This window comes from Hemibagrus wyckioides, linkage group LG06, assembly GCF_019097595.1.
Source record: "Hemibagrus wyckioides isolate EC202008001 linkage group LG06, SWU_Hwy_1.0, whole genome shotgun sequence".
NCBI lineage: Eukaryota > Metazoa > Chordata > Actinopteri > Siluriformes > Bagridae > Hemibagrus > Hemibagrus wyckioides.
The window spans coordinates 39,766,377-39,838,076 of NC_080715.1; the positions used below are offsets into that span (position 1 = coordinate 39,766,377).

The 71,700-nt window shown below is 39.5% G+C and overlaps 4 protein-coding genes across 14 annotated transcripts in view; 2 read left to right on the forward strand and 2 right to left on the reverse strand.

The window, feature by feature from the left end:
• Positions 1 to 10,499: 10,499 nt before the first annotated feature.
• rps6kc1 (ribosomal protein S6 kinase polypeptide 1) lies at positions 10,500 to 47,183 on the reverse strand. Of its 7 annotated transcripts, none has more exons than XR_009204720.1 (17): positions 46,383 to 47,183; positions 42,851 to 42,886; positions 40,790 to 40,910; positions 39,671 to 39,786; positions 39,173 to 39,266; positions 35,063 to 35,122; positions 33,993 to 34,319; positions 30,669 to 30,793; positions 30,365 to 30,457; positions 29,905 to 29,952; positions 29,344 to 29,476; positions 24,440 to 25,825; positions 23,161 to 23,250; positions 15,135 to 15,217; positions 14,020 to 14,115; positions 12,284 to 13,568; positions 10,500 to 12,085 (listed from the first exon to the last, which is right to left on the reverse strand). XR_009204720.1 is itself a non-coding variant. In XM_058391572.1 (16 exons), the coding sequence occupies exons 1-16, from the start codon at positions 46,482 to 46,484 to the stop codon at positions 13,467 to 13,469; spliced, it is 3,012 nt and encodes a 1,003-aa protein (XP_058247555.1). In that variant the 5' UTR covers positions 46,485 to 47,183; the 3' UTR covers positions 10,500 to 13,466. The 7 variants fall into 7 exon arrangements, 1 of the variants encoding a protein (XP_058247555.1); XR_009204717.1 differs by having other exon boundaries at positions 10,500 to 12,204; XR_009204719.1 differs by having other exon boundaries at positions 10,500 to 12,046; positions 12,166 to 13,568.
• Positions 47,184 to 47,317: 134 nt separating this feature from the next.
• Positions 47,318 to 50,348, forward strand: lg06h1orf198 (linkage group 06 C1orf198 homolog). Its single transcript, XM_058391573.1, has 4 exons — positions 47,318 to 47,669; positions 48,051 to 48,101; positions 48,294 to 49,076; positions 49,262 to 50,348. Exons 1-4 carry the CDS (start codon positions 47,358 to 47,360, stop codon positions 49,316 to 49,318), a joined length of 1,203 nt encoding a protein of 400 aa, XP_058247556.1. The 5' UTR covers positions 47,318 to 47,357; the 3' UTR covers positions 49,319 to 50,348.
• Positions 50,349 to 53,653: 3,305 nt separating this feature from the next.
• Positions 53,654 to 59,971, forward strand: clec11a (C-type lectin domain containing 11A). The gene is made up of 4 exons (XM_058392026.1): positions 53,654 to 54,054; positions 57,994 to 58,096; positions 58,763 to 58,954; positions 59,048 to 59,971. The coding sequence occupies exons 1-4, from the start codon at positions 53,956 to 53,958 to the stop codon at positions 59,446 to 59,448; spliced, it is 795 nt and encodes a 264-aa protein (XP_058248009.1). The 5' UTR covers positions 53,654 to 53,955; the 3' UTR covers positions 59,449 to 59,971.
• Positions 59,972 to 64,585: 4,614 nt separating this feature from the next.
• ttc13 (tetratricopeptide repeat domain 13) overlaps positions 64,586 to 71,700 on the reverse strand; it is a 12,245-nt gene continuing 5,130 nt past the window's right edge. Inside the window, exons 10-23 of one of the 5 annotated variants that reach the window (XM_058392023.1) lie at positions 71,540 to 71,681; positions 70,928 to 71,102; positions 70,693 to 70,849; positions 70,470 to 70,600; positions 70,198 to 70,330; positions 70,027 to 70,119; positions 69,809 to 69,892; positions 69,636 to 69,720; positions 67,622 to 67,728; positions 66,733 to 66,868; positions 65,893 to 65,972; positions 65,706 to 65,784; positions 65,337 to 65,416; positions 64,586 to 64,960 (exon numbers count right to left, since the gene is read on the reverse strand). In XM_058392023.1, coding sequence (XP_058248006.1) covers positions 64,846 to 64,960; positions 65,337 to 65,416; positions 65,706 to 65,784; positions 65,893 to 65,972; positions 66,733 to 66,868; positions 67,622 to 67,728; positions 69,636 to 69,720; positions 69,809 to 69,892; positions 70,027 to 70,119; positions 70,198 to 70,330; positions 70,470 to 70,600; positions 70,693 to 70,849; positions 70,928 to 71,102; positions 71,540 to 71,681 — 1,597 coding nt within the window. In that variant the 3' untranslated portion in view covers positions 64,586 to 64,845. Of the gene's footprint in view, positions 64,961 to 65,336; positions 65,417 to 65,705; positions 65,785 to 65,892; positions 65,973 to 66,732; positions 66,869 to 67,621; positions 67,732 to 68,866; positions 69,086 to 69,620; positions 69,721 to 69,808; positions 69,893 to 70,026; positions 70,120 to 70,197; positions 70,331 to 70,469; positions 70,601 to 70,692; positions 70,850 to 70,927; positions 71,103 to 71,539; positions 71,682 to 71,700 lie in introns of those variants that run through there. The other 4 variants (XM_058392021.1, XM_058392022.1, XM_058392025.1 and 1 more) reach the window with 4 other exon arrangements.

Below are 71,700 nucleotides of genomic sequence, written 5' to 3' on the forward strand. Positions count from 1 at the left end.
GTGGATCGCATTAGGGTGGCATCGCTACTGCTGTCCGGGGTTCGAGACGAGACAAAAGACGCAGACGTACTCGGGTTCACGCTAGATCAGGAGAATGGAGGAGAAAGAGAGAGAGAGTGGCATGAAGAAGAAGCTCCACTTTAGTGATGGGTTTCTTTAAAAAAAAGCACAAAGCCAGGAATAAAAGAGATGGAGAGCGGGTCAAGCGCACACACACACACACACACACACACACACAGTTATGGAATAGGATTGAGTACTGGATTATTTTCCATTAACACCAAGAAGATTCAAACACATCATATTCAATTTCATTTAATTAAATAATTTAATCATATTTAATCTTATTTAATGAATTAAAGCACATAGTCTTCTTCCAATAATCTAAAATAAAAAACTATGTTCACAGAGAAACTTCACTATAATTACGATTATATGCTACAAAAAAATTTTGAATCTGTATTTTTTATTTTTAATTAATTAATATTTTATTTATTAATATCGATATTTTGTGGAAAGTTCGTCGTACACTCCTTCCTGCTGAGATGCTACTAAGATCAGATCAAATAAGATAAGATGGAGGTTTATTAATCCCGAAGGAAATTCTTTTTTTTTTTTTTTTTTTTTTTTTGCCAGAGACTGCTTCAGATAGCAAGAAAAAATACGAAAAATAACGAAAAATAAATAAAATAATCTAAATATTTACACAATGTATTAAATGGACTAAAGAAACATCGTCATATTAGTGATGAAAAATTTCTGAAAAATGTCTTTGAGTGAGTGTGAAAATGTCAAAATGAAATAAAAATAAATTGATTAATTAAATTTAATAAATTAAAAAAAAATAAAAAATAAAAAAAATAAAATAATAAATTCAATAAAATAAATAAAAATAAATCAATGTGTTTTGCCACATCTAAGACATCTAGGAGACATGTAATTACATCATAAAACATAAGAGCCAATCGTGTTAGATATGCAAATGCAGAAGGCATCCATTCAAAATCACTGAAGTATGAAAACGTTAACATTGTGGATCTCTCTGATGTTAAATCTGACGCTGGAGTGTTTTTTTTTTTATTATTATTAAATGCAGAACAGCATTCGGATGAATATAAAACTATAAGGACCTGATAGTCGACCCCCCTTGACAAGACCTTCTGTCATAGCTAGAAGGATCTGCCAGAGCTAGTGTGTGTGTGTGTGTGTGTGTGTGTGTGTGTGTGATATTTATCTCAACAGAGAAGCTCGTTTTCAAGCTAACCGGTGCGTCTTAACCGTATAACAGAGGTGTTTATGTGTGTGTGTGTGAGAGAGAGAGAGTGAGAGAGAGAGTGTATTAGAGAAGGACACTTCCAAAAGGATGGACACACAATCAAAAAAAAAAAAAATGAGTGGCTGCACATCTGGCTATTAGAACGGTGAGTGTCTGCCATTTGGCACTGAACACACAGCGTTCAGTCACACCAAAGAGGGAAAAAAATGGAGGGAGAAAGGACATTTAGTACAAGATGTGAATAAAATGCACTGAAACAGCGACGCATCGAACCCCAGACTCTTGCTACAGTCATCCACACGTTCAGGAACCCCTCAGTTTAATAGATTAGCCAGGGTTTATTGACATTTATGTTTTCTTGATAGTGTAGCTGCACTTGCTCTTGCGCAATAAGAACTGCAGGGTAAACGAAGGTATATAGAACTCTATATATTTAATTTAACGTTAGCTGGTGTGCCGGGAAGCTGCTTTTAATTACACGTCATCGTAACAAGGCTAACGTTAGCACGTGCGTTAGGAAAGTAATGCTGGAGAGGTCTGGCTAGCTTAAAGAACGTAGCTAAACGAATAAGCTAGTGGTGAGTCATCTGAAGACTTTTTGATTTTCCGTGCCGCGCTTTGCTGGCGTTGTTTCGAAATCCCGTTTGAAGTGTACACACACACACACACTCACACTCATTAGGTAATCTGTCACACAGTGTGCTGAAAATGTCTTATACACTTAGCCAAAGACACTCATGCAAACACAGTACTCCTCCTCTGTGCCAGGGCTGAAGATGCTGTGAGGGCTGAGACTAATGCTGCGATCCACAGGATGCTCTCTTACACACACACACACACACACACTCACTCTCTCTCACACACACACACACACACACACACAAAACGTCTCTGCTTGCTGCCAAAGCTGAGATTACCACCATGTTCTTGAGGAGTCCAAAACACTTCAGGCATCTCTCTCTCTCTCTCTCTCTCTCTCTTGCTCACTCTCTATTCGTCTCTTTCTCTGTGTGTGTTTCTCTGTCTCTCTCTCTCTGTGTCTCTCTCACTCTGTCTCTCTTTCTATTCGTCTCTTTCTCTGTGTGTGTGTGTCTCTCTGTCTCTCTCACTCTCTCACTCTGTCTCTGTTGCTTTCTGTCGCTCTTGCTCTCTCTCTCTCTCTCTCTCTCGGTCTGTCTTTCTGTCTGTCTCTCTCACTCTCTGTCTCTGTTGCTTTCTGTCATTCGCTCTCTCTCTCTCTCTCTCTCTCTCTCACACACACACACAAGCTTGTTTTCTTCTCCTCAGGCTGTGAATGATCTAACACAACTGTAAGGGGTAAGAAAAGGATACACATAAACACACACACACCCACACCCACACACACACACACACACACGGTCGCACAAGGTGTGTGTAGTGTAGCGTAAAGAAAAGCCTCAGACAGACCAAGCACATTGATATGACTAGAGAACTAATGTAATTATTCCAAGGCCTGAGGCATGCCCAAACACACACACACACACACACAATGTGGACAGATGTGGCCTGAGACACCTGCAGTGGTAATGCGTGTAATGTGTGTGTGTGAGAGCGTAAGCGACACCGATGATGCAGGTGAAGCGCAGCCAACGGCGCACGTTTAGCTAGCTGACAGTCTTCGCAGCACTACACGAGACTTTACACGCTCGTCTCAATTTCTTTAATGAATCTAAAACATAATCTCCGATGCCTCATGTTCATATTACAGAAGGTGCAAGTTGCTAGGCAACTGGAAGACAACGGGTGCTAGTTAACAGCTGAGGTAATGCCTTGGCTAGTTAAGCGGAAATCTTTTATACAAACACAAAATGAATCATATTTTCCTCAGAAGTGTCGAAAAGTTAATCAGAAAAGTCAGAAATTGTAATGCAGACTGAAGCAATGCCTTAGCTAGCTAGCACAAAGCTAAAGACTTTTATACAGATAATGTATAGACGTTAACAAATGCCACAATATAGCCAGGAATGTTAGCATTTTCCTTAGCATGAAGCTAAAACATTTTCCACAGATGTGTTGGCAAATGACTTCTTCTGACTAAAATTACAATACATAGGCTAGCTAATACCGATGCTAATGATTTAGCTAGCTAGCACAACAGTACACACACAATATAGAAACAGTGAAAAAAATACACAATACTGTCAGAAATATTAGCATTTTTCTCCACATTCTTCAGAAAATACACGGAATTTTGAACTAGTAATGACGTTCTACTTAGTCATTTATACACAGACGATGCCTGTAAAAATGAGATAGAATTGTCCAGAAGATCGACATTTTCCTCAAAAGTATTGGTAGATTGCTAAGAAAAGCACACACTGGCTAACTAGCTAGCAAATTTAAAATGCTAGCAGATGTCTGAGGTAATGATTAAACCTAGCTAGATGGTAAAGCTGAAGTTTTTACAGTTAATTTAAAGAATAAAAATGAAACTAATCTGTCAGAAAAATCAACATTTTTCTCAGAAATGTTGGTAAATTACCACAACAAGCGATAGCTAGCTAATGGTTGAGGTAAGGTCTTAACTAGCTAGCATGTAAAGTTGAAACTTTAAAGATTTTACAGATAAAAATGAGACTAATCTGTCAAAAAAGTCAACATTTCCCTTGGTCATGTTTGTTGGTAAATCACTAAGAAAAGCATTATAGGCTAATAAATTAGGTAGTGACGTAGCTAGCACAAAAGTGTCAATTATTATTAAAAATGTTGGTAAACTGATAATATACAGACGCACTGAGAATAAAAATGAGACAAACCTGTCAGAAAAAATCAATATTTTCCTCAGAAATGTTGGTAAATTAACACAAGCGATAGCTAGCTAATGGTTGAGGTAATGACTTGCATGTAATGTTGAAATTTTGAAGTTTTTACAGATAACAATTAGACTAATCTGTCAGAAAAATCAACATTTCCCTCAAAGGTATTAGTAAATTACTAAGAAAAGCATTAGCTGGCTAATAAATTAGGCAGTGGCATAGCTAGTTAGCACAAAGGTGTCAATTACTGAAACATTACCAGTAAAATAAATGACAAGAAAATCACTTTATAATCAATATTTTCCTCAGAAATGCTGGTAAAATTAGAATAAAATTGAGACGAACCTGTCAGAAAAATCAACATTTTCTTCAGCAGTGTCGCTAAATTACTGAGAAAAGCATTAGCTGGCTAATGAATTAAGTAATGATGTAGCTAGCTAGCGCAAAGGTGTCAATTAAAGAAACATTACCAGTACAATTAATGAAAAGAAGAAGACTTTATAATTAATATTTTCCTCAGAAATGTTGGTAAATTACCACAACGTGCTAGCTATCTAACGATTGAGGTAATGACTAAGCTAGCTAGCATGAAGGAAATAGAAAGTGAGAAAACAAATGATTCAAAACTATCAAAAAGATCAACATTTCCCTCAGGAGTGTCTCTAAATTACAAAGAAAAGCATTAGCTGGCTAATAAGTTAAGTAATGACGTAGCTAACTAGCACAAATGTGCCAATTAATGAAACATTGCCAGTAAAACAAATGACAAGATTATAATCAATATTTTCTTCAGAAATGTTTGTAAATTACCACAAGAAGTGCTAGCTAGCTAATGGCTGAGGTATTGACTTAGCTAGCTAGCATGTGAAGTTGACATTTTGAAGTTTTTACAGATAAAAATGATTCAAAACTATCAAACAGATCAACATTTACCTCAGAAATGTAGCTGCATTACTAAGAAAAGCATTAGCTGCATACTGAGGTAGCGACATGCTAGCTAGCAAGAAGCTAATAAGTTATTTACACATATAATTGAGAAGAAAAAGTGACAGAACTATCAACACTTTCCTCAGGAACGTTGTGAAAAGACAGCGCTAGCTAAAGACTTAGCTAGGTAGCATGAAGATGAAGTCTAAGACTCCCATGTTTGATTTAGTAAAAAAAACAAAAAGTAGCTGCACTGCTAAGCCGGTAACCGAAGTGGCTCACTTTTAGCTAGCAGAGGTAGCGCACACGCTGAACGTCAATCAAGTAGGCTGTTGTCACGGCGACTCTCATTAGGAAAATAAACTCCACCCACTTTGAACATTCTGCAGCACTGGCGAAAGTGAATGCTTTAAATACATGAGCTAAAGTTTAGCTTAAATTCCTCTAGAATTATTGCTAAAGAAATTGAAATTTTTGTTAAAATACAATTTTAGATCGGTTGTATGCCAAAATTAGTTGTTCAGTTAGAAGAAAATTCTCTCTCTCACACACACACACTCAAATCTTTGCTAATTTGCCACGTTTAGCATAGAGAAATTATTATTGTTTTTAATTATATGAAACAAAACCAGCATATTCCACTGATCTAAAATTGGACTCTAAGCATAACTTAGACAGCAGTGTGTGTGTGTGTGTGTGTGTGTGTGTGTTCCAAGTAATAATGACCAACCTCCGTCACACACACAGTGATTGACAGCTTACCTTTAACTCCTGTAGGAAAAACTGTAGGCTAATGACAGCGCTGGTCAGAGAACATAATCCGTGGGTCACACACACACACACACACACACACACATATATATACAGTATGTACACACTTACCCATTACTATTTTTGCATTCGTGTAAGCTTCACACGGTGCAGCCAGCACACACACCTTTCACCCGACACACTCGCGATCTGTACACTCGGCTCATTCGCATGTCTGAGATTTGATTTCAGCTCAGATAAATCTTTAACAAACCCTCCTTGGTGCTATCTTATCTGTCTCTCTCTCTCACACACACACACACACACATATATATATAAGATTGACTGATTATTTTAATGTATCTAAAGCCACTTGTTTCAAATACACACCAGTACATCCAGCAGCTTCTCAGTTAGATGGAGTGAAGTGGATAATGTGTGTGTGACTAACTGGTCTAAGGGCCTTTTAGTGTTTGATGCATCTGCTGAAACCCGTTGTCTGTTTTTGTTACTTCAAGTGAACTTGAGCGCTGCGTGAGAAAGCCAGCCGTCGGGTTAGCACAGAAGGTGTGCTGCGGTTTGAAAAGAAGATGGAATGTTAATGCTGAAACTAGAAAAGTTTTGGGACGTCTGCTTTTACATGTACATGAATGTAATATGGAGTTGTCCCGCCCCTTTTTGCAGCTATAACAGCTTCAACTCTTCTGGGAAGGCTTTAGGAGTGTGTTTATGGGACTTTTTGACTGTTCCTCTAGAGTGAGGTCAGTCACTGATATTGTACGAGAAGGTCTGACTCACAGAAAGGTGTTCTATGGGGTTGAGGTCAGGACTCTGTGAAGTTCCTCCACACCAAACTCACCCATCCATGTCTTTATGGACCTTGCTTTGGTCACTGGTGTGCAGTCATGTTGGAACAGGAAGGGGTCATCCCCAAACTGTTCCCACAAAGAGCATGAAATTGTCCAGAATGTCTTGGTATGAAGCTGAAGTATTAAGAGTTCCTTTCACTGGAACGAAGAGGCCGAGCCCAACCCCTGAACTCAATGATTTGGAGGGGTGTCCCAATACTTTTGGCAATATAGTGTACATCATGGTGTAGTTGTTCCTAAATTTGATAATGAATATTCCGGTTGTATGTGAACTTGTTGGGGTTTCCCATGATTGTGTGGCAAGATTGCTTTGACTCTACTGAGTGGGAGGGGCTGAAGTCTGTCTACCTTCGTCAGTCACAATGCCACTAGCCAATCACAGGCTTCGGTAAGCTTGTGTATGCAGAAGATGGTAGATAGCGCTTTCCTCAGCGTGTCTTGCTGAGGTTAGCTTCATGTGTTTGTGTGGTGTGTTAGCTAATGGGTTAACTGGGCAGAAAGTGGGAGAAACTGGAGGACTTGCCTGTTAGAAAAGGTTCGAAGTCTTTTAGATATCTGGTGAACACTTAAAGAATCATGTTTTTGGTTACAGACAGGAGAAAGTGTTTGGTATAAACGACAATTTATCATTATATATTGAAATTGAACCTGTTCTTTAAAAAAAAAAAAAAGAAGTGTTCTTTAATTGTTTATTTGATAATTAAGTGGACTGTAAATAGGATTCTATACAGAAGAACCCTTAAAGGAATGTAGATATTACAGCATGCGTCTTCGAGTGCACTTATGTAAACATAACTGGATAAAAAAAAAATTTCTTTAAATCTCAATGAAATAAAAAAAAAAAATGCACCATTCATATAATCTGATGTAGAAACAGTCGCCATCACCCTGTGTCCCTGGTGGACGAATGAGAGCTGTAGTCACTAACGCTGTGTGTGTGTGTGTGTGTGTGTGTGTCAGTTTCCTTCGATTGTAAGGAGTGATGACGTTCCTTAAGAGCTGCTGTTACAGCGCATCAGGCTCATACACAGGCTGATAAAAGGCAGCTGATCTGCCCTGGGCATCACACACACACACACACAAGTCTGACTAAAAGACCATACAACCAATGGGAACAGAATTAAGACATACTCAGCGCACACACACACACCCACCCATCTTACAAAACACTATACAACCATAAAGTACAGATTTATACATATTTAACACACACACACCAGTCTCATTAAAACACTATACAATCATTAAGCACAAATTCACACAGATTTAACACACACGTCCTACAAAACAGTATAAAGTCAGTAAACACAGATACACACACACAAGTCTTACAAAACACTATACAACCTTTAAGAACAGACTTAAAATACACACACACCAGTCTAGGGTCTTACAGAACAGTATACAACCAGTAAGCACAGACTAACACACACATACACGTCTTACAAAACACTATAAAACCATTAAGCACAGATTTACACACACACAATAAAACACTACAAAACCTTTAAGCACAGATTTACACACACACAATAAAACACTACAAAACCTTTAAGCACAGATTTACACACACACACACACACAAGATAACACATATAGCTATTATTATAATGGTGACTATAAAAATGAATACACTATCATCAAGTGTGTAATGAATTATTTACTGGGAATCCAGTGCTCATGGGAACGAGAACGTGAGCAGAGGGGGACGTATAATTTACACAAACCCCCTGTGTCTTTAACCTGATTTCTACAATTCAAACATCTTCAATGTTAACATCAGTAATAAACACCTGAGTACTGGTACTGATCCTGAGTACTGATACTGATACACAGTCCTCACTGTACAAGATGCTGGATAATGAAATAAACTGCAACATAGCAATTTCTTAATAATAAAATAAAATAAAATGTAATAGTTCTAAAATTTTAAAGCAACAAGTTTTAAATTTAATTTTTTTTCCCATATATCCATTACAAAAAAGAAAGAAAGAATAAGTTTTTAAATTTTAACAATGTGAGCTACTTGTCAAATCTTTGGTAAAGATGAAATATTTAAAGATTAAATATTTAAGTGGCCTGACACTGAGTGACAGAGTTTTATTTATATTCCGAGCCTCACTTCCATCTGATCTTATAGTTTTATATGAATATATCTGATAAAACCTTCTACTAAATAAATTTAAAAAAGAAAAATGCGCTTAAATATGTGACGAGCTTCATAGACTTAAATTAATCCATTTTCTTTAATTATTTATTTGTTTGTTTATTTCTAGAAATAAGAACTCTAGAGTCTAGAAATATTTCAACAAAAGTATATTTAAATTAGACGGAATGATCCGATTTCAAAACAAAAAAAAAAAACAAAAATTCTTGCTTGAAATTATTATTTTTTTTATTATTCATGAACACATTTTAAACACTTAATTTTACAAAGAAAAAATGCATTTTTAAAAAGGAGATGTCTGCAGATTAAAACAATGGCTTTGCACATGTTGTATTAACTGATAATGTAAAAAAATAAAAAATAAAAAAATAAGCATTTTAAACATTTTAAAGATAAATTGGAATAATTTTCCCAATATTAAAAAAAAAAAAATTAATTAAAAAAAAATTAAATAATAGAAAAAAAAAAATTCACATTGGGAAAATTAGTCCAATTTATCCAGCCAGAGTTGTGGTCAGTCCCTTTAAAAAGTGAAAATGTTTTACGGTTAATGGACATTTTTTATTTTTATTTTTTTTTTAATTCACACCATCATGCCGCGGGTTTCATCTCTGGGTTTCGACGGCACCTCACACATCTTTACGCTAATTATAAATTATTCATAAATAATTTACGATCTAAAGAATGTCCAAAGGAGGGTTCGGGAATATATACGGAATATATTCATTCATCAAGCTAACGCCTCGGGTGCGTAGCATCTGTAAAGATGACAGAGAATTGATTTATTAATGCTGGAATTATTGTGTTTCTGTTTTAAACAGAATTCCGAATATTTTCCTTTTATATTCTCACTGATCCTCACCAGGGTCCTAAAGTCCACCAGAGTCGGTCCATTAAAAAATAATAATTTTGCCCTCTGATACGTAAACAATTACATTTGAAATATAGAAATGACATTTATTTTGAGTGTATTTTCTGCATACACATTTTTTTTCTGCATTAGTACATTATTAGCAAAACATTCATTTTTATAAATTTTTTTTCCATAAATTTGAGTCGTTTAATTTGTTTTAAAAATTAAAATTAATTTTTACTAATACAGTATCAACAGGACATGGCAACAATGTAGATCAGACATAAGGATTCATTTTTTATGGCTTTGTTTTTTGTTCATTTTTTTATGTTCTGAAATTTTTCAAGTATTATTTTTAAAGAATTCTGTAACTAAAAAAAATAATAAATAAATAAAATCAGTAAAGTTAATAATGTCAATAGGTCATTTTTATTATTACAAATTATTACTACAAATTATGAAATAAATTAAAGATGGATTGAACACATGACTCAGACTTTAAAACACAAAATGTTTTATAATTTCCGTCCCGTGTGTGTGTTCAGATTTTTTCTCAGCTCTCATTTTTCCTGTATTTTTTTTCCCTTTTTTTCAGGTTGGTTGATCTTTGGAAGCGACTGCTTAGACCTTTTTTTTTTCCTGTAAGGATTTTATTCAAATTCTGGACCCCTTGATCCCTCTTTTCTACTCCAAGTGCAAAGTGGAAGCTAATAAGGGTCGCGTGAGCATGTTAACCGGTCTTCAATATTCATCATCTAGTTCCTGTAATTACGGCCAAATTAGATCGCCATTTGACCGAGTTCAAGTGCAAAATAAATACGCACATTTAATAATAATTATAATGATAATATTCATAATAAATAGAATAACTCAAATTGGCTAGGATTTAATGAAGTGATCTTTTAATGGAATATTGCACAAGATGTGTCCTGGAGCAAGTGTGAAAAATAAATACAGGATTTTTAAAAAGAAAAAAAAAAAAATCTCTCTTCTTTTTTTTCCTTTTTTTATATAATACTCCAACACACACACACAATAAACCTGTGCGATAAAACGAAGCATTTTCCCGAGCAGGAAAGCAACAAACGTACATTTTTTCACACTTCGACTAAAGATCCTACCTTCGTGAAATTTTCATTTTTTTTTTACCCCAGAAATTTTTTTATTACTAAAGCTATGCAGCTGATGTAGCTAGCAAGTAAAGGAAGCCTACAGCAACATTTAGCTAAAATCTGTCATCCTGTTGATTTATTCTGCTTTTATGTTTGTAATATCACAAAAAAACAATAATCCCATGTCAGTTTACACACAAATTTCACATTTTGTTTTGACATAATGACTCGCTACTCTAGGTCGCCAACCTAACATGTTACCTCGCCTGCCTCCGATCTAGCTAGAAGAAACAAGAACGGCAGCAGCAGGTATGGATCATGCAAATTTTCTCTTAGAAAATTGTAACTGTATATAAAAAACAGATGGGAATCCGGTAGAGAGGAGTGGACTCGGGTAGAGAGCCTTGCTGACTCTGCTACTTGGGTAGCGGATGTGGCCTCGGGTAGAGGCTTGGACTCGGGTAGGGGGTGTGGCCTCAAGTAGAGAGGAGTGGACTTGGGTAGGGGGTGTGGCCTCAGGTAGAGAGCAGTAGACTTGGGTAGGGGGTGTGGCCTCAGGTAGAGAGGAGTGGACTCGGGTAGGGGATGTGGCCTCAGGTAGAGAAGAGTGGACTCGGGTAGAGAAGAGTGAACTCGGGTAGGGGGTGTGGCCTCAGGTAGAGAGGAGTGGACTTGGGTAGGGGGTGTGGCCTCAGGTAGAGAGGAGTGGACTCGGGTAGGGGCTGTGGCCTCAGGTAGAGAGCAGTGGACTCGGGTAGGGGGTGTGGCCTCAGGTAGAGAGGAGTGGACTCGGGTAGGGGGTGTGGCCTCAGGTAGAGAGGAGTGGACTCGGGTAGAGAAGAGTGACCTCAGGTAGAGAGGAGTGGACTCGGGTAGGGGATGTGGTCTCAGGTAGGGGGTGTGGTCTCAGGTAGAGAGGAGTGGACTTGGCTTGAGGGTGTGGCCTCAGGTAGAGAGGAGTGGACTCGGGTAGAGAAGAGTGAACTTGCGTAGGGGGTGTGGCCTCAGGTAGAGAGGAGTGGACTCGGGTAGGGGGTGTGGCCTCAGGTAGAGAGGAGTGGACTCGGGTAGGGGGTGTGGCCTCAGGTAGAGAGGAGTGGACTCGGGTAGGGAGTGTGGCCTCAGGTAGAGAGGAGTGGACTCAGGTAGGGAGTGTGGCCTCAGGTAGAGAGGAGTGGACTCGGGTAGGGGGTGTGGCCTCAGGTAGAGAGGAGTGGACTCGGGTAGGGGGTGTGGCCTCAGGTAGAGAGGAGTGGACTCGGGTAGGGAGTGTGGCCTCAGGTAGAGAGGAGTGGACTCGGGTAGGGAGTGTGGCCTCAGGTAGAGAGGAGTGGACTCGGGTAGGGAGTGTGGCCTCAGGTAGAGAAGAGTGGACTCGGGTAGAGAAGAGTGACCTCAGGTAGAGAAGAGTGGACTCGGGTAGAGAAGAGTGACCTCAGGTAGAGAGGAGTGGACTCGGGTAGGGAGTGTGGCCTCAGGTAGAGAGGAGTGGACTCGGGTAGGGGATGTGGCCTCAGGTAGAGAAGAGTGGACTCGGGTAGAGAAGAGTGACCTCAGGTAGAGAGGAGTGGACTCGGGTAGGGGTTGTGGCCTCAGGTAGAGAGGAGTGGACTCGGGTAGGGGTTGTGGCCTCAGGTAGAGAGGAGTGGACTCGGGTAGGGGATGTGGCCTCAGGTAGAGAAGAGTGGACTCGGGTAGAGAGGAGTGGACTCGGGTAGGGGTGTGGCCTCAGGTAGAGAGGAGTGGACTCGGGTAGGGGATGTGGCCTCAGGTAGAGAAGAGTGGACTCGGGTAGAGAGGAGTGGACTCGGGTAGGGGTGTGGCCTCAGGTAGAGAGGCGTGAACTCGGGTAAGGGGTGTGGCCTCAGGTAGAGAGGAGTGGACTTGTGTAGAGAGGAGTGCACTCAGGTACAGGGCGTGGCCTAAAGTTTTATTATGCAATATATATATGTATTCACATTTTTGGGCATTTTCACTGCAAAAGATCAAATCTTAGAAGGGTTTTCTACTGAAAGATGACAAGAAAACAAAGGAAAATAATTCAGTTAAAGAAAACAAAACTATTTCTAGAAAATCGTAGTATTTTTAAGCTTCTCTCAGCAGAATATTTTGCTAATTTTTAAACATTAATTTCTAGAAAGAAGCAAAAAAAATAATAATTTTAAATAATAAAATATGGCCAAAAGTTTAATAATCCTATATTAGATATTTCTTGTAATCTTATAATGATATATATTTATATATATTCCTACATTTTGATTAGATTTGTTTTACAGCATGTTTATTCTTCATCGTTCTACCTCTCAGGTGATGATTAAGCCGTTTTTTCTACCCGATGCTAATCCGGTAGCCGTAAGCTTCCATTAGTTGTTAGCGACATTAGCCTGGTAGTGTAACTTTCTCTCTCCTCAGACTTCTCCTTTAATGGCACAACACAGACATGTTGAAATGTGAGAGTTATTGTGTCATGCTGCACCACTGTGATGTAGAAGTAAAGGTGTGATGGAGGTTAGTGGTGCAGAGACCCGTAGTGCATGATGGGAAAGATGTTGTTGTTGTTAATCCTGGATATTGATGTGTTTAGATACAGAGTGTTTTCAGAGAGTCTTTAGAGATGATGAGATTTATCTTCTTTCTCTCATAATAACATACACACACACACACAGAGAGAGAGTGTTCTGTAATTCTCAGGTCAGTCAGTCAGTCCTGCAGGTGACCTTTCCCCTCTGAGCTGTTCAATTAGGCCAGTTCACATGAGAAAAGAAGGGATGTGATTTGATATCCTCCACTCCTCCTGCACCGGCACCCAGGCGCTCTACAGGGTTATACTGCAGCAACTGGACACACACACACACAATGTATATACACAAATGTAACAATAGTATTTACACACACATTATTATACAACAACAATCAAGTGTTAATTCAGAAAGAAAGAAAATAAAAGAAAGAAAGACAGATAGATAGATAGACAGGCAGACAGAAAGACAGACAGACAGAAAGACAGATAGATAAACAGTCAGATAGATAGATAGATAGATAGATAGATAGATAGATAGATAGATAGATAGACAGACAGACAGATAGATAGATAGACAGACAGACACAAACAGACAGACAGATAGATAAACAGACAGACAGACAGGTAGACAGACAGATAGACAGACCATCAACAAAGTAAAGAAAGAAAGACTAATCATATTTCTAATACAAAACTATATTACTGATTCTGCTGTAAACACACACAATCTCTAACACACACACACACACACACACATACACACACACCTGTTCCAGCAGAGACCTGGCCTCCTCTGACACGAAGTCTGGAATGTTCAGCGACGTGTGTCTGCTAATACCAGCGGGGTGGCACTGCTGAAGAGACTACACACACACACACACACACACACACACACACACACACACCAAAATAAATGGAGAATTCATCATAGTTTTCTGTTTGCAGGCTGCAGAAGTCATGTCTTTGACTTCATATGAATGTATTTTCATAGCTGTCGTTAGCCAGCTAGCTAACAAGCTAAGCTAAGCTAAGCAGCTAGGATTTCTGACAGGATTCTGAGGGAAAAATGATGAGTTATTAAAGTCTGGTTATTGATACACGCAAATGTAGCAGACTAAAACAAGATATGCACGAAAAAGTTCATTCATAAAGTTAAAAGAAAAAGAAAAGCGCAAATATCCTTCAGTGGCTAACACTCACTGCTAACGTCTCTGTTCAGTCTTATGCTCATGACCATATATGGAGTCAAGGCCACGCCCACAAGCCAGCTATAATCCATAATATACATACATTAATAATCCAAACACTTTTATCTACTCTCTGCATGTCTTAGCAAGTCCCTGTCCATGTTGAGAAGGGAGTGTGTGTGTGTGTGTGTCTCGAGGGACTTGAGAGTAAATCCAATGTCAATAAATAACAAATTATGGTTGCATTAGGGTTTAAAACACTGCTGGGGGGTTAAAGTAACAATGCTGTGTGTGTGTGTGTGTGTGTGTGTGTGTATTTGATCATGCTTAAAGAAAAACAGCCTGTCTTCAACTGCCAACTGCATAGTACTCACTTTATCACACAATTGTGTGTGTGTGTGTAACATTGTGTGTATTTTTGTGTCTTTGTGTATTTTTGTGCATTTGTGTGTGTATTTTTGTGTGTTTGTGTGTGTATTTGTGTGTATTTGTGTGTGTATGCGTGTATAAAATTGTGTGTATTCCTGTGTGTGTGTAAAATTGTGTTTGTATTTGTGTGTCATTGTGTATTTGTGTGTGTGGGTGTGAGTAATAAATGAAAAAAAAATCAGATAGATAGATAGATAGATAGATAGATAGATAGACTCTGACACTAATGTGAATTTAAAAGAGGACCTGATTGAGACCACTCTCACCTTTCCCGTTAGAAGCTCAAAGAGAAGCGCTCCCAAACTCCACCAATCACACGCCGCCGTCTCCTCCGATATCCCGCCCACTTCTGCATGATTGACAGGTCCAGAGTGAGAGAGGATGAGAATCATTATTATCAGTGATTACTGTGATTATTAATGATTACTGATCCACTTCTTATTCTATTGTGTTCTAATATTCAAATCCTTCAAGTGTACAGCAACTCAATTACACCTTTATTACTCACGTTAATCAGAGAGAGAGAGAGAGAGAAAGAGAGTTGGGACTTGAACTTGAGAGCTTTATTTTAATGGAAGCTCATTTTCTTTTCTAGCGTGTTTCCTTCTTCTCAAGGAAGCAACATGTAAATTAAGTGTGTTGGTCTCTTACACCCCCCCCTACACACCCACACCCACACACACACACAAAGAGGAACAGAAGGGCTGTTTTTCCAAAGCAGGTGATTTACATAATAAAACGGCCAACAACTCCTACCCCACACACACTTATATACACACACACACACACGGCCAGATCTCTGCATATCAGTTTGGAGCACTCAGGCATGCAGTGAGTGTGTAACCATAACTGGACAAACAGTACCACACACACACACACAGATACACCAGGCCTCGGCTTCCCTCCAAGAGTAGTTAGGCATGAACAGGTAATCCTTACCCTCACACACACACACACACACACACACACACACACACACACACACATGGTTGAATGACTCCAGTCTAAAGGCCAAACACGTAACAATGGAATCATTAAAACATATTTAATACAGCTTTGCTTGGTTTACACAGGGTTTACTGTGTGTGTGTGTGTGTGTGTGTGTGTGGACTCATTACTCATAAACACAACTTTTACACACAGGAATCTCGACTGCGCTTCAATAAAATCACAACCGGCTCGTGCTCCAGGACGACGTGACGGACGTCATGAAGTCTCAAACACATGAAGTGGAGCGGCTCTCGCACGTGAGCCACGCTACAGGGTCCTGCGGAGTGCATTTTTAGACTAATCCCAGACTTTACAGCAGTTCAGCTGTAGCAAATCAACATCATGCAGTCATCCAGTATATATCATTAGGTTTATCAGGGTTGCCATGTTTCATGTTTCAAAATCCCCCTCTCCACCCTAAATATTTCATAGTCTTCGTTTTTTTTCCTCAGCAAGATGCAGACATACATTTCTAATACACACATATGATCCACTCAATAATCCCCCTTTCCTTATCCTAAACTTCGCAGTATATCCTACACTAGAGAGGTTTCTGTTCATCTCCTCCTGCACTTACACTTCAATATTTTTTGCAGAAATCATCATTCAAATGAGGACGAGGTTCCCTTCTGAGGCTGGTTCCTCTCAAGGTTTCTTCCTCAAATCATCTCAGGGAGTTTTACCTCGCTACCGTCGCCTCGGGCGTGTTCATTAGTAATAAATGTTAGAGATAAATAGTTAACTTTAAACTTTAATAAACTTTATTCTCTGTTTCCGTATACTTCTGTAAAGCTGCGTTGAGACAACGTCCATTGATAAAAGCGCTATACATATACATTAAACTGAACTGTGTTAGAGTTAATTCTGATTATTTCATATAAAACAACAATTCTTCCCAATCTGGCAACCCTTCATAGCCATAAACTATACTGTGCACTGCTCCTCATCTAAGAATGGAGCAGCATGAGTCCTGCCCCAAGAAAAGAAAGACAGACAGACAGAGAGAAAAAGAGAGAGAGAGAGAGAGAGAGAGAGAGAGAGAGAGAAAGAAAGAAAGAAAGAAAGAAAGAAAGAAAGAAAGAAAGAAAGAAAGATAGACTGATCAACAAGAAAAGGAAAAAAATAGATAGATAGATAGATAGATAGATAGATAGATAGATAGATAGATAGATAGATAGATAGATAGATAGATAGATAGATAGATACCTCAGTTTTGAGCTGGACAAACAGAAGTGCGCGCACACACACACACACACACTATTCCTGGTTCATTACTATGACCTATTATTATTTTCCTCCTCCTCTCTCTTGCTGCAGTTAAAAATCAGATAGAGTTTGCAGGTGAGAAGAGAAAGTTTAGTGTGTGAGATCTTCCCTCTGTAAACGATGCTGCATTCACGTCAAGACCAAATAACTGTAATTAGCAGCTTTACGTCTCTGTGTACCTGATCATTAGCAGCTCGCGGGAGAAAAACAGCCCCGGGGAATGAATGACAGCGGTGTTCCCAGTTCACGGCGGCGAGGAGCGCGGTGTCAGGACTGCACAAATACTAGAGTATGGTTTCTACACGTTCTCTCGGAAAAGACGGGAAGGTGTCGTGGGCGTTTCCATAGCAACCGCGCTTCTCACAGCGATACTGTCAGCGTGACGCGACATGGACGAGCCGAAACGACACGGACGTACGGGATTTACATAATGCCTTTTTTTTTGTTGATGTTTTTATTGTCTGTATAAAATGCGGATAAATATAATTTATAATGCGGATCCTATATAATAAAGCAGAATTTTAACAATTTTAATAAATTTTTTAAAATTAATTTTTTTTTTTTAATTAAGTAAATAATTTAAAAAAAAATTAAGGTGAAAAATAAAATAAAATAAAAATGAAATAAAAAATAATAAATTTAATAAATCAGATTGTTTATTATCGATAATTAGTTTCAGCTTTAGGAGAAGTATAAATAAATAAAGAAAATAAAAATAAAATTAAACACAATTTAAATTAGACAAAAAATTAAATTAGATTACACTGGATTAAATGAAAAATTAAATTACATTAAATTTAATTAAACTGAATTAAAAATTAAATTAAATTACAAATTAAATTACATTACACTAAATTAAATAAAAAATTAAATGAAATAAAGTAAAATGAAATTAAATTACATGAAATTAAATTAAAAAATGAATAAAATGAAATTAAATTACATTAAATTACTTATTTAATTTGCATAAAATAATATTACAAGAAAATAATTCTATGTTCTTATCACCCCAAAGTTTTCTTTCTTTCCTATAGCAGCATCTCCTGTGGTGTTTAAGATCTCTCACATTCACTTTTTATCCATTTCTAGATACATCACTTATGATTAGGCATTAACTGGATTCCCAAAAAGATAGCTAAGAGAGCTAAACTGACGGTACGCTCCAGGTCGGCGGGGAAAATCCTGTCTCTCCTGTCAATCACAGTGACATTAGCTAATCGTAAGCAACTGATGTATGCTCGTGTATGTGGAAGAGGGTGGATAATGCTAAAGTACTATACATACAGCATACTGATAACTATAATTTAAGCCACTTCCCAGTCAGTGAACGGCAACATCAAACACAAATAACGCGATACAGCTAGCATTATTATATATTTTTAAATGTTTTTTAAAAAAAATCATACAAAGTGCGTGGGCTCATTTATAAAAGAAGTGCCTGGCAGCCCCGCCCCTTTTCTGGTGTGAACACACGACTCACACAACAGATGGAACAGTGCACAAGTATTCCATTTGGAACATATGAAATCAAATGAATCATTTGAATTTGATTCAGTGCCGCTGTTATAGAAAACGAATCAATATATCCAAGATGTTCAATTCCTTCTAGAATAAAACAACATGGATAAACATTGTTTAAACGGTTTAAACAGTGATGGAAATGTACATCTCTGATGGAATAAAAAAAAATAGAAACCATCAGTTCTCTCGAATTCTCAAACTTTTAGCTCCCGCTGTGTGATGTGTATGTACTTGTCCTTGAATTCTGTGTTTCCGGGTTTCAGTTCTAAGCCTTCAGGGCTTCAGTGGGGACACCAGATGGCCCATGAGCCCCTCGAGCAATGAGTCTAGTAGAGCCATAGCCTGGAGCTACACAAGCTCCGCCTCCAGCTGTGGGCGGGGCTTCGCTGCTCTCTCGCAGTCGGAGTTAAAGGCATGACGGGGGCTCGCTTTCCCCCACAGGCTCCGGCTGCAACCGAGCAGCACGGCTTCATACTCGAGATGTTGTGACAGCGCGATGTACACGATCATCGTCAAATCGAGCCGAGCTGTACCTGTGTGTGTGTGTGTGTGTGTGTGTGTGTGTGAGATGAGGGGTGGCTCAGGGTGATATCACACACACACATTCAGAAGTCTTTCAGCAAGGTCGAGTGTCATCACAAAGGATTAATGTCTACGAGACTCCAGGGAAGGAAAGTATTATAGCACAGGACAAACAAGACAAGACGAGAGAGAGAGAGAGAGAGAGAGAGAGGGAGAGAGAGGGAGAGAGAAAGAGGGAGAGAGGGCAAAAGGAGAGAGAGAGAGAGAAAGGAAAAACAGTAGGAGCAGGACAGGCAGGAAAGAAAAAGAGGAAAAGACATTCAGAGGAAAACGAGAGAGAGAGAGAGAGAGAGAGAGAGAGAGAGAGAGAGAAGAAGAAGAAGAAGGAACGGGAAATGAGAGGAAAGAGAGAGATGAGATGGAATGAAAAAGAGAGAATAAGAAAATGTTGAAAAAGACATAAGGAAAAATGGACAGAAATACTGGAGAGAGAGAGAGAGAGAGAGAGAGAGAGAGAGAGAGATGAATCAATATCCAAATCAAGGAAAGGGAAAAGAAAGAAAGAAAGAAAGAAAGAAAGAAAGAAAGAAAGAAAGAAAGAAAGAAAGAAAGAAAGAAAGAAAGAAAGGAGTGACAGATGAGGATAGACAGATGTGAAATGTGTACTAGATATACTGGATGAAGGGCGAGGGATATAGGGAAAGAGCGAGTGAGTGAGACTGACAACAGAAAAAAAAAAAGGAGTGTGTGAAAATATTCAGTACTTTAAAGAGACTTATTTCTACTTCAAGGACTACCTCATATTACTACCTTAAAGATACTTATTGCTACTTTAAAAGACACCTATTACTACTTTAAGAACACATACTATATCTAAGGATACCTTATAACTTTAAGGACACTTATTGCTACTTTAAATCTGAGGACACATACTATAACTTTAAGGATACCTTATAACTTTAAGGACACTTATTGCTATTTTAAATATGCTCATTACTACTTTAATACACATACTATAACTTATGGACACATATTACTTCAAATGACACTTATTGCTACGTTAAGAACACATACCATAACTTTAAGGACACTTATTACTACTTTAAATTTAAGCACACAAACTATAACTTCAAAAAACACTTGTTACTACTTTATATGTATACATACTATAATGTCAAAGACAATTATTTCTACTTTAAGTACACATACTTTAAGGAACCATATTGCTACCTTAAAGATACTTATGGCTACTTTAACGACACCCATCACTACTTTAAGAACACATACTATATCTTTAAGGGGACATATTACTACTTTAAGGCCATACTACATCATATCAGCATAACGTACGACTAGAACTTTGCTTCTTTAGAATTGTGTCTCCTGCCATGAGTAAGGAAATGAGCTTTACTAGACTCAACAGAATAAAGACAGTAAAAATAAACGTTTCTAGTGAATCTAGTCCCCGTCTCTAAACACCATGTGCCACACAGAGCTGTTGCTTTGTTTAGTAAACTTTGAGTGAGAAGGAGTAAGTTCCTATATTTGGTTTGTACATCCTCGCCTGTTGCCGCGTGCGTGTGTGTGTGTGTACACATTTGCGTGAGGTGTTTTGCCGTAACAGCCACAGCCCTGAGTGTCACCGAAAGCCACTTCGTTCTGTTTCGGGCGCCTGAGAGGGAAGTGCTGGTCTCCTCAGACAGAGGCGAGTGGAGGAACAGGTGAGCGGTGTCACTTCCCTAAAGAACCGCTCCATTGTAGCCGTGAGGAAGCAGCTAACGGCGGGAAAAAACCACAGCAGAAGTGCCTCAAGACACACACACGCAAATAAACACACTCCCTCAGGCAAAACATACACACACATTTGTTTTTACTTTACTTGATTCGGCCACATCGTCGTCTTATTAGGAAAAAAATCAGAGTGAAAAATATCGCTGAGTCATTAGCTAGCTCCTGTTAGCTTGCTGTTCAAGAGTAAACCAGGCTACGCTCAAGCAGCTAGCTTTCCGATAACTTTTTTTTTTTTTAATAAAATGAACTCGTAACTGAGTATCGTACCTCATGGGTGTCTGACTCTGATGCTACAGATGAACATTTGGGTGAAATTATGCTACCTCAACACTTGTTTTCAAAGATTTCTGAGCACTTTTGTGTGAAACAAGATTCAAAGAAAATGATGTACAAGGAAATACGCTCTTATCTTGCTCGATGCCATCGTGTCTAATATGCAAAGTGTTACGGGAGAACAACGTGGAACTGTTTAGTTTTTTCCTTTTAGTCATCTGGGCCTAATGCTAGGGTGCAAGCAGCTAGATAACTAGCTTCCTTATTGTGAGCTATTTGGTGCCGTGTTTTATAGAAGTAACGGTGTAAACATCTTCCTGTTGTCCTTTAGACTTTTAAAACTTACATTCTACAAAGATGGCTATTTTAATCATGTACAATTCGATGTAAAGATGTAAACAACTAGCTAGCTTGGTGGATAAGGTAGCTTAGAAGACATTCTCAGCAGCTAATATAACAACAGCTAGAAATGATTAATAAATAAACAAGGATAGATAATAATCAATAAAATAACCCGGTTAGCCTCTTACTCATATTTATCTATTCAGCACGAAATATTAAAATCAAACCTCTAAAACCAGTCGCTAAATCATTTTTATAGTATGTGAGCATTTTAGTTTTCGTCTGAAAAACACGGAAACGTCTCATTAGCGCTGATGTGTGTGAGGGGAAAATGTGCCGTTTGTGTGTGTGTGTGTGTGTGTGTGTATATGTGATAAATCTGTCATCAGACCAGAAAAACACTAAATCTGTCCTGCTCTAATGGCAGAATATCACCACAAAACTCAGACAAGATTATTTATTTGAAATTAATATTGTTGAAAGATTCATCGCAACTCTTCACAAAAAGAGCAAAAGGGGAGAGAGAGAGAGAGAGAGAGAGAGAGATGAATAAATCCAGCCTGAAGGAGGGAGAGTTTCAAGTCCGAGAGAAAAGAGAGCAGCAATTCAGTCATGTGGCGCCCTCTAGAGGACATCACGTTAAACACGCTACAGACTGAACTAGAATAAATAAATAAAAATAAAATAATTTAATGATACCTAGTGATCGTACTTAAAAACACTGTATTATATTAAATATATGTCTATATATATATATATAATAATATATAATATAATAATATATAATATAATATAATATAATATAATATAATATAATATAATATAATATAATATAATATAATATAGCACTATAGACTGGCACCTATTTAGAAAAATTAAATATTCCATAAACACGGAATTCTGAGTTTATTAATAATTTAATTACTAATTAATTATTATTTCTAAGTATTAATGATTACTTAAATAAAAGCACACAAAATCTTAAAATATAAAAGAAAAAAAAATCGAGCACCTATTTAGAAAACATGGAATTCGGGGTTTATAAATAATTGAATTACTAATTGATGATTATTTATGAGTATTAAATATTAATGAAACAAAAGCACACAAAATCTGCAATAAAATATAAATGGGAAAGTCCTATTTAAATATTTACTATTTACATTTATGCAAATTTAATTTGCCTATTTATCAACAGAAAAATGTGTATTTTTTATATTTTATTTAAATAAATATATTTATATTATATTATATTTAAAATACATTATAAATTATTTAATATTATTTTATTTTAATAATCCTGAATATTCTACTATTTCAAGAGACAGGGGTATCCATATATCCATCCATCCATCCATCCATCCATCCCTCTGTCTGTCTGTCTGTCTATCTATCTATCTATCTATCTATTTTGAATAACAATTAACCTCTAACCCAACTGCCAACTTTCTATAATGTTTCAAAAAAGCTTTTCTAAAGATGTTCATCTAGTTTTTTTTGTTTGTTTTTGTTTGTTTTTTGGCTGTGATTCATGATCCACCTGTGATCTTAATATTATGTTGGGCTGGATCTGGAGACGGGACTGACCTGGGGCACAGTACATCTTGGTGACAGCTGCAGGATTGCAGGATTCCTCCACTTCGCTCCAGCTACAGAAGTACGTCAACTCTACATGACCTGAAAGAAAGAAAGTGTGACAATAGAACGAGAGAACGAGAGACGGAGTGGAAGAAAGCAAAAAAAAAAAAGAAAAAAAGCGTGAGTGAGAGCAAAACAGAGAGCAAACAGAGAGAGAAAATGGTGCGGCTAATTAAACTGAAAGCAACTCCACCTCTCCACTAAAACAGTCTGACGAAATTACAATGTTCGCCCAAAATGAAACGAATGTGCCCTTTTCTTCCTCTCTCTCTCTCTCTCTCTCTCTCTCACACACACACACACACACACACACACACACTCATCTGTGAACGAGGGAGCGGTAATTGCTGTGCTTTGAGTGCTGGCACTGTGTCATTGGCAGTAATGCTGTTATTAACCATTAGAGCCTATTAGAGCTGTGATCGCTGAGCAGGGGGCCTAAGCCTCGGAGAGAAGGGCCAGACAAATCGCCCGACTCAAACAACCCGAAAACAAACAGACGCACAGAGGAACAACGGAACAGCAGGAAACAGCAGGAATACAAAATCCATCGCACAACGGGAGACAAAACTATTCCCATATTACCTGTTAAGAAGGTTAAGGGTGTGTTAAACATGCTACACAGGCACATATACGCTGCAGATCTTGTTTAAGGTGTATTCTCAATAGCAATAGTGTGAGTGTGTGTGTGTGTGATAACATCAGACACCATTACGTTTGCACAGACTTCTCAGCATCACTCGAAATCAGGATAATGTCTCTATAAATGTTCTATAGCAAAACTGTCATTCCAAGCGTAATGCTATTTCCAACGCCCACCAAACAACCTTTAGGGCACTAATAACTCCTGTTTAAGAGTTCAGCAATGCGAGAGTTCGTGTTATTGACTTTTTAGCGTTACGTGGCGAGTACTTATATTTACAAGTGCCTCGCTTTTTTATTTATATTGCCGTTTCGGGGTGTTTATGCCAGTCGGAGAAATAGACGATTAGCATTTCTGGGCTGTATGTTAATGGATGAAAAGAATGATTTGTTTATTTATTTGTTTATTTATTTCATTTTTCCTTCTTTATTTTAGTTTTTTAGTGAACTCGTGGATTTCTCAGAAGGAACCTTTATAGCAGACATGCCAGGTACTTTAATAATAATAATAATAAATGTGCGGAATGATGTGGAGTTCTTTAAGTTATTGAAGGATTCAGCAAAGAGTGTGTGTGTGTGTGTGTACCTCGGTAATCCAGCAGTATGTTGTTTGGGTTAAGGTCTCTGCAAATGATTCCCTCTTGATGCAACGCATCAAGGGCGAGCAGCATGTCCACTGCCCAACTCCTGACCAGCGCCTCGGGAAGGTGTGTGTGCAGAGCCACTTCAGCCAATTCGTCCAGCTCTCGGAATATCTCCGACACACTCCTGCCTTCCCGCTTCTCCATTACCTCTGACCCTGCAGAGGGTGGTGAGGCTGGTGGGTCACTGAGGTCAATTTCAGTCCTGAGAGTCAAAGAATCAAAGGGAAGGGAAAGCGATTTGGATTTTGGGTTACTGTTTAGGGAAGAGGAGTGGCCTTTCTGTTCAGACGCATCTGGGTGTGAGTGGCTACGTAAAACTGAGATACCGGGAGCAAGTTCCTCAACAGATAGTTCGAGGCCTGCTTCTTCACCCAGTTGGAGTACATCTGGTTTGCCGAATTGAGGCGAAGGCTTAGCTTCTAAAGCGAAAACCACACCGGCTGCTGCAAGCTCCTGCTCCAGGTCGTCGCCCGTGACCCCTGTGACTCCAGGAAGGTTGACTAAAAGGTCCGGAGGTTGTCCCTCGTCTATACAAGGCGCGTTTGCATCCTCCGCCATGGCTTCTTTAAAAGAAATCACAGGCACGGATTCATTAGAACCCTGATCGCTATCGAACCGCCACAAATCGGACAGGTGACCTTTAACCTCCACGACCTCACCGATCTCCAAAGGATCCTCTGTGACCTCAGTTACCTCCGAACCCAGGTCTGAGGTAGAGAACAGCATTCGGGAAATGTCACCACTGTCTTTGCTGTCAATCCGAAACAATTCCATAGGAGAACGTTTCAACTGGTCTAAAGTATTAGGAGTCGGTTGGTCAACAAGCTCCTCATCTTCCTCTGTGAAGAAGCTCAGGTCATGTCCGCCAACCGGAGAACACAAACTATCGCTGCTGATTACCGAGCCTCGATAAGGCTTCGGTAGTGCCTCTGCACCAGAACCTCCGTTGCTAAGATTGCCAGAATCTACCTCAGCCTTTTTTGCATCTTCCTCTTCCTCGCCCAGAGCCTCAGGCTCTACTTTATCCTGCTCATACTCATGGCACAGCGTCAGGTAGCTGCTGGTGCACTCTTCTTCCTCGGAAGAACCGGACATGGGAACCTGCGAGCTGCTTTCGCTCTGGAACGTCAAAATCGGCTGGGACTCGTCTTCATCCTGGTCTTCCTGGAGCTCCACGCTGGGCCGTGAGCTGCTGCTCCCTGAGCTGATCAGGGCATCGGGGCAATGAACTGTCGTTGTGTGGGACTTCTGGATGAACGGGATGTCAAAGCTGTCGTCTTGACTATCTTCATGCAGGTACTTGGTGATGTGGGACCATAGCTTACCTCCTAGAGCAGAAAAAAGAGAGGGAGAGATATTTAGACTAAAATTTGCATTGAAATGGAAAATCAAACAACCTTTTCAGAGTAGTCCTAATAGGTCGAGGCCAATAGATCAAAGCCACGCTAGCAGTTAGAAACCTTTTTCCACATTACAAGAGCTTTTGACAAGAGAAATATTGTAGGCCAAGTATCACCAGTTCTATCTTCAACAAATCAGATGGCACACAGGGTTCGGACCATATCTTGGTTTTGAAATTGCTGTACACATTCAAACACCTTAAACACTTCAGCAAAGTCTGTCCATTGGTGAATTACTTGCCCTGGGAAGACCATCTGGGATATTACTTTCTATTCTTTGGAAAAAGGTTCCTTGTGGGTTCTTCAGATGTTAATCTGGGGTAGGGATTTGACAAACCAAAGAACCCTTTAGGGTGCAAGGAGAACTATTTCTTATGAATACACCTCAGGGTCATAAATGAGTACTGGATCATCGGACAACTTGGAGAAGATGGATTTAGACACTTGAACTGGTTGCCAGTTATTGATACCTTTGTGGACAGCTGTGACCATGGGAGGAAAACGGCAAGACCCTGGATTAACAGAGGACAAGTCAAAAGAAGGAAACCCAGTAAACAAACCATCCAAATGTCCAAAGAAGTCGTAGCCTGATCCAAGGATAACCAGAGAGCTGGCGTTGGACCTTTGCGCGTGACCATTAACTGGTCAGCATGATGAAGAATTAGATTATTAAATCGTTTCAAATGAAAGTTATTTACCAAACAAATCCATTTAGATACAAGAGAAGCCCATAACCAAGTGAAAAAGCTACACTTTCCTACAGAACTTGGATGATGTGAATAAATCTGAGCTAAAAGGTCACTACAATGTAAAGAGCCAGGATTTTAAATGGTATCATCTCCTTCCTAACAGATTGAAAGCCTAAGTGCGTACCCACACACACACACACACATATACACACACACACTCTTGCACAGCTGTGTTGTGAGTGATTGGAGGGTAACATCTGCTGCGTTAACAGAATGAATTGGCTCTTCACCGCTAAGATAATGACACCGTTGCAGCCAAATGATTCCAGTCCACGAACAAAGCAAACAAACAAACAAGAATCAGCCAATCGCACTCCGGCAATGTCACTCGGGTCAGGCCAAACTTCCTGTCTGATATCTACGTTTGTTTGGGAGAAATTATTTTCCGCATGAAAGACCGGGAACCTTAGTGCATCAGTAATACATTTACTGGTGAGGTCGGTGCCAGCCGTAAATTACTGTTGGCTTTAGAAGGGTGTAATTTTAACGGTGTTTTCCTTTAAGACTTGATGCATACAGACTAGAGCCATCAGTTTGTGTTAAAAAATAAAAATAAAAATGGACTATGGCGAAACTTTTCGGATAAATGACCTCATACTGGACACTAACAGCACTGATTAGGTTTTAAATAAACATCTGATACCAGCAGAAAATTGTGGACGGGACGGTGGGACAGGATATATACATCGCAGAAACAAACACAAAATCAACACCGGAGCATTTGGAGGATTTTTTTTTTTTCTTTTCGAAATGACCGCAGGATTGTGACATCATCATAACATACATTCAGCCTTAAGTAGTTTCCCGTGTGTTAAACATGAGTGCAGCGATCATAGGAAGTCATTAAATACCTGTTTTACTAGTAGGAGTTTAAAAGAAGAATCCTGTGCTTGCAATTCAACTAATTTGAGCAAAAAGAAAAAAATAAAATAAAATAAAATAAAATAAAATAAAATAATTTGAAAACAATTTGATTGGTTTTCTGCAAAAAAATGTACAAATTAAATTTAATTTTAAAAAATTAAACAATAAATAAAATAATAAATAATAAAAATAAAACAAATTAATTAAAAAATTATTAATAATAAAACTATTATTATTATTATTATTATTATTATAATACACAAGTTTTTAAATAAATAGATAGATAGATAGATAGATAGATAGATAGATAGATAGATAGATAGATAGATAGATAGATAGATAGATAGATAGATAGATAGATAGATAAAAATCAAGCATTTTTGGCCAACATTCGCCAAAATCCCTCCAGAATCTTCCAGGGACTTTGCTATATATTTTTTTAAATTAGTATTTTAGTATTTATTTTTTAATTATTAAAAATTAAATTGCCTGGATAATTATTTTGGCAAATGTTCAAGGTTTATAAAGAGAAAAAGAAATTTATTTATGAATAAATTTAAAAAATAAACTGATCTAGCTTTTATTTAGAGTTCGATTAATTAATTCTTGTGTAAAGATAAATTGAATAAAAAATGTATTTAAAAAAAATTGATTGAATAAAATAAAAGTGAATAAATGTTTAGCTACTTAGATAAATGTATCAGACACCGATCACGCGAGTAAATAAAAATAAACAGGACTCGAAAACTATAACATTTCTGACAAAATGATGAAATGACGTCTCAGGTTCTTAGCGCAAGATATTACATGACAGGACCATTTTTTGTGCACTAAAACATTTACATTCACTTCATCCTTTCACTTATTTCAACTTTAAATGTGAATTTTATGGCCCTGACAGCCCTAATGCACTCCAGGTTGCCAGTTTGTTAGCTCCTGCATTAGGATACTTATTAAACTGGCAAGTCGTGCTCATTACCTCGTGTTAGATCAACACATGAGGCCGGTCTTGATGGTAAGTCGGGACATTTAAACTGCATTCGGCGAGTCGTTCGCGCGCTCGCACCGCTAGCCGGGCCTGTTGTGAAACGAAACGCCGCTTTAGGCTACTTGAGAGGTTTGAGGCAACTTATTAACACGGGCACATGATTTTGCCCAAACGACTGCTAGGAGATTAAGTGGTTTATTCATTCCAATATAAACACGCTCCTGAACACAGATGTGTGCACTGACACACACTCACAGGCTCACAAGCATACACACACACACACACACAGCCGGCAGAGAATAAGGAGACGCAGGTGTTAGCTTAGTTAATGATCCGGAGCAGCACCTGCTACCATAGATAATGACCTGTGACACAAGCTTAACAAGGACAGAGAGAGACGAGCAAGGGGTTGTGTGTGTGTGTGTGTGTGTGAGACAGAGAGAGAGAGAGAGAGAGCAGGAGAAAGGACTTGCCAAAGATGAGCAAGAGAAAAAAAAAAAAAAAAAAAAAAGATCACAGAGCGAGGTGTTGCTACTGGTCGAGAGAGAGAGAGAGAGAGAGAGACAGACAGACAGATAGACAGAGAGAGAGAGAGAGACACAGACAGACTGTCTCTGTGTGTCTGTGTGTGTGTGTGAGAGAGAGAGAGTATCAGTGTATGTGAGGAGGTTAGGGGAAGTAATTTTTTTTATTTTTTTTATTTTTATAAACGAATAAAGATAAAAGAAACTTTCATGGCGCTGACCTTTAGCTCTGAGCTTTGGCCTCATTTGGAAGTCACTCTGGATAAAAGGATGCGCCAAATGAAGAAATGTAAATGTGTGTGTGTGTGATGTGAGACGCACCCTCGGCGTACTGCAGCAACAGGAAAATGGAGTCCTCAGAGACGATGTACTTCCTGAGTCGTACCATGTTGGGCACCATGTGGGGGACGACGGTCTTCTTCACGCCTCCACACTCGCTGCTCTTCCGTAATCCCTGGACAGGATGCAGTATACGTAAAATAGTAATGATCATTAACACCACACACACACACACACACACACACACACACACACACAGGCCTCCTCATCAGGGCCTCCTCCCACCATCAGGGCCTCCTCATCTGTCTGAGTTACTCTGCTGTCAGAGGCCACAGTTTGTGTATATATGTGTGTGTGTGTGTGTCCAGCATCATCTGTGCCTGTGCCATCAGCTGGCATCTGGAGTCTGTCCAAAGTGGAGGATACCACAAATAATGGCACCTCACACCCACACACACACACTTCAGTCCTCTCCTCTGCACTCACTAATGCACCAGATTATCCACCATGACCACACCATCATCACACCTGAATCAAAAGCCTTCATGCTATCAACACACACACACACACACACACACACATGCACACACACACGCTCGTCACCTTGAGGACGAACATCTCCTGCGTCCTCTTATCCATCACCAGCAGCACCTGCAGAACAGAAACACGGCATGAGTGACATGTTCAGAAAATCGTGTGATGTGATGTCACTTCCTGTCAATGCTTTGTCCTAAAAACGAAAGTCTCGAGATGTGGCACTGTACCAGACTGCAGCAGGATCATGTTTGTGACTGGCTATATATCTGTATTATTTGATGTCTCCATTTCTAGGTTTCACACACACACACACACACACACACACACAGACCTCTACTTGTGTCTATGTGTGCAGACCCCTTGAGAAACCGGAACAGGTGCAGCCCTTAATGGATACGAATGGAGCACTGAGTTCACACACACACAAACACACACACACACACACACTTTGGACACAGTTTCGCATATAAATAAAGAGCGAGTTACCTCAGAGATGAGTAACCTTAGCCCTTTAACCATAGCTCACCTTATCAATGACCCCTAGCACTCTGTAGTTGTGCAACTCATCAGCTTGGCTCTGCTGACCCCATGACCCCTTACAGCACTGAGCGGCCAGCGTCTAAACACACACACACACACACCAAAAGAGAGAGAAAGAAAGGTCAAAAGTCTAAGCTTTTAAGCTAGCATTCAGCGTCCAGTTTTCTCTTAAATACTGATTTAAAGCTAAAGTAAGCCTAATTCTCCTTAATTATTAAATATTCATTAAAAAATAACAATAATCATCATTTTTTATTAATAAATTATCACAAATTTTCTTGTTCGCTCACCCGGCTCTGAGTGGAGTTCTGACCCATGCTGTCTTTCAGGTATGTGCTAGCGATGAGCTCCGCGCGCATCAGATACTCGGCGGTTTTCTTCTTCACGGCTTCTCTCTTCCGCGGACTCACTTCACCTAACACACACACACACACTGTGTGACAGCCTTTCCATTCCAATGTTCCAGCTTGACATACTCCTTAGCATAAAATAGCAGAATCAATTTGAATGAAAAAAAAAAAAAACACACACACCACAAAACAGAATGCTAGCTTGCTAATCCCACAGCGTAGTGTTAGCTCACCTGCTAGCAAAAAAAAAACGTCATCATCATCCTTACCAACTAGACAGCTTCCCAAGCGTTAGCTTTAATCATTGCTTGCTAAAGATGTAACAGTCATTTGATCCTACAAAAAATTCTCTAGCCGTACAGCCAGCTATGCTAATTAGCTAGCTTGCTAAGTAAGGTTAGCAAGCAGGTAAAAACAAAGTCACTTTACTAAATTTAACTGATTAATATTATTTTTTTGGGAATATGTGTCGTCATTAGTGTCATGCAGGCTAATCTAACAGCGAAAGTAGTTTGTTAATTTGTTAGCACTTATGCTAGCTCTTCTTTACAGAAAGCGTGCTAACTCCACTCAAACAAGTTTCAAATATAACTTCAGATGCAAAATCGGTGGTGGTGGTGGTGGGGGGTTTCGGCCAAAACAACAACAACAACAACAACAACTCTTCTCATCCATCATCTACCCCTCCTTTTCTCCATCTCTCTCTCTCTCTCTCTCTCTCTCTCTTTTTTCCCTCCTCTCTCCCCTCATTATCTCTTTCTGCCATACACCAAGCTAAAGAATCCTGGCAGGTACTAAAAGCTTGGACTGAAGCCCTTGACAAAAGAAGCCCAGCGCCGTTTCATTGTCAACAACACCGGGAGTCGTCACCCATCCGTAAACAAACGCAAACACATTAACGAGTAAACAAGCGCAGACCAGACACGCCAAGGCATTTTGATCACTGCGCTGGTTTAAGAACAATAAGGCGTGTGTGTGTGTTTGTGTGTGGGAGAGCCATGCCAGAAAGGCCATCAGGCAGAGTGAGAAACAGCAGCTACGGCGCCACCCCCATGGCCTAAAGACACAATCTCAGCTCCGGCATCACGATGCTGTTCATTAGGTGAAGACTGCATAGCACAAAAACCCCCAAAAAAATACACAAACACTAACCATTAGACTAATCTGCTAAACACGGTTTTCCTATTTGTTACGCGAGGTATCATGTTATTCTAGCAGATATCGTAGATTATCGTAAAGATGTTGAGGTTCTCCTTGGGAGTGACACGATTGGGCAGGATTAGGAACGAGTACATTAGAGGGACAGCTCATGTTGGACGTTTGGGGGACAAAGTTAGGGAGGACAGATTAAGATGGTTGGGACATGTTCAGAGGAGGGAGAGTGAGTATATTGGAAGGAGAATGTTGGACATGGAGCTGCCAGGCAGGAGGCAAAGAGGAAGGCCAAAGAGGAGGTATATCGATGTAATAAATGAGGATATGAAGCTAGATGCAGAAAATAGGGACAGGTGGAGAGAGATGATTCGCTGGGGAGACCCTTGAAGGGAAAAGCCAAAAAAAAGAACAACGTATTTTATCGTAGTTTGTCCACTTGCGATTGTTTTGCGGTATTTTTCTAGCGTAGCATGTTTATTTTTGAAAAGGTGGCAGGTATGACAGTTTGCTTCTTCGCTACTGGTAGACGCCCAAGCGAGACCGTTCCAGTAGTTTGTCCGTTTGTTACATTTTTTTACCATTAGAGAAACTACAGTAGTTTGCCTATTTGCTCCTGCTTCAACTGTAGATATATTTCTTCAGCATTGCCGGTAGTTTGTTCATTTGTTTCAGTTTGCACAGTGAGCCAGTTACTCCAGAGGGGCTGGTAGTTTGTCCATTTGTTAAGGCTTTTAAAGAAGTCGTGTTGTTCCGGTATTTATGGTAGTTTGTCCATTTGTTAAGGGTTTTACTGTAGGCATGCAGCTAAAGCAGTTGTGATAGTTTGTCCATTTGTTATGGGGTTTAACGTAAACGTGCAGCTCAAGCAGTTGTTGTAGTTTGTCCATTTGTTTACACCAAACATGCTGCTCCAGCGATTATGGTAGTTTGTCCAATTTTTACAGTTTTCACTGTAGGCCAGTTACTCCAGCACTTGTGGTAGATTGTCTATTTATTAGGGCTTTTACAGTACACATGCTGTTCCAGCTGATGTGGTAGTTTGTCCAATAATTATTAGGGCTTTAAAAGTAGATGGGCAACTCAAGTGGTTACAGTAGTTTGTCCATTTTTCTTAAGGCTTTTACAGTAGACATGCTGTTCCAGCTGTTATGGTACTTTGTCCATTTGTTAAGGCTTTTTCAATAGACATGCTGTTCCAGCGGTTAGGGTAGTTTATCCATTTGTTAAGGGTTTTACAGTAGACATGTTGCTCCAATGGTTATGTTAGTTGTTACGGGTTTTATAGTAAACATTCTGTTCCAGTGGTTATGGTAGTTTGTCAGTTTGTTAGGGCTTTATCGTAGGTGTGCTGCTCGTCTGTTTACTACTTTTTTTTATCTGTACTTCTATTAGCAGGTACCGTAGTTTGCCAGCGGTTATGGTAGTTTGTCCATTTGTTAGGGGTTTTACCAGAGATGTCTGGTTACTGCTCCTTTATCTGTATGTATATTAGCAGGTACCGTAGTTTGCCAGAGGTTATGGTAGTTTGTCTATTTGTTAGCGTTTCCACGGTAACACTTACTCAGAATATTAAAGTAGTTTGTCCTTAATGTCACACTTCCCATAGTATGCATGCTGTTCCAGGAGTTAAAAGTAACCTGTTTGTTTTCTAATGCTCTACCTGTCGGTACATTCAGTACAACAGGTACCGTAGTTTGCCCATTTGTTAGGGTTCTTGTAGCAGGAGTATTTTTTCTCCAGCAGTTCCAGTAGTTTGCTACTGGTTTTCTAGCAGGCATGATGCTTCAGCAGTTAGAGTACTTTCCACATTTGCTATTGTTTTTACTGCTGCGTGACATTGCAGCAGTTGCCGTAGTTTGCATATCTGCGATTGTTTTTGTAGGCGACAGTGATACTTGTTTGCCTACTTGGTATTGTTTTTACAGTGGACATGCTTTAGAAGTGATACCTGTTTGCCTACTTGGTAATGTTTTTATAGAAGAGACACTTGCTTGCAATCCCAGCAGTTCCCGTGGTGTGCCCATTTGTTAAGAACTTTTCAGGCTTATGTGCCTTTTGTAGCTTTCCTTGCTAATATGTGTGTGTTTGTTGCTGTGTGTGTGAGAGTACCTTGAACTCCCTGCAGTAGTAAATCCACTCCGCTGCGGTAGTAAAAGAAAGCAGAGGCGTAATCCTGCTCCACTTCTTTCCGTACAGCAAGGCTGATCTGCTCACTAGCTTTCTCCAGGTAATCCTTCTTCTGGTGGCCGGAGGAGAAAAGCGCCGCCCTGATGGCCCGCCTCGGGTCTACCTCGGTCCGGCTCAGGGACGCAGAACATCCGCTGCCTCCTGCCCTCTGTTTTGGGGAACTACAACCCGAGCCCATTCCATCATCCAAATCGGGCAAGGAGTCTCCATCCACCAGCAGAGAAATCAGATCACTCTCACTGGATAGACCTGAAACACACCAACAATCTGAGAAATGTAATCCTTTCCTTACGAATTACTTATTTTAATAAACAAATGACTTCAATTCAAATGATAACACAATATTCCTAACACCTGTGACACCTGATACTCTCTCAAGCGGGGCACTGTGAATGTTTTTTTGACTCATATTAGCAAAGAATAATGGAGAATAATTTGTTGTACTTTTGTGTGCCAAATTGTGATATCAGCACTTGTCTGACGGATTCAGCCCTTGGGAATTTACAACCTAGTATTAATTTGTAGCTATCAACTTTTACTTTTATTTTGTTGCATTTTGTAGTTACACATAATGCAAAACAGCAGCTAGTTTAGTCACAAGCCTCTATTTTTTTAGTGCAGACAAAACACTAACACTAGAGACTGCTTTCATAAATGCTACATAAAACATTTCTGAACAGAAACTAACCAATTTCTAGCTACAAAAAAAACAATAACGCATTAGAACGAGTGCATAAATGTAAAGTCATGATGTGGATTCTGGTATAAAATAATTTTCCGTCCATCAGATATAACACCGAATCCAAAGCCGAGGAACAAACCAAAGACTATTACGTTTATGTAGTCTAGAATTACACCCAAAAACTGATATTTCAATCAGAAGTCGCAGAAAAGTGATAGAATTCCCGTGTCCGCTAGGATAAAAACAGACTTTTGGACAGTGCTATGAAAACAATGATGGATCTGAAGTGATCCAATGGATCCAGACTCACCTCCATACTCTGACTGGCTGGTTAGAGTCGAATCTTCTACACCACCAATGCTCTTATGAACTGCGTCAAGGAGAAAGAGAAAGTGAAAAAGCATAAGAATGACGAAAGAACCGAAGCCAAGCTGCGGATTGAGGCTGTGTTCAAAATGCATATTATCCATACTAAACTCACAGTGTAAAGTATGTGAACAAAAGAATCATTTCTAGCGGAAAAACATTCCAAGGATTCCAATTTCTAAGTAGTCATCTAGCAAGATAAAATACAAATAAATATAAAATCATCTAAACACAGCCAGCGTTTTAGTTTTTCTCTAAATTCTTACAAGAAACGTAAAACAGTTAGCAGAATAAACGAATAGAGAATAAAAACAAAACAGAATTTACCATCTGTATAAACAAGCGAATGCTAACCAGCAGTTACAACATGTTACACACAATTACCAACATCTGAACAGCTGGCTAGCATGCTAGTATTTTATATACGTTGTTGTTGGGTCAATTAGCAAATTAACACATTAAATGCTGTTTCATTTTTTAACTGACAAAACAAAGACAGAACTGAAAGAACATTAAGTAATGCTAGTTGTGCAGTTTCTGTACAGAATTAAAGACTGTGAAATGGGGTGGGGGGGTAAGGTTTACAGTTTGAAAATCTTGAAATCTGAGGTAGATTTCAGAGGTAGTCTTGGGTAAGTTTGAGGTAAGTCTGAGATAATGCTGAGCTACCTCTGAGGTAAATCTGTAGGAAGTCTGAGGTAAGTCTGAAGTAAGCCTGAGGAATAAGTACGGTAGATCTGAGGTAAGCTTGAATATCTGAGATAAATTTGAGATAAAGAGAACATCTGATGTAAACTGAGGTAAACTTTGGGGAATATCTAAGGCAACCCCAAGGAAAAGGTAAGGAATATTTGGGGTAAACCTGAGTAGATGTGGTAGATGTGCAGAATATCTGAGGTAAATGTATGCAATATATGACGCAAATGTGTGGAATATCTGTGGTAAATGTATGGAATGTCTGGGGTAAATGTATGGAATGTCTGGGGTAAATGTGTGGAATATCTGAGGCAAATGTGTGGAATATCTGAGGTAAATGTGTGGAATATCTGAGGTAAATGTATGGAATATGTGGGGTAAATGTGTGGAATATCTGAGGTAAATGTATGGAATATGTGGGGTAAATGTATGGAATGTCTGGGGTAAATGTATGGAATGTCTGGGGTAAATGTATGGAATGTCTGGGGTAAATGTATGGAATGTCTGGGGTAAATGTGTGGAATGTCTGAGGCAAATGTGTGGAATGTCTGAGGCAAATGTATGGAATATGTGGGGTAAATGTGTGGAATGTCTGGGGTAAATGTGTGGAATGTCTGGGGTAAATGTGTGGAATGTCTGGGGTAAGTGTGTGGAATGTCTGGGGTAAATGTGTGGAATGTCTGGGGTAAATGTGTGGAATGTCTGGGGTAAATGTGTGGAATGTCTGGGGTAAATGTGTGGAATGTCTGGGGTAAATGTATGGAATATATGACGCAAATGTGTGGAATATCTGTGGTAAATGTATGGAATGTCTGAAGTAAATGTATGGAATGTCTGGGGTAAATGTATGGAATGTCTGAGGCAAATGTGTGGAATGTCTGAGGCAAATGTGTGGAATATCTGAGGCAAATGTGTGGAATATCTGAGGCAAATGTGTGGAATATCTGAGGTAAATGTGTGGAATGTCTGAGGTAAATGTGTGGAATGTCTGAGGCAAATGTGTGGAATATCTGAGGCAAATGTGTGGAACATGTGGGGTAAATGTGTGGAACGTCTGAGGTAAATGTGTGGAACGTCTGAGGTAAATGTGTGGAACGTCTGAGGTAAATGTGTGGAACGTCTGAGGTAAATGTGTGGAATGTCTGAGGTAAATGTGTGGAATATCTGAGGTAAATTTAAGGAATAACTGGAGTAAATGTATGGAATACCTGAAGTAAATTTATGGAATGTCTGGGGTAAATGTATGGAATGTCTGGGGTAAATGTATGGAATGTCTGGGGTAAATGTATGGAATGTCTGGGGTAAATGTATGGAATGTCTGGGGTAAATGTATGGAATGTCTGAGGTAAATGTGTGGAATATCTGAGGTAAATGTGTGGAATATCTGAGGTAAATTTAAGGAATAACTGCAGTAAATGTATGGAATATCTGGAGTAAATGTATGGAATATCTGAAGTAAATTTATGGAATACCTGAAGTAAATTTATGGAATACCTGAAGTAAATGTATGGAATATCTGGGGTAAATGTGTGGAATGTCTGAGGCAAATGTGTGGAATATCTGAGGCAAATGTGTGGAATATCTGAGGTAAATGTGTGGAATGTCTGAGGCAAATGTGTGGAATATCTGAGGCAAATGTGTGGAATGTCTGAGGCAAAATGTGTGGAATGTCTGGGGTAAATGTGTGGAACATGTGGGGTAAATGTGTGGAACGTCTGAGGTAAATGTGTGGAATGTCTGGGGTAAATTTAAGGAATAACTGGAGTAAATGTATGGAATACCTGAAGTAAATTTATGGAATACCTGAAGTAAATTTATGGAATACCTGAAGTAAATTTATGGAATGTCTGGGGTAAATGTATGGAATGTCTGGGGTAAATGTATGGAATGTCTGGGGTAAATGTATGGAATGTCTGGGATAAATGTATGGAATGTCTGGGGTAAATGTATGGAATGTCTGGGGTAAATGTATGGAATATCTGGGGTAAATGTATGGAATGTCTGAGGTAAATGTGTGGAATATCTGAGGTAAATGTGTGGAATATCTGAGGTAAATTTAAGGAATAACTGGAGTAAATGTATGGAATATCTGAAGTAAATTTATGGAATACCTGAAGTAAATTTATGGAATACCTGAAGTAAATTTATGGAATATCTGGGGTAAATGTATGGAATGTCTGGGGTAAATGTATGGAATATCTGGGGTAAATGTATGGAATGTCTGGGGTAAATGTATGGAATGTCTGGGGTAAATGTGTGGAATGTCTGGGGTAAATGTGTGGAATATCTGAGGTAAATGTGTGGAATATGTGGGGTAAATGTGTGGAATATCTGAGGTAAATGTGTGGAATGTCTGGGGTAAATTTAAGGAATAACTGGAGTAAATGTATAGAATACCTGAAGTAAATTTATGGAATACCTGAAGTAAATGTATGGAATGTCTGGGGTAAATGTATGGAATGTCTGGGGTAAATGTATGGAATGTCTGGGGTAAATGTATGGAATGTCTGGGGTAAATGTATGGAATGTCTGGGGTAAATGTGTGGAATGTCTGGGGTAAATGTGTGGAATGTCTGGGGTAAATGTGTGGAATATCTGAGGTAAATGTGTGGAATATGTGGGGTAAATGTGTGGAATATCTGAGGTAAATGTGTGGAATGTCTGAGGTAAATGTGTGGAATGTCTGAGGTAAATGTGTGGAATGTCTGAGGTAAATGTGTGGAATGTCTGAGGTAAATGTGTGGAATGTCTGGGGTAAATGTGTGGAATGTCTGGGGTAAATGTGTGGAATGTCTGGGGTAAATGTGTGGAATGTCTGGGGTAAATGTGTGGAATGTCTGAGGTAAATGTGTGGAATGTCTGAGGTAAATGTGTGGAATGTCTGGGGTAAATGTGTGGAATGTCTGGGGTAAATGTGTGGAATGTCTGGGGTAAATGTGTGGAATGTCTGGGGTAAATGTGTGGAATGTCTGGGGTAAATGTGTGGAATGTCTGGGGTAAATGTGTGGAATGTCTGGGGTAAATGTGTGGAATGTCTGGGGTATATGTGTGGAATGTCTGAGGATATCAAAGAAGTTAAGATCAAAGAAAAAGAAATTCCAAAACGTATTAAAAAAATAGAGAAAAATTTCAGCAACCTGAAGACACTGACTTCTAACTTTGACACACTTAGCTTAAAGCTATAAGGAACTGTATGTAGTAGAACAGCAGACGCTGCCACATGACGCAGTTCACGTTTCCTGTTTCATTCCAGTAGAAGTTCTTCAGCATGGCATGACAGCGCCCTCAGGTGGTCACTCTTCCTTTCAATAAATGGCAGCAAGTGGACTCATCCCCCGTATTAATGCCCCATACACACCTTCAGAGCTGCTGTCTGATTGGCTGTCGGCTAAGAAGTCAGAAAAAGGTTCTGCTGGCCCGATGAGCTCGGAACCGTCCTGAACTTCTCCGTCCTGGACAACACACAAACAAACAAACAAACAAAAAAAACACAGGCTATTTTACACACCGGTGTTGTGAAAACACCCGCTAGGTTTACTGTGAAAGCCTAAAGAGTGAGCATAATGGAAACTAGAATGCAGGAAGTAAGTGAAGCATGACTGTGTGTGTGCGTGTGTGTGTGTGTGTGTGTGTGTGTGTATGTGTGTGTGTGTGACAAACAGAGAAACCATGCGCGTGTACCTAATGTTACTATGTCCGCACGGGTGTGTATCTTCAAGAATTACACGAGTGGAACAAATGAGTCCCATGTTACCGGTCTGTGAGCAAGTTCATGTGGTCACATAATAGCAAACCTCAGGCTTAAATGAGTCTGTGTTTGTGTGTGTGTGTGTGTGTGTGTGTGTGTGTGTTGTACCTTAAAGAAGTCCTGTATATACTGGCTGGCATAAAGAGCAGGAATATTAGCACTGAATTGTAGAAGATCCTCTGAACACTGCCTCCTCTCCTCGATCACAGAATCATCAAACCTGCCTGGACACACACACACACACACACAGTTTTAATAGTGTATGTAATTACCCTTAAATTTTCAAATAAACACTGAAGAATGAATGAATGAATGAATGAATGAATGAATGAATAAATACCAAAAACCATGTACACAAGAGGCCATAAAGTTATTTGTAAAAATATATTTCCGTAATAATAAAAAAAAGTTAATTAATTAATTAGAAAAATAATAAATAAATAAATATTTCATATTTATTTATTTCTTTCCACACACAATTATATTACCTTGTGGTTGATTTTTCTTCTAAAGCTACAGAAACAACAAAAGGCAGTGCAGGACCCTAAGTAGTGTGTTTTCTTCCGAAAACAATTCCGACACGGAACGACGACCGTTATCCGTATCAGCGATGTTACTCCACATTTTCTGCTTCATCCTTACATCATGCCTCATTCCGTCACAACATTTGGAAAGCGCAGAAATCTATTTTTCGACGCACTGAGTGCTAAAGTTTACACCCCCCCCCCCCTCCTCCTCCCCCATGCAGCCATTTGGAGAATACTTAACTTTGCTTTTCTTTATTAGAATAAAATAAAATTAAATGAGTAAACAGGCTTTCCCTCCAAAATTAGCTCGAGACACAAGATCCGGTCCTGGCTTTCTTGCTTTAAAGGATCACTTCAATTCTGAGTGGAAAATAAATCTTTGTATATTTTTCCCCCTATTAATTTGCCCTATTCATAAAGCTAAAAAATTAAAAATCAGCACATTTTGTTTATGGGATAAACCCGATGTGACGATATAACACTGTTATTACAATCAGTCATGTCATTGTAAGCTGTTTATAATGAGAAATAATTACAAGCAGCAGAAAATTTTTCGATGCATCATCATCCTCCTCCTCATCCTCTTCATCTTAAGGTTTATATTTCACCAAAGGTTTAATAACACACAGTATCGTTTAATAAACTGTTTATAAACCTGTAATAGATCACGATACGTTACGTGTATTGGTAGGAATCTTACCGAAGACTTTCGACTTGGCGAACGGAGGGAAGAGCTCCGACTGTCTGTAGAGGTTTTTGTGGATCTGCCACAGGTCTTTGTGCAGCTTCTTGAAATCGCTATAGCGCTTCCACACCGTGATCTACACACACACACACACAGAGAGATAAGACGTCTGGTCACACCTATTTTCATCAGATTCTTTCCCTTCATCATGTAGAGAAATCCCATCCCTCCTCCTCCTCCTCCTCCTCATTATTCCCGAGAGCCAATCACACGCGAAGGAATTCCTCCATAATCCAATACTGAGCAAAATCAGGATTAAGAGCAGGGTGGAGGTTCAAGCAAGAACAAGAAAACAAACCCATGTTGGCTGAGTGTGTGTGTGTGGGGGGGGAGCTGTTCCTTTTTTAAGCTGCATCAAGGCTCTAAATGAGATCATGCCTGCCACATTAGGTACAATCTACTGTCTTAGTGTGTGTCTGTGTGTGTCTGTGTTTCAAGTTAAAGCAGGACTCATCAATATTGTTTAGTTTCTGAAGGGATCAGAGTCTGATCAGAGCTACATGACAACACTCGTCTCTGATTGGTCAGAAAGTGACCATTGATCACTGCTGATGAATCACTCAAGGTTTCTATGGTAACAACAAACAGAAGATTTTTTTTTTTTTCTTTTTTCTTATTCTGAAAGGAGATGTTTATTTCACATTAATGGAAGGAGTGCACCGGGTCAGCACTTTGGAACGGTCAGTCTGATTTTATATATATATACACACACACACACACACACACACACACCAACACATGAAAGCGCACAATAACACACGCATACCCTAATACACACACACTAACACACCAACACACAAAAGTGCACAATAACACACGCACTAACACACACACAGCCAAAAACACACAAAAGCTCGTGCACACACTCCAAAACACACACACACACACACAAAACATGATAACACACACACACCCCAAAACACACACAAACACACAGCTAAAAACACACTAAAGCTCACACCCCAAAACACACACACCAACACACAAAAGCGCACAATAACACACACATACACACACACCAACACACATGAAAGCGCACAATAACACATGCACTAACACACACACATACACACCAACACACAGAAGAGCTCGCACACACACCCCAAGACACACACAAACAGCCAAAAACACACAAAAGAGTACACTAACACACACACATACATACACAGCAACACACAAAAGCGCACAATAACACACACATACACACCAACACACAAAAGCGCACAATAACACACACATACACACACACCAACACATGAAAGAGCACAATAACACATGCACTAACACACACACATACACACCAACACACACCCCAAAAGACACACACCCCAAAATTGAGTACACAAAACACTACACTTACACATACATAAACACACCAACACACAAAAAATTATATTAACATGCACTAAACCACACACATCTTAACACACACACACACACACACACCTTAACACACACACACACACACACACCCCAGAACACACAAAAGTGCACACCAAACACACACATCCTAAAACACACACCCCCCAAAACACACACACACCCCAGAACACACAAAAGCGCACACTAACACACACACACCAAACACACACATCCTAAAACACACACCCCCCAAAACACACACACACCCCAGAACACACAAAAGCGCACACTAACACACACACACCAAACACACACATCCTAAAACACACACCCCCCAAAACACACACACACCCCAGAACACACAAAAGCGCACAATAACACACATCCCAAAACACACAAATGCACACACACACACACACACACACACCAAACACACACATCCCAAAACACACAAATGCACACACACACACACACACCAAACACACACATCCCAAAACACACAAATGCACACACACACCAAACACACACATCCCAAAACACACAAATGCACACACACACCCCAAAACACACAAAAGCTCACACACACACACACCTTACCCAAGTTAAGAGAAATAGAATAATAGACATCAGTAATAACTCTGTAAATGATCTCACCTCCTGTACGTCTTCAGGATTCTTCCTGGAGATGATCTGGAAAAGAAGAGACACACAGATCAGTCGTAAAGATCCAAACGAGAGCAGGAGAAAAGATCTCACTAACTTCACTGGAGAACAGAATAAAGAATGAATTTTTATTAGATGTGTGTGTGTCCATACGAGCACCTCTCAGTCAAGACACTGTGCTCTGTGTGTGTGTGTGTGTGTGTAAGTGGGAAGGGGATATGAGGAACTGAACAATGACCACTTTATACACATTGACAGAGATGGAGTTCACACACACACACACACACACACACACAGTGAATTGAGTACTGTTCCATACATACAGATGGATGGATGGATGGATGGATGGATGGATGGATGGGTGGATAGATGGGTGGATGGATGGATGGATATGGATGGATAGATATGGATGGATGGATGGATGGATGGATGGATGGATGGACAGATATGGATGGATAGATATGGATGGATGGATGGATGGATGGATGGATGGATAGATAGATGGACAGATATGGATGGATAGATATGGATGGATGGATGGATGGATGGACAGATATGGATGGATAGATATGGATGGATGGACTTGATTTTTTTTTTTTTATTTTAATGCCATGTTAGCTTCAATGGCTATATTATGGCAAACGTTTGGATGCAGTTAAAACATAGGGGGCTATTCAATAGACAGGGTTACACTGATATGTAAGACGGCAAGAAGAGTTTATATACGTTTTTTGAGGTTTATGCTTGTTAAGAAGAGCTGTCTTGAAGATATTTTTAAGTGTCTTCTGAATAAAACGTCTGCCTTATAGTGCTCAGGGCAGGGCAGTGGAGCAGAATGTGTTTTATTGATGTAGGTATTTTGCAGGCTTGACATAGTGGTGGTTCTTCCCCTTTTAGCAGGTGGCCATGGGTGAGTCTCGTGTGGCCAATGCGGCACGTTGTGTACACTATTTGGTCAAGTCTACTTGAAAAGTGAGGGATTGGTCTCCTGTGGATAATAGGGTTAATTTCGTGTAATTTGTTGTGGGGGTAGTTGTCCCATTCCGCTTGCCACTTATTTGTGGTGTAAGAATTTAGTATAGGTCTGAGATCTTAGATGGATGGATGGATGGATGGATGGATGGATGGATGGATGGATGGAAGGATGGATGGATGGGTGGATGGATGGGTGGATGGATGGATGGGTGGATGGATGGATGGGTGGGTAGATGGATGGATGGATAGATGAATAGATGGATGGATAGATGAATAGATGGATGGATAGATAGATGAATGGGTGGATGGATGGATGGATGAATAGATAGATGGATGGGTGGATGGATGGATGGATGGATGGATGGATGGATGGATGGATAGATGGATGGATAAATGGATGGATGGATACATACACACACGAATACATACAAACACTAACATACAAAAGTTCACACTTACACACACACACAAACACCACAACACCTACAAACACACACTAACACACAAACCTACACACACTTACACCCCATAACACACACACTAACACACCTCAACACACCCAAAAACACAAAACAATATCACACACACACCAAAAATCATAAAAGCACATACTAACAAACACACACACAGTAACACACACACCTCAAAATACACATAAGAGCACACTAACACACACACATACAAAAACCCCAACACCTACAAACATACAGCAGTAGCATAGCTATGGGTGGGCACCTGTCAGTCAGGCCCACCCAGTCAGTTGCTTGCTACAGAAAAGATTGCTTTGACTACGGCGATTGCTGGATGCCTTTATACATGCCTTTGTCCGTATTAGGTTTTTTGGCACGTCATATGTTACTTCTATGAGTCAATTTTTGTACTTTCTGCGCGAGAGCGCCCTCCGGTTTCGAGGAAAATGAAACGTCTCTACACTCAGGCCGCCCCTCTCCCTCCACACCGAGCAAATTTCACAGAGGGTCACCGAAGTTTAGTTGCACATTAAACTAAAATGAAACAGAGCAACTTACTAAAGTTTGTGTCAAAAAGACGTTGTGTGCAGCCGGAGGAGAAAGATAATCCCGATGTTCAGGAGCCATGAAGCTCGAGTAGTAAGGAGCTCTGCTAGTGTTCATTCACCTTTTACTCCATCACCAGCAGCACTTTATTCTCCAGCGTGTACCTCCCCTACACACAGTGTAAAAGTAAGCCAATCTACATTTTCCTACTATGTAGTTGTATAGTCATTGTTGTTCATTTCACGTGGCCGTTGAGCCATATATTTCGGACAGTTTACATACTGTCCTGCTGATTTGATAATGGTGTTGCGGCGTGTCTGTCAGATGTGCGTGCATGCGCGTGTGTATGTATGTGTGTGTGTGGCCGCCGTGCTCATGCTGTTCTTATTGTTATGTTCTTAACATTGCTTACGATGACATACAAGCTTATGCTCTGATTAAATGGTGGTTTGCATTCAAGCAGGTGTAGTTATGTTGGCTTATTTTGAAAAAAGATGCATTTTAGGCTAGGCCCACCCAATTTTCTCTGGGCCCACCCACATTGTGATTCCTGGCTACGCTAGTGACATACAGTAAGACACAAACCCGAATACACACAAACCTACAAACACACACACACACACACACACACTTACACCCCCCCATGTTGTGTTGGTTCAGGAAAGCAGTAAGAGAACTGAAAGCAGTCTGATCCACACTGTCCTGAATTCATTAAGCAGGACTCTTACTCTTTCTTACACACACACACACACACAGGGGGGGGGGGGATCACAGACTCTTTAATAAAACACACCCTGTTCATTACTCTTTACACCCGTGTTCAGCAGAAAAGCAGCTCCAAATGCACAAGGCGCTCATACTGACACGGACAAGCAACAATAAAACAAATGTAACTGTAATTATGTCAGAAATTTTAATTAAAAAAAAAAAAAAACTAATAACTCATTTGTGACATGAAATTAACACGGTTGCATGATTTAGACGTCATTTTAAGGAGACAAGTTTCAGCACGCGTATAAACAGCTTTGTTTTTGAATAAACTGACAAGCCAAAGAAAACAACAGGCTTTTATTATGATGTTGGAGCTCTGGAATTAACGATTAATAAGGTTATTTACTCAAAATTCAGCATCTTGGATGTTATCCACATCGTTAGAAAAACAAAAATACGTGCTTTTTGTAATGTCAAAATGTTTCCCCACCCGCATTCGGGCAAATCCCGCCTTCTTCGTTGCGATTGGCTAACAGGCGCACTCACGCGCTGCCCATCCAATCGTAGTCGGGAAAACGGATACTACTAACCAATCAACGATCAATAGGCGGGATTTGCCAGAAAACGAATGGGGAAAATAATAATGCTGCATAAACAGATTCAGGTTGCTACAAATCATGTGACATCATGCGCTAATCTAAAAAAATAATCCAAGATACATCCTGTTTAATTACCGACACTGCTAAAGTCAGCGTAATTCCTTCCAGATTATTCTGTGGTGTTGTCTAGATTGTCTAAAGAGCAGAACAAACGGGACTCACCCTGGCAGTGACTTTATAAACCGTATATCCCTTTTTGTGCTTTTTTGGGTCCGTAACCGTGTAAAATCGAGCCAGTTCGCCTCGTTCCCTCTGCGATATCATCCTGATCAAGGCATCGCAACCAGCCTGCAGCAAGCCACCCTCCTGTCACCTGCCGAGAATGAAAGGAAGATTAAAAAAAACACTAGAAAAATCCAGGCGGAAGAGAGGAAATCTCGCGAGATTTCAAAATCTCTGGAAAAACAAGTCAGCGTTTCTTTGTGATAGTAGCAGTTGTTGTGTTGTTGTTGTCTGTATACGTGTTATTTCCAGCCTTTCATTCATTCGTTCATTCATTTATCTTCCTTATATTCTGAAGACAATGAATATAATTTCTCAGTTCTCAAATGCCCTTTAACTGGGTAAAATAACTGTGAAAGTAGTTCCGGTTGTAAAAGTTTAGATTAATGCGCCGGTCGCAATACACTACCGTTTCCATAGTAACCGCTTATTCAAGGCTACTTTCTGCCAACTCCCCAAGAAAGAAATGACTTACATTTCATTAAATCTGAGACTGATAATAAACTTATTAGTATATATTTTGTTTTATATGCTTTATTATTGTCATGATACACGGGGCAGACAACTCGGTGTTCTCAAAGTCCTAACTTTATTAGCACACGAATATCAGTAACTCTCTGGAAACAGAGTCAGTAGCAACCAGCATGCACTCGACCCGCCCCCGTTGCCTAGCAACACAGGACTCCAACACAGAACCGCCAATCACAATCAACCATTAAGCATATTACCACAATTATAAAACAAGAAAAAAAATAAGGGTTTAATTGGCTTATTGTTCCTTTACAGAAAGAGTCCATCTACGACCGCGACGTGTGGAATTTTGGGCGTGGTCGCGGTGGAATTCGGGCCGTAGCCCCGCCCCGCTCGTGTTTGCGTCACTGTCTGTTTTTCCCCCTACATCCAGCTGTGGACAAAATGGCCGCCACGGCGATGGACGGGGCCGCGGCCGATGCGCGTCTCACCGAGACGAAGAAGTACGAGTACTTCAGCTCGATCAACTCCATGGCCAGGAAGATAATGCAGGAAAGGGAGAAAATTAAGGAGAAGTACGGCACGGCGTGGGAGGACATGTCGCCGGCTGAACAGGACACGGCGATCGACGACGGGATGATGGAGCCGAAGATACGAGCTCGCTATGCTATGCACCGGACGGACCGCGAAGAACTGGTGTGTTATCCTAAAATGCTGATCCAAACCGGACAGAAAATCGTCCACTTCGGAGAGGAGGTCAGTATTACTGTTACTTTGTTGCTTGTTTGTTGGCGTGTCAGCTTTGCGTTGCGGTTTTTGACAGCTTGATGTCATTGATTGAATCCCAAACGCCTTAGTAGTGTACATCGAGTGCACTATGTAGGGTGGAGTATTTATTATTCCTGTATCCTATGTAGGGCACCTAAGTAGTGCTGTAGAGGAGATTTGGGATTGGAAACCGCAAGTCACTACACAGGGCTTAAAAATAGTGATTTTTTTCCCCGTCTTTTTTGCTGGACTGTGACTTCTAGACTGTGAAGTCTATTTAAGTCCAAAGCAAAAATATGTTGTCAGAGTTTTAGGTGTAATTATGTAGTTTAAGAATAACATTTTTTCCATTCTTTCTTTCTTTTCCAGGATCTAACTTGGCAGGACGAACATTCTGCACCCTTTTCTTGGGAGACCAAAGTATGTAGGCCGCCGCTACTAAAAATAAATCTGGCCCACATAGTATGTAGTTCTTGCAAACATGATGTATATATTTTCTTTCTTTCTTTCTTTCTTTCTTTCTTTCTTTCTTTCTTTCTTTCTTTCTTTCTTTCTCTCTTTCTCTCTCTCTCTCTCTCTCTCTCTCTCCCCCTCTCCCTCTCCAACACACAGAGTCAACTGGAATTTAGCGTGATCAACGGCGCTCCGGAGTCGGCCTCGTACTCCGTGAGTGAATCCAAACCCAAAACATCTCAGAGCAGCAAGCTACCCGGGATCGAGGGCTCGGGATCGGTGAGACGTGACGAGGAGTCGTCTTTCTGGAAGCTGAGCGCCGAGAGGTCACGCCTGGAGGGCGAGAAGGCAGACTTCCAGTCGCTTACGCCCAGTCAGATAAAATCGATGGAGAAAGGAGAGAAGCCGCTGCCTTTGTACCTGAGGTCTGAATCCGGATCCAGGGAAGCGCAGGAACCTGCAGCACCGCGTCCCGTCAAACAGAGAGTGTCTAAACCTCCGGCTCCTCCTCCTCCTGCCCCCATCAGCGTGAACCCGGCTCCTCTGAGTGTTACACCGGCACCTCTGAGCATGAACCCAGCACCTCTGAGTGTTACCCCGGCACCTCTGAGCGTTACCCCGGCACCTCTGAGCGTTACCCCGGCACCTCTGAGCGTTACCCCGGCACCTCTGAGCGTTACCCCGGCACCTCTGAGTGTTACCCCAGCGGCTTTTAGCGTGACCCAGGCACCTCTGACCGTGAACCCCGCACCTCTGACCGTGACTCCAGCACCCGCTGCACCACTAGGAGGCTGGGAAAGATCTCAGAGCACCCTGCCATCTGTCAGCAGCACTCTAGATGATGTGTTCAGTCCCGGTTTGGGTCCGAAAACACCATCAGAGTCAACTAAAGACAGAGAGAAGGAAGACAACGTGCAAACTGGAAGCCCTGCCTTTTCACAAGTAAATCCAAACAGATCATATTACAAGCCTACATATTTCCCATATGATATTTAAGGGGATATTTAGAACGATTGGAGGTGGGCTATTAACGGAAAGTAATGGTCACTCCATTCTGCGTCCAGTGTTCCCTTTCCTTTTTTTTTAAAAAAAAAAAAACAAACCTCTTCCTGTTTTCTCTGTTTTAGTACAACACAAGCAGCACCATCCTCAAGACTGGCTTCGACTTTTTGGACAACTGGTAACATCTGGACGCAACCTCAGGCAGCAGCGGCTCCATTCCAGACAACAGGACGTCCTCCATCCCTACATACACACACACACACACTCAACAAAACCGTTACAGATATACCCACATCTTAGAAACGTTAATAAAGCTACAATTGGTATTATCGTAGAGCTGGGGCATGTCGATTAATCAGCGTTACGCTAGTTTACGTTTGGTGTGTGAAGTTTGCGTTCTTTATTTTGGACTGAAACTGACAGGCTGGAGTCGTGAGAACATCTAGCTAGCATTAAATCGTTACATTTATAGCGTATAATAATGTCATAATGTGTTGGCAGTTATCACGACGCCAAAGGGCTAGCTTTAATAAGCTAGTTATTTATCCGCCATGTGTTTTTTTTTCTGCCTAAGCTAACTTCAGACACCAAATATGCCTTTAAGATATTTTATTTGTCCAAAGCACTCTTTAAATTCTATAGAAATCATTTTTTTTGTCAGTGAATCTCTGAAGAAGTACTGATTGTAGCTTTAAAACAAACAAACTAGCATTAAAAAAATGTATTCACAAGAAAATGTTACAAATGTATTCACAATACAGCAATAACACAGGAATCTGGAAAAGGATAAGAAACTTTTAAACAAAGATTAGACCCTGGGAAAAAAATAAATAAAGGTTATTTTGATAGAATATGCCGTGTGTAATGTGATGCTAACTAGCCTGCGCTAGCTTGTTAGCATTTTAGATAACGAGGCTGTTCAGACTGTTGTGCCTTGTCTCTGCAGTTTTATTTTCCTTTTTCCTTTTTATTTTATTTGTTCTTCAGACCTGAGTACTAGTGCTACAATGCTTTAGACAGTAGATGCTGACATTTTGAAGCGAGGAAGATGAGCATGGTTTTAGAAAAATAATAATAATGGCGCATTTTACACTACAGTGGTTTTCTAGACTTTTTTGATACACTGCCTGTCATTTTGTCATGATCATGTATTGCACTCATGTGACCTGTGTTCAGTAATGTATTTATGAGGTCTTAAACCAATATTTTGTCTCCTTGTCCCATTCTTTGATTAACACAAATCATTAAAAAACTAACATAAAGAAAACGGGAGAAAAACTTATCAGTGCGGAATCGTTTGCGAGCGAGTCGGATCTTTGATTCGGTTCTTTTAAATGCTTCAGGAGCCCCGACTCATAGATATTATTTTTATTTAAATTACACGTGTTTAATTATTTATATCATTATTGTTTTTATAATTGATGGGTAGACAAAAAAAAAGCATCCGTCGTAATATCGCAAACTTGCCTGGTTTAGAAAAATTGTCAGTGAGTCGACTCTTACTGACTAACTGAACCGAATAATCTGATTCACTGAAAAATAACTAAAATACCATCAGATTCATTAGTAAGTGTATAAAGATAAAAATACAAATTCTGAAGCTTGAAAATGATGACACAAAGCAGGAGTTTGTCCTCATTTATGACTCGTGATGTGTCGGTTCTTTGATTCGGTTCTTTTAAGTGATTGCAGAGAGACCCGACTCACGCATATTATTTTATTGATTTATATTCTTTTATTTATATTCTAAGCGATGGTTAGATGAAAAAAAACACACACAAGTATCTGTCGTAATGTCGTGAACTTGTCCGTTTTAGAAATAATGTCAGTGAGTCGACTCTTATTGACTAACTGAACCGAATCATCTGATTCACTGAAAAACAACTAAAATTCCCATCAGTTTTTTTTTCAATAAGTGTATAAAATTAAAATACATATTCTGAAGCTTGAAAATGATGACAGAAAGCAGGAGCTTGTCCGCTTCCTGACTCGTGATTTGTCGTTTGATCACAATGTCAATGAGTCGACTCCTACGAACCGAATAATCTGATTCACTGAAAAATAACCAACATTCCCATCAGTTTTAAGACAGTTAGTAAGTAAGTGTATAAAATAAAAAGAAAATATACGTTCATAAAAAGAAAATACAAAGTTTGAAGCTTAGAAATGATGACAGTAAGCAGGAGTTTATCCGCTTCCTGACTCGTGATGTGTCTGATTCTTTGATTCGGTTCTTTTAAGTGATTGCAAAGATCCGACTCACGCATATTATTTTATTTAAATTACATATGTTTATTTATTTATATTCTTTTTTAAGTGATGGTTAGATAAAAAGTAAAAACACACAAGCATCCGTCGTAATATGGCAAACTTGTCCGTTTTAGAAAAAATGTCAGGGAGTCGACTCTTATTCATTAACTGAACCGAATAATCTGATTCACTAAAAAAGACCTAAAATTCCCATCAGTTTTTTTCAGTAAGTGTATAAAAATAAAATACAAATTCTGAAGCTTGGAAATGATGACAGAAAGCAGGAGCTTGTCCGCTTCCTGACTCGTGATGTGTCGTTTGATCACAATGTCAGTGAGTCGACTCTTACTGACCAACTGAACCGAATAATGTGATTCAGTGCTAAATAACTAAAATTCCCATCAGGTTTGTTAGTAAGTGTGTAAAAATAATATACAAAGTTTGAAGCTTGGAAATGATGACAGAAAGCAGGAATTTGTCTGCTTCCTGACTCGTGATGTGTCTTGTTGATTCGGTTCCGTTAGAGAGTCGATTCGCTATTTCAGTGAAAACTCCCTTTTTTGTGTGGTTTGTGTTACAACACAAATGTCGAATAAGAGTTTATTAAACTCTTATAGCCATAAGAAACAAACGCCCTTTTGGAAGCCGAAAGAGTCGACTCTTCTATGCGAGTCAAATGATGTGACTCAGTGAATATAGCTGAAATAACACATTACAGTTACATTTGTTCACGAAACTAAATAAATAAACAAATGAAGCAGATTTACAGAAAAGATCGTGGATGAGAAAAACAATCCCAGTATAGAAATAAAGCAAATATTAAAGACCAAACACGATAAACTTCATTTGGACAAAGGATATATACACTAGCAGTCAAAAGTTTGGCCACACCTTCTAATTCCATGGTCTTTCCTGATGTTTATTTCTTTCTACATTGTAAAACAATGCTGAAGGCGGCCGAAATCCACAATAATGTCCTTTGAACAGTTGATATTGAGATATGTCTGCTACTGATGCTCTGTAAAGCCTTCATAACGGCTCTAATCTGAGGTGATCTTAATCTTAATCTTAATTGGTGATTTCTGAGGCTGGTGACTCTAAATGAACTTCTCCTCTGCAGCAGAGGTCAGTTTTGGTCTTGCTTTACTGGGATGGTCTTCATGTGAGCCAGTTTCATCATGGTGCTTGATGGGTTTTGCAAATGCACTTGACAATACTGTTCTTGCAAGAACTATTCCAGAACACCTGACCTTCGTGTAATAACAACTGACTGTTGTTTTTTGTTGTCGTTACATACGGATTACTTAAGTCCATGTGTGTTATTTCATAGTTTTGAAATCTCCAGTATTGTTCTAGAATGTAGAAAATAAATCCCTAAACAAAAAACAATGAATTAAAAGGTGTGTCCAAACTTTTGACTGGTAGTGTACGTATGTTTTGATATGATTCAGAGGGTTAAATTGCATGCATTGCATTTCTCTTCATGTCCACCAGATGGAGACAAAATCAATATGTTTACACAACTAGAAATCAAAGACTTTTTAAAAAAAAAAATCTAGTATGCATCAACAAAAAACCTTATTAATAATAATAATAATAATAATAACAATAATAATAATAATAAACTAAAATAATGTAAAATAAATAATAATAAACAACTAAGCTAAAATAAATAAATAAATATAAAGAAGAAGAAGAAGAAACAACTAAACTAAATAAATAAATAATAATAATAATTATTATTATTATTATTATTATTATTATTATTATTATTATTATTTTCGGCATTAACAATGAGTATATAATTCACCAAGGAAACCGATATTTTTAGATTCAGTATTTTGGAGGCGAGATGTCATTTCATCCTTCTCCTCATCAGACAGGAATTTGTTAAGCCGTAAAAAAGTACGAGACTTTCGCCCGGAGGAAGTCACAAATGAGAAGTTCATTAATTTCCGGGAGCCTTTGAAAGGCCACGTAAAAGACAGTGTTTATTCTCATCTGCGAGAGATTCGAGTGAGACAAAGTTAGTTGTGTAATGAAAAGAGAGCGAGTGGAGGAGACTCGAGGCCAGACTCCACGCCTCCATCCTCCGTCTCATCCAAAAACACTGCAGAAAGAATGGGAGCATTTTGTGTGGCCCGGCCGGTGCTCTGAATTCCTTCCATGCTTAAAGGAAACTGAGCTGCTGCCCTTTCTCTCTCTCTCTCCCTCTCTCTCTTTCTCTCTCTCTCTCACGCACACACACTCACTTATTACAACCTGCTTCAGTCAGGAAGCACTGGAAGATTTCACACATTAGAGCGGGCTTTGTTCCAACAAGACAGGCCTGAGGGTTTTTTTTTTGTTTTTTTAAACAGATGAATGAATAAGAGCCGAAGAGAGAGAGAGTGCAACAAGAGGAGAGAGAGAGAGAGAGAGAGTTAAAACGACCCGTGGAAGTGGGAGGTGGGAAAAGAGTTTCCTGTTGTTGGACAAGATCAGTCAGGACAGAGCGAGCGAGCAGCCTGGAGAGACAGAAAGTCCAGCTAGACAGACAGACAGAGAGAGAGAGAGAGAGAGAGAGAAGATGGGGTTCTCTATGCTCCTGGTTGCCGTGTTGGCATTGCCGTATGTGTCCTTGGCCGAGGTCGAAGGAAACAGCACCGCACTCGCTCAGGATATTCAGGTGAGACCTTTACATAAACACTCAGACAAACACCGGCTTCTCTTCTCAAAACGAATACAAGCAAGGCGTTTATCTGATGATGTAATGGATGAATAACAGATACATTGTGATGGAGAAGTCAGGGTTCTGTCTAAATAACATAAAATTAAATACATGTCCTGTTTTAGTCAAATACTATGAATGTTTCTTGTTTTTTAAACACTAAGAACTGGTATTGCAGTATTTTTTGTGTAGTATTTAGCTCAGTATTTGTTGTGTAGTATTTAGCTCAGTATTTGTTGTGTAGTATTTACCTCAGTAGTTGTTGTGTGGTATTTACAGCAGTATTTTTTGTGAAGTATTTACAGCAGTATTTATTGTGTAGTATTTACCTCAGTATTTGTTGTGTAGTATTTACCTCAGTATTTATTGTGTAGTATTTACCTCAGTATTTGTTGTGTGGTATTTACAGCAGTATTTTTTGTGTAGTATTTACCTCAGTATTTATTGTGTAGTATTTACCTCAGTATTTGTTGTGTAGTATTTACCTCAGTATTTGTTGTGTGGTATTTACAGCAGTATTTGTTGTGTAGTATTTACAACAGTATTTATTGTGTAGTATTTACCTCAGTATTTATTGTTTAGTATTTACGTCAGTATTTATTGTGTACTATTTACCTCAGTATTTATTGTGTAGTATTTACCTCAGTATTTGTTGTGTAGTATTTACAGCAGTATTTGTTGTGTAGTATTTGCCTCAGTATTTGTTGTGTAGTATTTATGTCAGTATCTGTTGTGTAGTATTTACCTGAGTATTTGTTGTGTAGTATTTACATCAGTATTTGTTGTGTAGAACTTGTCAGTATTTGTTGTGTAGTATTTACCTCAGTATTTGTTGTGTAGAACTTGTCAGTATTTGTTGTGTAGTATTTACATCAGTATTTGTTGTGTAGAACTTATGCCAGTATTTGTTGTGGAGAATTTATGTCAGTATCTGTTGTGTAGTATTTACCTGAGTATTTGTTGTGGAGAATTTATGTCAGTATCTGTTGTGTAGTATTTACCTCAGTATTTGTTGTGGAGAATTTATGTCAGTATCTGTTGTGTAGTATTTACCTCAGTATTTGTTGTGGAGAATTTATGTCAGTATCTGTTGTGTAGTATTTACCTCAGTATTTGTTGTGGAGAATTTATGTCAGTATCTGTTGTGTAGTATTTACCTCAGTATTTGTTGTGTAGAACTTGTCAGTATTTGTTGTGTAGTATTTACCTCAGTATTTGTTGTGTAGAACTTATCAGTATTTGTTGTGTAGAACGTATGCCAGTATTTGTTGTGGAGAATTTATGTCAGTATCTGTTGTGTAGTATTTACCTCAGTATTTGTTGTGGAGAATTTATGTCAGTATTTATTGTGTAGTATTTACCTCAGTATTTATTGTGTATTATTTACCTCAGTATTTGTTGTGTACTATTTACATCAGTATTTGTTGTGTAGTATTTATGTCAGTATTTATTGTGTAGTATTTACCTCAGTATTTGTTGTGTAGCATTTACCTCAGTATTTGTTGTGTAGTATTTACAACAGTATTTATTGTGTAGTATTTACCTCAGTATTTATTGTGTATTATTTACCTCAGTATTTGTTGTGTACTATTTACATCAGTATTTGTTGTGTAATATTTATGTCAGTATTTGTTGTGTAGTGTTTACGTCAGTATTTGTTGTGTAGTATTTGCAGCAGTATTTGTTGTGTAGTATTTACAGCAGTATTTGTTGTGTAGTATTTACGTCAGTATTTGTTGTGTACTATTTACCTCAGTATTTATTGTGTAGTATTTACCTCAGTATTTATTGTGTAGTATTTACCTCAGTATTTGTTGTGTAGTATTTACAGCAGTATTTGTTGTGTAGTATTTGCCTCAGTATTTGTTGTGTAGTATTTACCTCAGTATTTGTTGTGTAGAACTTGTCAGTATTTGTTGTGTAGTATTTACCTCAGTATTTGTTGTGTAGTATTTACCTCAGTATTTGTTGTGTAGAACTTGTCAGTATCTGTTGTGTAGAACTTGTCAGTATTTGTTGTGTAGTATTTACATCAGTATTTGTTGTGTAGAACTTATGCCAGTATTTGTTGTGTAGTATTTACCTCAGTATTTGTTGTGGAGAATTTATGTCAGTATCTGTTGTGTAGTATTTACCTCAGTATGTGTTGTGTAGTATTTACCTCAGTATGTGTTGTGTAGTATTTACCTGAGTATTTGTTGTGTGGTATTTACATCAGTATTTGTTGTGGAGAATTTATGTCAGTATCTGTTGTGTAGTATTTACCTCAGTATCTGTTGTGTAGTATTTACCTGAGTATTTGTTGTGTGGTATTTACCTCAGTATCTGTTGTGTAGTATTTACCTGAGTATTTGTTGTGTGGTATTTACCTCAGTATTTGTTGTGGAGAATTTATGTCAGTATCTGTTGTGTAGTATTTACCTCAGTATGTGTTGTGTAGTATTTACCTGAGTATTTGTTGTGTGGTATTTACCTCAGTATCTGTTGTGTAGTATTTACCTGAGTATTTGTTGTGTGGTATTTACCTGAGTATTTGTTGTGTGGTATTTACCTCAGTATTTGTTGTGGAGAATTTATGTCAGTATCTGTTGTGTAGTATTTACCTCAGTATGTGTTGTGTAGTATTTACCTGAGTATTTGTTGTGTGGTATTTACATCAGTATTTGTTGTGGAGAATTTATGTCAGTATCTGTTGTGTAGTATTTACCTCAGTATCTGTTGTGTAGTATTTACCTGAGTATTTGTTGTGTGGTATTTACCTCAGTATGTGTTGTGTAGTATTTACCTGAGTATTTGTTGTGTGGTATTTACATCAGTATTTGTTGTGGAGAATTTATGTCAGTATCTGTTGTGTAGTATTTACCTCAGTATCTGTTGTGTAGTATTTACCTGAGTATTTGTTGTGTGGTATTTACCTCAGTATCTGTTGTGTAGTATTTACCTGAGTATTTGTTGTGTGGTATTTACCTCAGTATTTGTTGTGGAGAATTTATGTCAGTATCTGTTGTGTAGTATTTACCTCAGTATCTGTTGTGTAGTATTTACCTGAGTATTTGTTGTGTGGTATTTACCTCAGTATCTGTTGTGTAGTATTTACCTGAGTATTTGTTGTGTGGTATTTACCTCAGTATTTGTTGTGTAGTATTTACCTGAGTATTTGTTGTGTGGTATTTACCTCAGTATTTGTTGTGTGGTATTTACCTGAGTATTTGTTGTGTGGTATTTACCTCAGTATCTGTTGTGTAGTATTTACCTGAGTATTTGTTGTGTGGTATTTACCTCAGTATTTGTGTAATATTTATGGCAGTATTTGTTGTGTAGTATTTACCTCAGTATCTGTTGTGTAGTATTTACCTCAGTATTTGTGTAATATTTATGGCAGTATTTGGTGTGTAGTATTTACCTCAGTATTTGTTGTGTGATATTTACGGCAGTATTTGGTGTGTAGTATTTACCTCAGTATTTGTTGTGTGATATTTACAGCAGTATTTGGTGTGTAGTATTTGCCTGAGTATTTGTTGTGTGGTATTTACCTCAGTATTTGTGTAATATTTATGGCAGTATTTGGTGTGTAGTATTTACCTCAGTATTTGTGTAATATTTATGGCAGTATTTGGTGTGTAGTATTTACCTCAGTATTTGTTGTGTGATATTTACGGCAGTATTTGGTGTGTAGTATTTACCTCAGTATTTGATGAATGTATAGTATTTGCACCTGCATTTGTTATGCTGTTCTTACTGATCTTTCACTTAGCACTTTGGATAATGTGTAGTATTTCTTACAGTATTTACAGAATTTCTCTGCAGTATGTACCTGGTTGTGTTTATTGCATGCGGATTTCCCTGTGCAGTATTTAGAGCTGTATTTAGTGTTTGTTCACTGTTCTCTGACTGCAGAGCGATGCGGGTGTGAGAGGCAGAGGAGACACTCCAGACATCATCGAGGAACCTGAACCCACGGCCGCCGACTCCGACTACGAGAGCAACTACAACTACTTGTGTGCGTCTCCTCACAACGCAAACACCCGGCAGTAGTGTTTCTGTTGCTTAGCATCCCCGAGAACAGGCGTGATGAGACAGGCAGCTCCGCGCTCCATCTGCTAATCAGCATCAAAGGGTTACGTCTGAAATGAAATATGGCAGAGTGGGGGAAAAAACAATTATACATTTGTACCTTCTTATAAAATCTTGGAAAACACTTGGAATATTTTTAGCTGTTTCAAAAATTTAAAGGGGCGGTTTGTCATTTTAAACTTTCCTTCACACCAGCTCTGTAAACAACTTTTTTGGTATGTTTTTTGTTTTTAAAAGTAAAATTAGTCAAGCTGAGCAGATTTGATCTAGCTGGGGGTGGAGCTAATTTCAGGGCCAGAAAAAATGTAACCTGAAATGAAGAAACTAACCAGATCTATTAAACTGCAAGTGACTTTTTAAAAAAATATATCTTTGAGGCAAATGTCTGGAAATGTCTCTGAAGGAAAATTTGATTTAATGGATATTTAAGAGTTTGTCGTGAATCTTTATGACTCTTGTGTGTAGCTTTGTTGACATTCCTGAGTTGGGAAATTGGTCGATTCAGGATGTTATACTTGTGTGTTACTTCATTCTTCACATCGAAGCTCAAACTGCTCTATTTACCTCATAGTCTTTTTGCCATTTGTCTCAGTGTCCAGGCTCACGGCGGTGGATCAGGCCATCCATAAGCTGAACGTGGGTCACTACACGCTGGACGTGAAGGTGAGTCAGCTGCTGGACAGGTTGCTGAGGCTGGAGGGCAAAGTGGCCGACGTCGAGGACTCCATCCATGACGTCTCCAACTTCTGCAAGGACAACCGCAGAGAAATCGGACGTCTGGAAGGTTTGTGGGCGGAACCCGCGTCTGCGTGATTGACAGCTTGTTGTTTAGTGGCAGAGACCTAATGGAATAATTCCTGAGTCGAATATTTTCCAGGTTGCGTCAAGGGCCGGAAAGTTGGTCAGAAGTGCTTCCTAGTGTACCATGTGTACGACACCTACGTTGGCGCTTCACAGAAATGCCAGGAGCGCGGAGGACGCATGGCAATGCCGCGGGACCGGCGTGAACAAGAGGCTCTGGCGGAGTACGTGAAGCTGGCGTTACCCGGCAGTAACTGGCCCGTGTGGCTGGGCATTAATGACTTGCTCTCTGAGGGGCTTTACCTGTTCGACGACGGCACGCGGGTCACTTATTTCCAGTGGAGGAAGCACTTCCTGTCCAGCCAGCCAGATGGCGGGAAACGGGAGAACTGCGTCGCCATGTCCTCCGACGATGGAGACTGGTGGGATAACTACTGCGATCGCCGCATGTACTACCTGTGCGAGTTTGAGGCTTGACCTGTAATCGGGTTCGAGTCCAAAGTCTCCTAAGTTATATTTAAAGGGGCGGTGTGTAATATTTTTCCTGCCTTTCTTTACAAACAATCATCAACCATCGGTTGGAAAGACATACTTTCTTGTGAGTTGCAGAGCTGAGCAGGTGGGGGCGGAGCTTATTTCAGGGCCAGAAATATGGAATCCAAAACAGTGAAACACCAAACAGCAAATTAAACACGCCACCCTCTCTCTCTCTCTCTCTTCAATAATTCACAACAATGTAGCAATATTATTTCCGCTAAAACACTCGACACACTGTACCTTTAGCTCTGATGACGTCATTATTATCAAACTACTTAGTGGCATCGCAGCTTTAACTCTTTCCGTAAGAGTAGCTACTTCCTCGTTTGTTTACTCGCAATTTGTCGCACACGGAGTTGACGGTAGAAAGAAAGCGTTCTTTGTTACGAAAAGAACACGAAAGCGGGTTTCCTGATGACTCTGGATGGATTTGAATAAAATCTTTTTTTTATTTAACTTGGAATCAGATTCTGTACTTTTTATTTCTTGCCTGGTTCTATCTAATGCAAATCAAAAAGCGTGTCCCAAATCATGTACTTGGAGTATAAATAGCGTAAGTCACGTAAAGAAGCACACTCAATGACACTACGTAGCCGGAAAAGGGGCGGAGCTACAGGGGGCTGACGCTGACGGAGAAGATGACCGACAATGCTCTGGTGGACGAGACATCTTACAAATGTCTTTTAAATGATCCCACGCACACTTTATGATACATTTTTCAACATTTAAAGTAGCCTTGCGTGAATTTGACGTCATTCGCCATCGTTCGGAAAACTTCTTACGCTCCCAGTTAGTGTTCCGTTTGAGACGAAACCTTTCTAAAATCCACACACTAGATGTTAGAGGACACAGCGCCTAGTGTAAGTGCGTCTTGTGTGTGTTCATTTGGGAGGCAGCTATAATATTCGGTTGCCAGTACAGTAGAAATCCACCATTGTGAAAGGGTTTTCCCAGGCAACTTCCAAAACACACACACACTAGATCTCTATGAATCTGTATGGATTCCTCACCCTGAGGACAGGACACGACCCTTCATGAACCCTGCGCCAGCATGTCTTTTCTCAGAGCGACTGTTGGGCAATATTTCATCGGAATCGGGGATTATCGTGTCTCATTCCACTGCCATGAGTAATATTGCTCCACGCTATAAACAACGGCGAGGCTGAAGCGTAATCGATAACATCTACGGAACCGCCACTGTCAAAACATCCGCCAGTGTGTGTGTGTTTGTCTAGTACTCAAGCTTCGTTTCCAAATGATTAACGACATGAATGTTTTCCTTTCAAGATAAAATCTGTTATTATTTATTCAAACTGATTAAATCAAACTTTCCTTTCCTTTAAACCAGATCGATAAGAAGGTGTTTCTACAACAGCTAGTTTCTATAGCAACAACCGAGACAGGGAGCTCTGTAACGAAGGCTCAATGTAAATACCCTAAAGGAGAAGTTCACTTCCAGAACAAAAATCTACAGATCATCCAAGATCTTCGCGTCTTTCTTTCTTTAAGGAAAAGAGGAAAACATTTTTTAGGATTTTTCTCCATATAGTGGACTTCGATAGTGCCTGTGAGTTTAAATGCAGCTTCAAAGAGCTCTAAACCATCCCAGCCCGGGAAGAAGACTCTTATCTAGCCACACCATTGGTCACTTTCTTAAAAATATAACATTTTTTATACTTTTTAACCACAAAAGCTTGTCTAGCGCTAGCTCTGGGATGCGCATCCACGACACCACGTACTACGTAATCACGTCGGAAGGTCACGCATGATGTAGGCGGAGCTACAGACCCAGTGTTTACTAGTGTGTAGAAAGATGTGTGAGATGTAGGCGGAGCTACATACCTAGTGTTTACAAGTGTGGAGAAGGAGGAGCGTGATGTAGGCGGAGCTACAGACCCAGTGTTTACTAGTGTGGAGAAGGAGGAGCGTGATGTAGGCGGAGCTACAGACCCATTGTTTACTAGTGTGGAAAAGGGTGAGCGTGATGTAGGTGGAGCTACAAACCCAGTGTTTACTAGTGTGGATCCTAGAGCTTGTGCAAGACGGGCTTTTGTGGTGGGGTTTTGTTTTTAATTTTTATGAGAAACTGACCAATGGTTTGGCTAGATAAGAGCCTTCTTCCTGGCCTGGGATGGTTTAGAGCTCTTTGAAGCTGCATTTAAACTGAAGGTCAAAGTCGCGGGCACTATCGAAGTCCACTATATGGAGAAATGTTTTCCTCATAAAAAACATAATTTTTTACGACTGAAGAAAGAAAGACGTGAACATCTTGGTTGACCAGGGGGTGAAGACATTATTCGTAGATTCTTGAGGATTCCCTTACCATTTAAAACTATTAAAATTTTTTAAACCATTTAAAAATACTTACCTACATGAGCCACTTATTTGTAACAGTGCTTAGTTTATTAGAAGACCTGAGAATAAAATTCCTTGAAACTATTTCAGCCATTTCAGCTCAAACCTGAATCAGTGAGTCATTTGAACGAGTCGACTCAGTGAGTCGACTCAGTGAATCGACTCCTGATCTGACTCTCACACACACACAAAAGTCAGAAATCAGAAATCCTTTTATTAGATTACGGTTTGGGGATTAGTCCAAGCAGATTATTTGCATACAAGATGTACAAGGATATTATTCCCAGTGAGAGCAGAAAGAGGATCAGAAGTCTTGGTTAGATTTGTTTAAGGAGAAGAAAACAAACATCTGGAGCAAAACTGGGTCACACTAAAGAAAGACACAGGGTGCAGACTGGGTAGGAGAAACCAGTAGCCTGTCCACCAGTGAGTCCACTGGAAAGGGAAAGAGGTGACGTGTTTGGTTAGTGGTCTGAACTGCTGAAAGCAACACTGAGCTGAGAGAGAGAGAGAGAGAGAGAGAGAGATGGATGGATGGATGGATGGATGGATGGATGAGACACGCTGGAAGAAAGTGAAGATTTCTTGGCAGTCGAGTTCACCAGAGAACAGAAGAAATTCCTTATAAATATTTGGCTTTGCTTTAAGAACGCTGCAAACTATGGAAACAATGAACACAATAAATGGAAGGACCGTGAGGTCAAGATGAAGTCACTGGAATTATGATAAAAATAACAACACACACATTTCGGCAGCTGGGATTTTTCCGAGGCCCATTTCAAATCTGCGGGTTTTGGTGCTGGTGGAAATATCGCGCACACATTTACTCCAGTCTCTCCATCTGCAGTGTAAAGGAATATGTTGGAACTGGATGGAGTCCTGCATGTACAGAACGAAAATATAAAGCGAATCGGATATAAGTTCCTGGAGCTGGCAGGAAAGGGAAGTCTCGTCTCAGAAGACGTCCTGAATGTCTGAGGAGAAATTAGCTGAAATTTCTGAAAGGGGGGAAAAAATAATCCACTGTCCAACATTATTTTCAAGCAGAGAGCACCGTGTGTCGTTTGATATTGAATCGAATCTTTTAGAGTCGACTCACTAATTCCTTATTACTGAAAGACAGAATTTCATGAAACTTCTAAAAGCCATTCGAAATCAGAAATGAATCACTGATCAGTGAGTCATTTGGAGTTCGAACGAGTCAACTATTTTTCAGTGAGTCAAATGATCTGATTCACAAAAGTTTCTAAAAAGAATTTAAGAAATAAAAAACATAGGACATTGTGTATGATGTTTTCAGGATTAGTCCAAGACTTCCACTTTAAAACAGATTATCATACTGATCAGTAAGTCAAGTGTGGAGTTTGAACAAGTCGACTCTTACCGGCAAGTCAAATGATTTGACTCATTTAAACAACAGCAACAAAAAAAATCTGAATTCTTATTATAAGACTTTGTATAGGATGTCTGCAAGATTAGTCCAAGACTTCCACTTTAAAAACAGATTATTATATTGATCAGTGAGTCATTTAGAATTTCAACGAGTCGATTCTTATCAGTGAGTCATATGATCTGATTCACTATGAAAAAATTGTTTTAAAAAGAGTCAGAGTTCCTATTATTAGACTTTGTATAGGATGTTTTCGGGATTAGCCCAAGACTTCCACTTTAAAATAGATCATCATATTGATCAGTGAGTGGAGTTTGAATGAGTCGACTCATATCGGTGAGTCAAATGATTTGATTCAATTAAACAAAAAAACAGAATTCTTATTATAAAACTCTGTATAGGATGTTTTTGGGATTAGTCCAAGACTTCCACTTTAAAACATATCATACAGATTAGTGAATCATTTTGGGCTTGAACGAGTTGACTTGTCAGTGAGTCAAATGATCTGATTCACTAAGAATAAAAAATGTAAAAAGAGTCAGAATTCCTATAAGACCTTGTATAGGATGTTTTTTGGGATTAGTCCAAGACTTCCACTTTAAAACATTATCATACTGATCAGTGAATCATTTGGAGTTTGAACAAGTCAACTCATATCGGTGAGTCAAATGATTTGATTCAATTAAAAAAAAGAAAAAAAGAGTCAGAATGTTTTCGGGATTAGTCCGTGGGATTCTTCCATCTTCTGTAGCATTTATCCAACATACAGTTGTCTATCCCAGTAGACCTGGGTCCATCAGAAGGCACACACACACACACACACACACACACACGCACTTTAATGATGCTAATCCGCATATAACACATATCTTGGGACTGTGGGAAGAAACTGGAGAACCCAGAACCACGGAGGAAAAAAAAATGGAGACAGGTTTGCATAAACTCAAAACGTTTATTCATTTCCATCATTGCTCTGAGAAGCCTGGCGTATCGATACTTCGAGTTTAATTCCTAGATACTAAAATGTCCTCAAAAATCCCGCTCTTTAAATCAGTACACGGAAACCCTGATGTGAAGAAAAAGAACAGAATTCATCCTTAAAAGGGAATAAAAACGCTTTAAGAGGTAAACCCCAACGTTTGGAACTAAAGCCCAGGGAATGAGCTGCACGTGTATATCAACCAATTCGGTCTTCCTTCAAGTTCACAGTAACACGAGATTCGACGATGAGGAAAAAAAAATTCACTTCAAGCTCTTATTATAAATCAAGTAGTTTGATACTCCTGGTTCTGCACAGTTTTCCTGATTTCTTTTTAAATCATCAGATAATAATCGAGCCCTTTTTATAAGGTAAGGTTGATGTGCTCAAACAGGGGGAGGAGAAATAAACGAAGATTGTCACGAAGTTAAAATTATAAGAATCGAAATAAGATTTATAAAGGAGTTTCAAGTTTGTTCGTGTGCTTTTGTTTTGTTTTTCTTTCCAAATAAACTCATTAAAACCTTTTCCAGGGGTTCGTTAAGACTCTGATACAGATCTTTATCATGGAAGACTGAGACGAGGAACGAGAGGAGGAGCGGAGGCGGCTTCTTTAAGATCTTTTGGGACAGTGCGAGGACGAGTCGGTGTTCAGGACCTCGATCATGGTCCTGGCGAACTGGAACGTCTCGGATACAGACGGAAGGTTCTGGTACCAGCTGGGGAGGCTGTGTAGAGGAGACCGAAACAGAGGAAGGGGGCAGTATGGTTAGAAAAGTAGAGAAAAAAACAAAAACAAAACGCTGTTCGAATACTCAGTTTGCACACGTCATTTACAAACGAATCGATTCTTCCAGAGAGTCGACTCACCAACATGAGCCACTTATTACTAACATTGCTTAGTTTATTGAAAGGCAGAATAAAATTTCCTGAAACAATGTCAGCTCAAACGTGAATCAGTGAGTCATTTGAACAAGTCGACTCTGAGTCAACTCATGATATAACTCACAAAACAAAGAGTCAGAAATTCATTATTAGATTACGTGTGTGTGTGTGAGAGAGAGAAATTATAGTAGAAATAGAAAATTATAGTAGAGTCATCACCTCTTCAAGTTCATCCAGCTTTTGGCCGTTTTGGTGAAGCGATCGGGGCTCGGTGTGGTCATGGCTTCAAAATCCACCAGCTGAAAGATAAAACATTGTGTTATTGCTTTATACACACACACACACACACACACACACAGTCCTGTGCTTTCAGCTGTGAATTACTATATTTATACTAATAAATTGTTCCTGTATTACTATTATATTGTTATAGAGTCTATTGATTATTAAATCACACCAGACATTGTTCTCAGACAGGCTTGTGTTTGAGTTTGTGAGTTTCTGCTTAAATACAACTGATTCATTTTCAAGAACTGTCTCCACAATCATCTTCTTCATTTCATCATTATTATTTAATCTGGCCTTTACCTTCCCAGCTGGAATTCTGCCTACGACTTCTTTCCCGCTCGCCATCAGAGCTCCCATCACCACAGAGTAGGCCACGATGCTACACACACACACACACACACACACACAATTCCGCCATCAGCCATCCAAATACAGATCAACATTGTACTGATAAAATAAATTTCTGTTCAATTCAACACGTCCGTACCTGGAGCCTCGGGATAGGGGCATGAGGTTACAGAAATAATACACCAGAGAGAGGACGAGGTTACACACCGCATCTGAATCCTACAGAGAGAGAGAGAGAGAGAGAGAGAGAGAGGGGAATGGTCAGAGAGTGAGGGAGAGAGAGGGTCCGAGAGTGAGAGAGAGAGAGGAATGGTCAGAGAGTGAGAGAGATAGAGAGAGACGGAGGGATGGTCAGAGAGAGAGAGAGAGAGAGAGAGAGAGAGAGAGACGGAGGGATGGCCAGAGAGAGAGGGGGGGGTGGTCAGAGAGTGAGAGAGAAAGAGGGTCCGAGAGAGAGAGGAATGGTCAGAGAGCGAGAGAGAGCGAGAGACGGGGGATGGTCAGAGGGAGAGAGAGAGACGGAGGGATGGTCAGAGAGAGGGGGGGGTGGATGGTCAGAGAGTGAGAGAGAAAGAGGGTCCGAGAGAGAGAGAGAGAGAGAGAGAGAGAGAGAGAGAGAGAGAGAGAGAGAGGGAATTGGTCAGAGTGAGAGAGAGAGGGGGTCCGAGAGTGAGAGAGAGAGAGAGAGAGAGAGACGAATGGTCAGAGAGCGAGAGAGAGAGAGAGGGAGGGATGGTCAGAGAGAGAGAGAGAGAGAGAGAGATAAACAGTCCAGTCTTACAATATCAATTAGATGAATATAATTCATTTTTAATTACAGCAGAAAGTCACATGACCTCTGTACAGCTGATAGATAGCAAAAGAACGACAGCAAGAGAGCAACAGGGAGAGAGAGTGGAAAAAAAGAGAGAGAAAGAGACAGAGAGAGAGAGAGAGAGAGAGAGAGAGAGAGAGAGAGAGAGAGAGAGAGAAAACACACCCCTAGCTCAGAGGACAGCATGAGTGCTTTGCCTTTGGCCGTCAGGTCTTTATAAAGAGCCTCTATCTCCGACTGGTACTGCTGTGTCCTTTCCTCTGTGGTCTGAGTCTCCACTGAAAACAGCATGTTTCCCACACTGGACACACACACACACACACCATCATTTATTTCACTCCCACTCAGAAGAAGCACTTTATTACTTCATATCTCCATGTAAATAAACAAAAACATGCTCAAACTCATTATCCACACACACACACACACACACTCCTCTCCCTGCTGCTCTTAATCCAAACCCACCACAGTTCAAGCCTTGTTTAGTGTCTGAGCTGTTTTTATAATCCATAACGACGACATGAATAAAGACACTGAATCAATACCAATCAGACATCAACAGCTACAGTGTGTGTGTGTGTGTGTGTGTGATTTCTCTCCAATTATGATGTTACCATAGCACAAGCAGCAAGACCTCCACTTAACGAGACCTTGACATATAGTTTGGAAAGAAACACACAAATGTACAAATGCACACACACACAGATGGAAGTGTTTTGGAAACGCAGTCAGGACAACTAACCCGATTACAATAGTCTGAGCCTGCCTCTGTGTCTCCTGATACTAATGACCCTTGACTGAGAGAGAGAGAGAGAGAGAGAGAGAGAGAGAGAGAGAGTCTGCCTCTGTGTCTCCTGACACTAATAAAGCACTTATGTATTGTCTAGGGCACTTCTTCTGTTCCTTTAATGAGAGCCAGAACAAATTTTCTGCTGATTATAAATAAATAATAAATGAACACATTTATCATGATACACGCTTCTGTAAACAAAGTGTTTTTACAAAACAGTTAAAAGTGTAAGGTTAAAGGTCAGGAAGGGGCGTGGTGACGGACCGGTCTCCGGTGATGGTTATGGTGAAGCCATCGTACTCTGTACCGGGATCCTTCACACTCGGTACCTTCGAGTTCACCGTGAAGCCATCTCTCGTTTTACTGTTGAACTGCTTTAGAGACACACACACACACACACACACACACACACACAGAGTGTAAGAGATGTGACATTTCAGCTGCAGATCTGGTCATGTGATAGGTCTGGGTGAATGCAGGGTCCTTCAAGGAAAATAATATTTTAAATAAATGAATAATTAAATGAATAAATGAATAAATAAATAAATAAATAAATAAATAAATAGTCTTTTTAATTGTACAAAAAAAAGTAGAAGTAATATTGGGAGATATAAAAATAAAATAAAAATTTATGAATGAATTAAATAAAAAAAGATGCTCTGAATTCTGCATATTAATAAAAACATTTAAATAAATGAATAAATTAAAAAAATACCTGGGATTCAGAGCTTTTTAGGTTTACTAGTACTCTAATCTTAAAATTGTAACGCGTAATTTAGAAAATTTTGCACAAAGAGTCTGCTTCTTTTTATTTTAAATAAGAAAGAAGAAAATGTCAACATATTAATATTACATATTAAAAAAAGATAAAAATTAATAATATTATATATTTAAATATAAATAAAATATTTAAAAAATAATTAAGGATCAAAATAAATTCCCTTAGAATAACGGCAAAGTATTACAAAACAATAATATTTTTCAAAAAATTATATGAAAAGTATTAAAAAATATATATATATATATATGTGTAAAGTGTTGACTTGCTGCCCAAGATATCCCACCCACTAACAGGTGCCATGATGAGATCATCAGTCTTATTCACTTCACCTCTCACTGGTCATAATGTTATGCCTGATCAGTATGTGTGTGTGTAAATTATATATATTTATGGTTATATATATATATATATATATATATATATATATATATATATATAGAGAGAGAGAGAGAGAGAGAGAGAGAGAGAGAGAGAGAGAGAGAGAGAGAGAGAGAAGAGAGAGAGAGATATGGTCCTGTCATACCAACACCCTGGTGAAGAAGGCCCGGCAGTGTCTATACCACCTGAGACGCTTTAGGGACTTTAAAACTTCCCTCTCAGGTGCTAAAGACTTTTTACACCTGCACTATTGAGAGCGTCCTGACGGGTAGCATCACTTCATGGTTCGGGAACAGCACCATGCAGGACAGGCGAGCCCTCCAGAGAGTGGTGCGTTCAGCTGAACGTACCATCCACACCGAGCTCCCTGACCTGCAGGACATCTACAGCAAGCGGTGCCGGATCAGAGCCAGGAAGATTGTGAAGGACCTCAGCCATCCCAACAATGGACTCTTTTCTCTGTTGTGTTCAGGGAAGCGCTTCCGCTCCATGAAGGCAAACACAGAGAGAATGAGGAGGAGCTTCTTCCCGCAGGCCATTCGGAGTCTGAACCAGGAAACACCTAGAACCTGATACAGATACGAGGACTCTCTCTGCTTTTTTTTCATCACTTTTCATCACAACCTCGCACATTTGCACAAACTGACACTTTGACACTGGACTGGCACAAGTCACTTTATACAATTATTCCAGCACATGGACACTTTAATGATAAATACTGGATCACCTCAATATATGCATATACACATACATCCCTTCACGTTCATGTCTGCATTTATGTGTATATAACTATGAAATATATATATATATATATATTTCATATTTTTATTTATTTATATTATATTTTATTTTACTTTATTTTCATATTTTTATTTATTTATATTATATTTTATTTTACTTTATTTTCTATTTTTATACTTTTAAGATACTTTAGTTTTATTTTTATCTTTATTTTTTATGGATCTCTTTCTAACATTTTTTTTTATAAATGTTTACATGCCAGACAGTCATGAAAAAACATTTCACTGCATGTCGTACTGTGTATGTATACGTATGTGACAAATAAAATATACACACACACACATATATATATATAGGAAATACCTCTGATGCTGTTACCTTCATTATAGGCAGCAGGTCCTCCACTTTGTTGACATTCTCCAGAGCTTGTTTCACTTCCGGCACTCCTCGTGGATTATACGCACTGGAAGAAAAGAAGTGTGCGGTGAGGGAACGAGTGTAACCTGGTTTATCATCAGATGGTCACCGGGGTTGAATTGGCAGCCGCTTACCCGTGATACACTAATATTCTGTCTTTGATGAAGTCCAGGATGGTGCTGAAGTATTCCATGTATCTGATGTTGATGATCTGACCCCTGAGCATCAAACAGCACAGATCAAAAATCTTTAATCATTATATAGATCATTATTTTTCCTCCTAGTTTAAACCTATCATGATACACGGAGTATCACTGAAACAGATTTATAATGTGTGTGTGTGTTATGGCACCTGATAAGGTTGATGTGGTTATTAAATCCTCTGCTCAGGCTTCGTTCTGGCATCTGATCCAACCAGAGAACAGGCTGATCTGGATCAGCGATCCTACACACACACAAAGATACTGAAGGCGTCTGACCTCTGCTCTAGTACAAAACACCTTGCTCGCATTTCCAGTGGTACCTCCTCCATTTCACGGCGATGTCGAACATGTCCCTCCACTGGAGCTGCCTGGTTTTGCCGTTGACTCGCACTTTTGAGTTACTCCACGTCCGCTGCATGGCCTGCATCACCTCGATAGTGGCCAGACCCATGGCTTTACACAGATAAACAGACGGGTTCTGATTTAGCTAGGTCAAAAGCTTGAGAAGCCCTTTTCATAATCTGTGGAATGGGAATGGTGTGGTGGTGGTGGGTGGGGCTAACTCCTCTCCACAAAGGCTGATAGGACTGACCTCTGTGGACGCGCTGGTTGGACAGGAAACCTGACGTGTTGTACTGCATGAGCGACCCGAGATGATCCGCTGTACAGATCAGCTTCTGCACCTCTGGAGAATAACTGTCAAAATCCTGAGGTAGAACATCCCTTTAAAGGATAAATAAATAAAATAAAAACACATATTAATGCTTGTGCCAAAACTATCGCAAACATTTTATGTGAATCTAAAATAAACGGACTTTATGTGCGGCTGCAGTCCAGGCTGCTCTTCGTAGTCCTCTATGAGGAAGGGCAGATTTTTAGCCCAGTGGTTCTTAAAGTTCCCGGGAAGATCCTGATCCACGTTGTACTCGGTGACAGGGATGTCCAGGTGAGAGTGCAAGTATCGAGAGTACTCTGAAAGAAATAAATAGAGAACGAAATTCAGAGAAGACGCTCAGGGAAATAAGAGAGAATTGGCGTTCAGGTTCTCACCTCTGAGGTATTTGACTTTGAGATATTCCGAGCTGGCTTTCTGGCCCAGCAGCGGATCATTGAGCATGACTTTAGTCTGAGCTTTGATGCCTTCGTAGAACTGTCCCATGGCCACATGACTCAGACCCTTCATGTACTGACACACCTCGTTATACGGCTCCAACTGCAGGCATCTCTGCACGATAAACAACACACTGCTTTCCGTTGGACTTTGGCTAGAATCGTTTCTCAGTAAGGAGCTGAAATAAAAACATCTGGAGGCAGAATTTTGTGTGCGCACGGCAGTGCCAATACTTTTGCCTAATATGTTTCTGAATAAAATATAATTTTATTAAAAAACATAAAAGATTTTAGATGGAGAATTAGTAGTTAATTATGTAAATTTGTTTCACATTTATATATATTTTTTGATATTTGTATTTAATTTTTTTATTTTATGTTAGTGAATCAGCATTGCTGTAGAGTGTGAGTGTTGTTAAAGGAGAAAATGCTGGTTCTGAGGCAAGACCAATTAGGAAACTCTGCTTTATAAGATGAGCAAAGAGCCTGATAAAGTGATTTGGGGTATACTGAGAGAACACACACACACACACACAGAGAGCCGACGCTTGCCTTGAAGTTGCTGATGGCGTCCTGCAGGCTGCCGTGGTGATACAGCATCATTCCTCTGAGCTGCAGGGACTGAAGATGATTCTGATTCAGCAGCAGAGCTTTCTGGAAACTCTCCATGGCGCTGTCAAAGTCGCCCAGCTCCCTACCCACACACACACACA

Coding starts and splice junctions, on each gene's coding strand:
- rps6kc1 (XM_058391572.1), bottom strand. CDS start 46,484: ATGATATCGCAGAGGGAACGAGGCGAACTGGCTCGATTTTACACGGTT. Junction 42,887..46,382: donor TTTATAAAGTCACTGCCAGG/GTGAGTCCCGTT, acceptor CTTCTTTTCCAG/ATCATCTCCAGGAAGAATCC. Junction 39,787..40,789: donor CGCCAAGTCGAAAGTCTTCG/GTAAGATTCCTA, acceptor GTGTGTGTCCAG/GCAGGTTTGATGATTCTGTG.
- lg06h1orf198 (XM_058391573.1), top strand. CDS start 47,358: ATGGCCGCCACGGCGATGGACGGGGCCGCGGCCGATGCGCGTCTCACC. Junction 47,670..48,050: donor TCGTCCACTTCGGAGAGGAG/GTCAGTATTACT, acceptor TTTCTTTTCCAG/GATCTAACTTGGCAGGACGA. Junction 49,077..49,261: donor GAAGCCCTGCCTTTTCACAA/GTAAATCCAAAC, acceptor TCTCTGTTTTAG/TACAACACAAGCAGCACCAT.
- clec11a (XM_058392026.1), top strand. CDS start 53,956: ATGGGGTTCTCTATGCTCCTGGTTGCCGTGTTGGCATTGCCGTATGTG. Junction 58,097..58,762: donor GAGCAACTACAACTACTTGT/GTGCGTCTCCTC, acceptor CATTTGTCTCAG/TGTCCAGGCTCACGGCGGTG. Junction 58,955..59,047: donor AGAAATCGGACGTCTGGAAG/GTTTGTGGGCGG, acceptor AATATTTTCCAG/GTTGCGTCAAGGGCCGGAAA.